The sequence below is a fragment of the Hylobates moloch genome, unplaced genomic scaffold (assembly GCF_009828535.3).
Source record: "Hylobates moloch isolate HMO894 unplaced genomic scaffold, HMol_V3 SCAFFOLD_5, whole genome shotgun sequence".
Classification (NCBI taxonomy): domain Eukaryota; kingdom Metazoa; phylum Chordata; class Mammalia; order Primates; family Hylobatidae; genus Hylobates; species Hylobates moloch.
The window spans coordinates 104,132,467-104,196,058 of record NW_026652280.1 but is presented as its reverse complement, the minus strand read 5'-3'; the positions used below and the strand labels follow the sequence as shown (position 1 = coordinate 104,196,058).

General features: G+C 48.2%; 4 protein-coding genes and 1 non-coding gene across 17 annotated transcripts in view; 3 read left to right on the top strand and 2 right to left on the bottom strand.

Moving 5' to 3' along the window:
• The first annotated feature begins 2,930 nt into the window (after positions 1 to 2,930).
• On the top strand, positions 2,931 to 16,649 carry ANXA9 (annexin A9). The gene is made up of 13 exons (XM_032154742.2): positions 2,931 to 2,982; positions 3,490 to 3,580; positions 3,716 to 3,812; positions 4,653 to 4,747; positions 4,958 to 5,071; positions 5,263 to 5,353; positions 7,003 to 7,082; positions 7,267 to 7,326; positions 8,824 to 8,908; positions 9,045 to 9,140; positions 9,237 to 9,295; positions 15,839 to 15,961; positions 16,540 to 16,649. The coding sequence occupies exons 2-13, from the start codon at positions 3,506 to 3,508 to the stop codon at positions 16,600 to 16,602; spliced, it is 1,038 nt and encodes a 345-aa protein (XP_032010633.1). The 5' UTR covers positions 2,931 to 2,982; positions 3,490 to 3,505; the 3' UTR covers positions 16,603 to 16,649.
• A 228-nt stretch (positions 16,650 to 16,877) lies between these two features.
• Positions 16,878 to 29,588, bottom strand: MINDY1 (MINDY lysine 48 deubiquitinase 1). Of its 10 annotated transcripts, XM_058439305.1 has the most exons (12): positions 27,530 to 28,263; positions 26,278 to 26,358; positions 25,158 to 25,560; positions 23,460 to 24,263; positions 23,023 to 23,080; positions 22,548 to 22,612; positions 21,758 to 21,916; positions 21,158 to 21,263; positions 20,665 to 20,807; positions 19,391 to 19,582; positions 18,927 to 19,088; positions 16,878 to 18,670 (listed from the first exon to the last, which is right to left on the bottom strand). In XM_058439305.1, the coding sequence occupies exons 4-12, from the start codon at positions 23,910 to 23,912 to the stop codon at positions 18,590 to 18,592; spliced, it is 1,419 nt and encodes a 472-aa protein (XP_058295288.1). In that variant the 5' UTR covers positions 23,913 to 24,263; positions 25,158 to 25,560; positions 26,278 to 26,358; positions 27,530 to 28,263; the 3' UTR covers positions 16,878 to 18,589. The 10 variants fall into 10 exon arrangements, with proteins under 10 accessions (XP_058295288.1, XP_058295291.1, XP_058295292.1 ...); XM_058439308.1 differs by lacking the exons at positions 25,158 to 25,560; positions 26,278 to 26,358 and adding an exon at positions 29,470 to 29,588 and having other exon boundaries at positions 21,158 to 21,260; positions 27,530 to 28,866; XM_058439309.1 differs by having other exon boundaries at positions 18,927 to 19,061; positions 23,460 to 25,560; positions 27,530 to 28,264.
• Positions 29,589 to 29,641: 53 nt separating this feature from the next.
• Positions 29,642 to 52,898, top strand: PRUNE1 (prune exopolyphosphatase 1). Of its 3 annotated transcripts, XM_032154725.2 has the most exons (8): positions 29,642 to 29,873; positions 39,383 to 39,475; positions 40,038 to 40,240; positions 43,887 to 44,071; positions 44,811 to 44,969; positions 46,516 to 46,610; positions 48,099 to 48,257; positions 52,398 to 52,898. In XM_032154725.2, the coding sequence occupies exons 1-8, from the start codon at positions 29,835 to 29,837 to the stop codon at positions 52,824 to 52,826; spliced, it is 1,362 nt and encodes a 453-aa protein (XP_032010616.1). In that variant the 5' UTR covers positions 29,642 to 29,834; the 3' UTR covers positions 52,827 to 52,898. The 3 variants fall into 3 exon arrangements, with proteins under 3 accessions (XP_032010616.1, XP_032010617.1, XP_032010619.1); XM_032154726.2 differs by lacking the exon at positions 48,099 to 48,257; XM_032154728.2 differs by lacking the exons at positions 29,642 to 29,873; positions 39,383 to 39,475; positions 43,887 to 44,071; positions 44,811 to 44,969 and having other exon boundaries at positions 40,165 to 40,240.
• On the bottom strand, positions 41,701 to 41,807 carry LOC116469962 (U6 spliceosomal RNA). Its single transcript, XR_004248411.1, has one exon. It is a non-coding gene; the product is annotated as a U6 spliceosomal RNA (small nuclear RNA).
• A 2,315-nt stretch (positions 52,899 to 55,213) lies between the features above and the next one.
• BNIPL (BCL2 interacting protein like) overlaps positions 55,214 to 63,592 on the top strand; it is a 12,146-nt gene continuing 3,767 nt past the window's right edge. For both annotated transcript variants that reach the window (XM_032154718.2, XM_032154717.2), the window contains exons 1-7: positions 55,214 to 55,939; positions 56,741 to 56,836; positions 57,660 to 57,724; positions 57,957 to 58,181; positions 62,440 to 62,622; positions 62,815 to 62,917; positions 63,079 to 63,210. In XM_032154718.2, the coding sequence (XP_032010609.1) occupies positions 55,647 to 55,939; positions 56,741 to 56,836; positions 57,660 to 57,724; positions 57,957 to 58,181; positions 62,440 to 62,622; positions 62,815 to 62,917; positions 63,079 to 63,210 (1,097 nt within the window). In that variant the 5' untranslated portion in view covers positions 55,214 to 55,646. The remainder of the gene's footprint in view (positions 55,940 to 56,740; positions 56,837 to 57,659; positions 57,725 to 57,956; positions 58,182 to 62,439; positions 62,623 to 62,814; positions 62,918 to 63,078; positions 63,211 to 63,592) is intronic.

Here is a 63,592-nt window from a genome sequence, read left to right as displayed (position 1 = left end):
GTGAGGAGCGCCTCTGCCCGGCCGCCCCGTCTGGGAGGTCTACCACAGAGGCCAGAAGCAATGTGGGGGCTAGACGTGGTGGCTCACTCATGTAGTCCCAGTACTCTGGGAGGCCGAGGCGGGTTGATCACTTGAGGCTAGGAGTTCGAGACCAGCCTGGCCAACATGACGAAACATATGAAAAATACAACTGACCAACCAACCAACCAAGCGACAACAAAACAGGTCTACCCTGGAGTCATACTCTAATTTTTTCTATTTTCCTCCCTTTCTGATCCTTTATCCCACTTTCTTTTTCTTCCTCTTCCTTCTTCTTCTTTGTCAAATAGAGGATTGAGTTATTATCATTGATCCATACAAAGTCCCTCTCTCATTTATTTTCTTTAATTCCCACCCCCCATTTCTATTCCCCGTCTTCCCATGTGCAACCTTCCTAATATGTTTGATATGCATCTTTTTGTTTGTATGTACTTTTAGAAAATGTTTATTGTTTTGTATGCAAAAAAAAAATTAAAAAAAAAATGTTAGTATATTTAATGAAATATTTGGGTCGGCCGGGCGCGGTGGCTCACGCTTGTAATCCCAGCACTTTGGGAGGCCGAGGCGGGCGGATCACGAGGTCAGGAGATCGAGACCACGGTGAAACCCCGTCTCTACTAAAAATACAAAAAAATTAGCCGGGCGTGGTGGCGGGCGCCTGTAGTCCCAGCTACTCGGAGAGGCTGAGGCAGGAGAATGGCGTGAACCCGGGAGGCGGAGCTTGCAGTGAGCCGAGATCGCGCCGCTGCACTCCAGCCTGGGCGACAGAGCGAGACTCCGTCTCAAAAAAAAAAAAAAAAAGAAATATTTGGGTCGTACTTGTATCAACAAATGATTCCTCATTTACATGAAATTCTAATTAAGCTGCACGTCCTATATATTTATTCATTTAATCTAACACCCCTACTTTACAAGGCACTTTTCTCTGCCACATGCAATTACACAGATTACTTTTTTTTTTTTTTCGAGATGGGGTCTCACTCTGTCGCCCAGGCTGGAGTGCAGTGGCATTATCTTGGCTCACTGCAAGCTCTGCCTCCCAGGTTCAAGTGATTCTCCTGCCTCAGCTTTCCGAGTAGCTGGGATTACAGGCGTGCGCCACCATGTCTGGCTAATTTTTTTGTATTTTTAGTAGAGACGGGGTTTCACTGTGTTAGCCAAGGCTGTTCTCCATCTCCTGCCTCCTGATCCACCCGCCTCGGCCTCACAAAGTGCTGGGGTTACAGGTGTGAGCCACCATGCCTGGCCACATTACCTTATTTATTTATTTATTTATTTATTTATTTTTATTAGTTCATTAGTTTTTGGGGACAAGGTGGTGTTTGGTTACATGGATAAGTTCTTTAGTGGACACATTACTTCATTTAATCATCCCAGGAAACCTGTCCTTGGAGGCCCCAGCATGTCCCACAGCCTCCGTCTCTCTCAATCCTCCCATTTAGAGAGCTGAAAGGACTAGTGAAGCTTACAGAACATAGGTAGCAGAGCCAGGTATTGAACCCTCATGCTCCAGTTCTGACACAGGTGCATGTTTTCCACTTTAACAGGAGAGAAAAGTGAGGAGCAGTGATTACCACCACAGAAATATCCTTTCATGGCGTGTCCTCCAGCATGGTCTACTCAGTGTGGTGGAGCCACTGCAGATCCCTCCTCCAGGGATGTAGGAATCCCAGTGAAGGCCTTCCTGAGTTGGGAGAGAGGCAGAGGAGTAAGTGGAGGCAGGGCTCTAGCTCCTGTGCCCCGCCCCTACCCAGGCTCTCCAGGGAGGCAGGAAAGAGACTGTTTAGACCTGAGGGAGCCAGCTGTGAGGCTGGAGCAGCTGCTGCATGGCGGGGCGGGGGCTCTGCAGTTCTGTTCACCTGCTGCTCTGTGCAGAGACAGCCTCAAGCCCAGCTGCTGGGGTTGCATCACCTGCAGCTAAAACAGCCACAGGGCCTAGGCTGCCAAAAGGCAACAGAAGCAATCTAAGAAACCAGGCGAGGGAGCCTCCCCCATCTCCCTGTTGCCTTTTGGGAGCATAGAGCTTCCCTCTGAAGGTAACACCCTTTGCATTTTTCTCTCTTGACTCTGTTCATCAGCTTCCACTCCCAAACTTGTGCCCTTCCTTCTCCACAGATAAAAAACAATCCCTGGGCACTCTCCACCTAGGCCAGCTGGCTCTAGTAAGGCAGCAGTCAAGGGAGTTTCTGGGCTAGGACCCCCTCTGGGGTGCAGGCTGGGGTGCCCTGCTGGTATGTGCCCCAACAGGTTTTTCCCTATCAGCCTTGAAATCAGCCTGCAGCCTGTCTGACCTGCCTCCCAGGGAGCTGGAGCCAGAGGCAGAGCCAGGTCAGAAGCTGGACTTTGAGACTAGGCCTCTGTGGTCCCACCTGGACCCACAGGGAAGGCAGTGCATAAAGCCTCCTGTGTTTGAGGCTGAGCCGCTGAGAGGCTGAGTAGAGTTCACTCACATGGGTTGAGGCCCAGTTCCTGGGAGAAGAGATGCTGGACAGGAAGGTGTCTGCATGTGGGACTCTGTACAGCCCAGTCCTCTCCCACGTCTGGGAGGGGCCAGAGTCAGACAACTGCTGGGTTGGTTCCTAAGAGAGGTCATCTGACTGGCTGTTCAGCCTAGGCTGCACATGCCCCCGCTTTCCTCTACCAGGCCACACCGGAGCCGGAGCTGGTGCTCACACAGGCAAGCTACCAGGCCACAACGACGACACCCCCCTCGCCTCTCACACCTCTGAGTAAGTACTGGGCCCACGGCCCCATGCCAGGAGGCGTTGTTGATTGCTTGGGGGAGGGAGAAATGAGTTTTCCTTTTCCAACATGAGAGTGCCTCCTTTCCTGTCTAGCCATCCACGTACTTGCAAGAACTCTTGCTCACATCAGCTAAGAGATTGCACCTGCTGACCTAGAGATTCCAGCCTGTGGCTCCTAGGGTGAAAGGCAGCCGAGCAGGTAGGCAGCTGTATAGGCAGGAATTGAGGGTTGCTTGTCAGCTGGGGCTGCAGAGGGGGGAAGACGCTATTTGGAGTTGTCTCCCACTCTGCGTGGTTAATCCTGCCACCTCACCTCAGCTCCCCTGCACTGCCCCGGGAGACTCCAGCCAGGCCCGGGAAGGAGGGCCATGGACCTCAGAAGGGAGGCATCTACCGCAGACCAAGGCCTGAGGAGCCTCGGTGCTGACCCTGGCATCAGGGAGGGTTGGCGCCTGGTCCAGGAGCATCCCGCATCAATCCCCACTTCCTAAAGGAGCGGGGAGAGGTGGGGAAGGTGGGGACTCCCCTCTTACCTCACCATTTCAGCTCCAGTTCTGGCTCCAAGCCTAAGCAGGTTGATCTTTTTTCCTGCAGCAAGGAAAGGAACAGGCGACTGGAACCCAGGCTCCAGGGTCTTGGGGGCATCATAAGGAGTCCCTGAAGGGCCAGGAAATTCAGCTCTGTGGGCTCCTGTTTCCTTCCCCAGGGCAGCCAGTAGCACCATGTCTGTGACTGGTGGGAAGATGGCACCATCCCTCACCCAGGAGATCCTCAGCCACCTGGGCCTGGCCAGCAAGGTAGGGGTTGTTGGGATTTTAGAGATCACTTTTAATATCTCAGCTCAGGCTGTGAGAGGACAGGCCCTGAGGTTATGCTGAGGAGGGGTAGGCAGCCTGGCCGTGGCCCTTGCCAACCACCCCGTGCTCCCGCAGACTGCAGCGTGGGGGACCCTGGGCACCCTCAGGACCTTCCTGAACTTCAGCGTGGACAAGGATGCGCAGAGGCTACTGAGGGCCATTACTGGCCAAGGTGAGCCCCTTTCCCCCGGCACTTGAGACTGCCCTTTAGAGCCAATCTGTAGACCAAGGAGGAGCCAGGAAGGAGGAACTAGTGATGTTGGAGAAATGTTTGTGGAACGCCTTTATTCTTTATTTTTTTGAGACGGAATCTTGCTCTGTCGCCCAGGCTGGAGTGCAGTGGCGCAATCTCTGCTCACTGCAAGCTCCGCCTCCCGGGTTCACGCCATTCTCCTGCCTCAGCCTCTCCGAGTAGCTGGGACTACAGGCGCCCGCCACCACGCCTGGCTAATTTTTTTTGTATTTTTAGTAGAGATGGGGTTTCACCGTGGTCTCGATCTCCTGACCTCGTGATCCACCTGCCTCGGCCTCCCAAAGTACTGGGATTACAAGCGTGAGCCACCGCGCCCGGCCCAGAACGCCTTTATTCTTGTATGACAGGCACCACAGTAGGTGTGTCAAACCCGTTCTCACAACACCCCTGTGAGGCAAGGCTTATTATTTCCATTTTCCAGATGAGGAAACTGGGGCTCAGGGAGATTAAGAGGCTTGCCCAAGGTCACTCAGCTCATGACAGAGGTGGTATTCTCATCTAGGTCAGCCGATCCCCGCAAGTCATATATTTTTTTTTACCACCACACCAGGCCACCTTTGCCTTGGTCTGGGTCAGATTTGCATGCTGTTTTGACATTTTATTTGCAACTTCTTTTGAGGTAAAATGGAAGTGGGGGTGATGCAGCCCCTGCTCCTTTCCTTCCTAGCCCTCTCCTGGAGCGCCTTCCCTCCTCCAAGGAGTAGGAGCATCCCACTATGTAAAGACCCTGCTCACAGCACAGCCCTTATCTCGGTTCAGGAGTGGACCGCAGTGCCATTGTGGACGTGCTGACCAACCGGAGCAGAGAGCAAAGGCAGCTCATCTCACGAAACTTCCAGGAGCGTACCCAACAGGTGAAGCCATGCTGACCTCCCACAGCAGTGGACTGGGGTGAGAAACGCCCTGGAGGACTCGAGAGACAGCAACAGCTGCTGAGGCCAGCCCCTGCTTCCTGGCTAAACAGGCCTGAGACGATAACCAGCCAAATCTTCCCAAACCTCCCCACACTTCTGGGGCCCTGCCCCTCACCCCCGTTCCTCTGCTGTGGGGACCATTTATTGTAGGACCTGATGAAGTCTCTACAGGCAGCGATTTCTGGCAACCTGGAGAGGATCGTGATAGCTCTGCTGCAGCCTGCAGCCCAGTTTGACGCCCAGGAATTGAGGACAGCTCTGAAGGTAGCAGGAGGGGAGATTTGCTGGGGTGTCTGGGGAAGGGAGAAGGCTGTCAGCCTTGCTTTTGCAAGACAAGAGTCCCCCTCTCGTCGTCCCATATTGTTCCTTAGAAGGAGAAGCAGCCAGCGTCTGCCCCTCTGTCTGCAATCCTAATGACATGGCCAGTCTGAGACTAGACTCCCAATTTCTTGTAGGCCTCAGATTCTGCTGTGGATGTGGCCATTGAAATTCTTGCCACTCGAACCCCACCCCAGCTGCAGGAGTGCCTGGCAGTCTACAAACACGGTAAAAATATAGAGGGAGGGGTCCCAGGTGCTGGAGAAGGGGCTGTAGGACAGTCCGCTCCTCTCCTGTACTCCCCATAGGTGAGCTATCTGGCAACCTGGCTGCCTAAGTTCTATTCCCTTGGGGTCTTTCCTCTTGCCCCCACCAGTGCCTCAGTCTCTCAGGGGAGACAGCCAGATGTGATCATTGAAAAAAGAGAAGCGGGCCAGGTGTGGTGACTCATGCCTGTCATCCCAACACTTTGGGAGGCTGAGGTGGGCAGGTCGCTTGAGCCCAGGAGTTCAAGACCAGTCACAGGCAACACAGGAAAACCCCATCTGTGCTAAAAATTCAAAAAAAACAGCTGGTCATGGTGGTGTGTGCCTGTGGTCCCAGCTACTCAGGAGTTTGAGGTGGGAGGATCACCCCAGCTTGGGAAATTGAGGCTGCAGTGAGCTGAGATTGTGCCACTGCCACTGCACGCCAGCCTAGGTGACAGGAGTGAGAGCATCTCTCTCTCTCTCTCTCTCTCACACACACACACACACACACACACACAAATAAAGAGAAAGAAGCAATGATTAACCATCTTAATCTGGAGCTCCAAGGCAGATTCCAAAGTGACAGTCCCAAAGGTGCTCATGTCACCTTCCCAGCCCCTTGCCATCCCTGCCATCACACCACATTCCAAGCTGAACCCAGCCGTGCTGCAGCCTGAGGGAAAGGTGGGAATCTGCCCTCTGAGTCATGGGTGTCACCTTTCATGCCCCTGATGGCTGGCCTTGCTTGGCTACAAGTGTCTCACCCACTAATTTGTGGCTTTTTCCCATCCTCATCTTACCACCCCTTCCCCCACCCCCCACCTCTTTTTCTTGCTTTCCCCAATTTTCCTTTGATGTCTAATCTTGGCCTATGTTCTTCTTTTGAGACAAGGTCTTGCCCTGTAGCCTAGGCTGTGCAGTGATGTGATCATGGCTCACTGCAGCCTTGACCCTCCTGGGCTCAATCAATCCTCCCACCTCAGCCTCCTAAGTAGCTGGGACTACAGGTGTGCCACCACCATGCCCAGCTAAATTTTGTATTTTTTGTAGAGATGGGGTTTCGATGTGTTGTTGAGGCTGGTCTCGAACTTCTGGGCTCAAGCCATCTCCTGCCTCAGACTCTGAAAGTGCTGGGATTACAGGCATGAGCCACCGCCCCGGCCGTGGCCTATGTTCTTAATCCCTCTCCTACCTTCCTTCCTTCTTGCATCTGTTTCTCTTGTCTCCTTTTCTCCCTTTCCTGCTCTTTTCCTTCTTCATATCCCACCTCTCATATCAATTTTCCTTACCTCCAACGAGGGTGCCAGGTCCTAGCCATCTTGTGTTATAGTATGGGTTTCCCTAGCTCTTCTTCACTGCCTGGCCCCAACTCTAATAATGGTTGCCTCCTGCCCAGCAGGTTGGTGCTTGGTGATGAAGCCACTGCACACCTCACAACTTAGAGATGTTTTTAGAGTGGCCGTGATGGTACTTGTGCCTTACATCCTGGGAACCAGCAGCCATCAAGCTATTCCAAGCAGGGGCTAGCAGGGCTGGCAGGGCATAGCGGGTCAGGCATTTGGCAGGTCCTGGGGATATCTACACTAGGAAAACTCAGGAGGATTCAGAGAGCTCCTCATCCCACCCCAGAATTCCAGGTGGAGGCTGTGGATGACATCACGTCTGAGACCAGCGGCATCTTGCAGGACCTGCTCTTGGCCCTGGCCAAGGTGAGGAGGACTGACCTGCAAGGAAGGGAGTCACATTCACCAGGCGAGGAGACACGCTGGAGCAGGGAGCATTGCTGTCCCGTAATGGACAAGAGAGGGCTTTAGGGGAGACCAGTCTTCGCTTGTTGGTCGAGATAAAAAGGTGCCCTTCAAAGAGCCCTCTTAGAACAGTTTCTCCTCCCAGGGGGACCGTGACAGCTACTCTGGAATCATTGACTATAATCTGGCAGAACAAGATGTCCAGGTGAGCAGGGGGTTTAGGAGTGTGCACAGCTGCCATGCATGTAAGATGCCTTCCTCCACCATATCTTAGAGCCGGTGACCTACGTGCCCATTTGTCCCGCAAACCCGTCCCTGCCTTGGAGAGGGAGTTCTCAGTTATGTGGTAGGGGCAGGAGGTGTCAGGGAGCGTCATAGCTGAAGACTTTTCACTCATCTAGCCTCTGACTCCTGAGCTCATCAACCGACATATTCTCCTCTCATGAGCGTTTGGGGGCAGAAAGCCTCGTCAGACGTTTTGGGGATTATTTAATCCTCGGGTACCAGGATTTTTCCAAATCAGTGAATAGAGCTGTGAGGCTGTAAGGGCAGAGCCCTCTCTTAGCCCTATTTCTTTCTTAAAAAATAAAAAACATAAAATAAAAACAACTAGTAGGCCAGGCATGGTGGCTTATACCTGTAATCCCAGCACTTTGGGAGGCTGAAACAGGAGGATCACTTGAGCCCAGGAGTCCAAGACCAGCCTAGGCAACATAATGAGACTCTGTCTCCACAAAATATTTTAAAAAATTAGCTGCACCTGTAGTTCCACCTAGCTAGGAGGCTGAGGTGGGAGGATTGCTTGAGCCTGGGAAGTTGAGGCTGAGGTAAGCCCTGGTCATGCCACTGCACTCCAGCCTGGGTGACAGAGAGAGACCCCATCTCTCTCTCTCACACACACACACACACACACACGCACACACACAAACCTAGTTTATGAGTTAAAATAAATTTTCTGGCTGGTTGTGGTGGCTCATGCCTATAATCCCAACAATTTGGGAGACCGAGGCAGGTGGATTACTTGAGGTCAGGAGTTCAAAACCAGCCTAGCCAACATGGTGAAACCCCCATCTCTACTAAAAATACAAAAATTAGCTGGGCATGATGGTGAGTGCCTGTAATCCCAGCTACTCAGGAGGCTGAGGCTGGAGAATCGCTTGAACCTGGGAGGCAGAGGTTGCGGTGAGCTGGGATCACACCATTTCACTCCAGCCTGGGTGACAGAATGAGAGTCCATCTCAAAAAAAAAAAAAAAAAAAAAATCCTTGGCCGGGCGCGGTGGCTCACGCTTGTAATCCCAGCACTTTGGGAGGCCGAGGCGGGCGGATCACGAGGTCAGGAGATCGAGACCACGGTGAAACCCCGTCTCTACTAAAAATACAAAAAAATTAGCCGGGCGTAGTGGCGGGCGCCTGTAGTCCCAGCTACTCGGAGAGGCTGAGGCAGGAGAATGGCGTGAACCTGGGAGGCGGAGCTTGCAGTGAGCCGAGAGCGCGCCACTGCACTCCAGCCTGGGCGACAGAGCGAGACTCCGTCTCAAAAAAAACACAAAAAACAAAACAAAACAAAACAAAATCCTTTTCCACCCTCAATCCCACTTCCATCATGATGATGATAGATTCTGGAACATCATACCCGTGGCTCCCTAGGCCCCCACCAATGATCCTGATTCACTCCTCCCTGACTCATTCCTCCCTCCTAGGCACTGCAGCGGGCAGAAGGACCTAGCAGAGAGGAAACATGGGTCCCAGTCTTCACCCAGCGAAATCCTGAACACCTCATCCGAGGTACATACAAGCCTTCTTGTCTCCCAAGCTTGCTCTAATGATGAGTTTGGGCTGAGGAAGGTTGGGGGAGGGCCCATCCTTTCCAGAAATAATTAATCCCCCATCCATCTTTCTAACTGCCTCCTACACACACAAGTGTTTGATCAGTACCAGCAGAGCACTGGGCAAGAGCTGGAGGAGGCTGTCCAGAACCGTTTCCATGGAGATGCCCAGGTGGCTCTGCTCGGCCTAGGTAGGGGCCTGCTCAGGATTTGTGAAGTAAGTCTCTCTTGGGATGGGAGATTGTGGCCCTAGTTGTGAACCTCCATCCTTCCATCTTTGTTTCCAGCTTCGGTGATCAAGAACACACCGCTGTACTTTGCTGACAAACTTCATCAAGCCCTCCAGGTGAGAAGGGCACTCCTTTCCCTCCCCAGAACAGAAACTGGGGAGGAGAGAGGAAGTCTCAGCTTGCTGCTAATGTAACCATCCTATATACACCGTCTAAACCTCAAGCTGCTCTCCTTCCCAGGGCTTACACACCAGGGCTTACACAGGGGTGGAGGAATGAGCTGTGGTGAGAACTAACTTAGTTGGCTCCCAGGGGCCCTGAAACTAACATTTTGGCCTTGTTAATGTCTAGGTGGCCAAATAGAGATATGAATCTGCTCTGTAAGACAGTGCCTTGTGCAGGCTTAGTTGTTGCCAGAGTGATGGTGATAACACTAGCAAGAATAATGACAAGGCGGGCGCGGTGGCTCAAGCCTGTAATCCCAGCACTTTGGGAGGCCAAGGCGGGTGGATCACAAGGTCAGGAGATCGAGACCATCCTGGCTAACACAGTGAAACCCCGTCTCTACTAAAAATACAAAAAATTAGCCGGGCGTGTTGGCGGGCGCCTGTAGTCCCAGCTACTCGGGAGGCTGAGGCAGGAGAATGGCGTGAACCCGGGAGGCGGAGCTTGCAGTGAGCCGAGATCGCGCCACTGCACTCCAGCCTGGGGGACAGAGAAAGACTCCGTCTCAAAAGAATAATGACAAGGGCTGGCATTTTGCAGGTGCTGATTGTGTGCCACAGCCTATCCTGAGCAGGGCACACATATTTCGATTAATCCTCACAACCATATAAGTACCTTGCTTGAGGTCATGTAGCTAGTAAGTTATACAGTCTCCCTACACAACACTTCACGATGTAAGATACTGACCATCCTGTGTCCACTCCTTGTCAGCTATAACATAAGTGCTCTTAGCACCCAAGGCCCCCTTTCTCCACACTGGTCAGATTTTGTTCCACATTATCCATACTTTTTTTTTTTTTGAGACGGAGTTTCGCTCTTGTTGCCCAGGCTGGAGTGCAGTGGCACAATCTCGGCTCATGGCAACCTCTGCCTCCTGGATTCAAGTGATTCTCCTGCCTCAACCTCCCAAATAGCTGGGATTACAGGCGCCCACCACCACATCATCCTAATTGTTTGTACTTTTAGCAGATGCGGTTTCACCATGTTGGTCAGGCTGGTCTCAAACTCCTGACCTCAGGTCATCAAGCCGTCTCGGCCTCCCGAAGTGCTAGGATTACAGGCGTGAGCCACTGCGCCCAGCCCATATTATCCATACTTAAACTGCTGACTGTGGCTTGAGTGGTTCCACCAATAGAATCCAGTCATTCTGTTGATTAAATTAGGTCTCCTATTAGTAAAACTGTCCCCCAAAATCTATAAATAAAAAGTTCAGGAAGGGCGCAGTGGCTCACACCTATAATCCCAGAACTTTGGGAGGCCAAGGTGGATGGATCACTTGAGGTCAGGAGTTCGAGACCAGCCTGGCCAACGTGGTGAAACCCTGTCTCTACTAAGAATACAAAAATTAGCCAGGCATGGTGGCAGGCACCTGTAATCCCAGCTACTTGGGAGTCTGAGGCAGGAGAATTGCTTGAACCTGGGAGGCGGAGGTTGTAGTTTACTGAGATCATGCCACTGCACTCCAGCCTGGGTGACACAGTCAGACTAAAAAAGTAGTTATCATTTTGGCAGATGGAATAGCTTTCTGTAGACTGGTTGAGAAGCCATCATGCCATGTTGATGATTGCCCAAAAGTTAGTAAATATAAGCAATTGTTCTGTCATCTAGAGATTTCTATCTTGACAGTAGATTATTATACTTGCCCAATAAAGCCTGTATTATTATAATGAGTCAACACTAAGATTCATTTGAAGAGTTGTACTTATCTGTCCAAATTCCTGTCATAAATACAAACTATCCCAGCAGTAGATGATTTTGTAGTGTATTTGGATTACAAGACCCACACTCTTGAGTGTAGATGAAAGATTTATCTTAGAAGTAGTAGTCAGGGGCCAAGCATGGTGGCTCACGCCTGTAATCCTAGCACTTTGGGAGGCTAAGGTGGGAGGATCGCTTGAGGTCAGGAGTTCAAGACCAACTTAGGCGACATAGCAAGACCTCGTCTCTACAAAAATAAGAAGAAAATTAGCCAGGCATGGTGGCACCTGCCTCTAGTCCCAACTACTCAGGAGGATGTGGTGGGAGGATTGCTTGAGCCCATGAATTAGAAGTTACACTGAGCTGTGATTGTTCCACTGCACTTCAGCCTGGGTAACAGAGCAAGACCCTGTCTCAAAAAAAAAAAAAAAAAAAAAAAGAAGTGGTAGTCAGAAAATAACATAGGCCCATTTTTCTGAAATTTTTTTTTTTTTTTTTTTTTTTTTTTGAGACAGAGTCTGGCTCTGTTGCCTAGGCTGGAGTGCAGTGGCGTGATCTCAGCTCACTGCAACCTTCACCTTCTCGGTTCAAGTGATTCTCCGGCCTCTGTGTCCTAAGTAGCTGGGATTACAGGTGTGGGCCACCACATCTGGCTAATTCTGAATTGTTTTTAAAAAGGAAAAACTCGAGCCGGGCGCTGTGGCGCATGCCTGTAATCCCAGGACTTTGGTAGGCCAAGGCGGGTGGATTATTTGAGGCCAGGAGTTCAAGACCAGCCTGGCCAACATGGTGAAACCCCATCTCTACTAAAAATACAAAAATTAGCCAGGGGGTAGTGGTGAGCACCTGTAATCTCAGCTACTTGGGAGGCTGAAGCAGGAGAATCGCCTGAGCCTGGGAGGCAGAGGTTGCGGTAAGCCGAGATGATGCCACTGCACTCCACTCTGGGTGACAAAGTGAGACCTGCCTCAAAAAAAATAAACAGGCCAGGAGCGGTGGCTCATGCCTGTAATCCCAGCACTTTGGGAGGCCGAGGCGGGCGGATCACGAGGTCAGGAGATTGAGACCATCCTGGCTAACAAGGTGAAACTCTGTCTCTACTGAAAATACAGAAATTAGCCGGGCATGGTGGTGGGCGCCTGTAGTCCCAGCTACTCTGGAGGCTAAGGCAGGAGAATGGCTTGAACCCAGGAGGCAGAGCTTGCAGTGAGCCGAGATCGCGCCACTGCACTCCAGCCTGGGCGACAGAGTGACGCTCCATCTCAAAAAAAAATAATAATAATAAATAAACGAACAAATAAAAAATAAAAAGGAAAAAATCATGATACATCTGTATTATTCTTTTATTTATTTTTTTTTTTTTTAAATCGAGTCTCGCTCTGTCACCCAGGCTGGAGCACAATGGTGCGATCTTGGCTCACTGCAACCTTCGCCTCCCGAGTTCAAGCGATTCTTCTGCCTCAGCCTCCCGAGTAGCTGGGATTACAGGTGCTCACCACCACGCCTGGCTAATTTTTGTGTTTTTAGTAGAGACGGAGTTTCACCACGTTGGTCAGGCTGGTCCTTAACTCCTGACCTCGTGATCCATGCGCCTCAGCCTCCCAAAGTGCTGGGATTACAGGCCTGAGCCAAGATGACCAGCCTTCTTCTTTTTTTTTCTTGTGAGATGGAGTCTTACTCTGTCGCTAAGCTGGAGTGCAGTGGCACGATCTCGGCTCACTGCATCCTCCACCTCTTGGGTTCGAGCAATTCTCCTGCCTCACCCTCCCGAGTAGCTGGAACTATAGTTGCCCGCCACCACATCCGGCTAATTTTTTTGTTTTTAGTAGAAACAGGGTTTCACCATGTTGGCCAGGCTGGTGGCAAACTTTTTTTTTTTTCCTTTTTTAGGATGGAGGCTTGCTCTGTCATCCAGGCTGGAGTGCAATGGCGCGATCTTGGCTCACTGCAACCTCTGCCTCCTGGGTTCCAGCAATTCTCCCGCCTCAGCCTCCCGAGTAGCTGAGATTACAGGCGCCCGCACCACGCCCGACTACTTTTTGTATTTTTAGTAGAGACAGGGTTTCACCATGTTGACCAGGCTGGTCTCAAACTCCTGGCCTCAGGTGATCCACCAGCCTCAGTCTTCCAAAGTGCTGGGATTACAGGCGTGAGCCACTGTGTCCAGCCTGTATTATTCTTTTATGAGAGAGATGTAGATATACGAAAACATAGATTGTGAAGAATATCTATTCAGAAAAACAACCTTCAGAAAATCAGCAATGGCTGATTCAGGACAAATTTCGACCAATCTGTAGTAAAAATTAATGTTCCTGATGAAGATCCTAGGACCATATGCAATGCCAGGTATATGATTAAATATTATAATTAAGCCAGGCATGGTGGCTCATGCCTGTAATCCCAGCACTTTAGGAGGCCAAGGCAGGTGAATCACCCGAGGTCGGGAGTTCGAGACCAGCCTGACCAACATGGTGAAACCCCGTCTCTACTAAGTATACAAAAATTAGCTAGGTGTGGTAGTGTGCACCTGTATTTCCAGCTACTTGGGAGGCTGAGACAGGAGAATTGCTTGAACCTGGGAGGCAGAGGTTACAATGAGCTGAGATCACACCACTGCACCCCAGCCTGGGTAACAGAGTGAGACTCCATCTAAAAAAAAAAAAAAAAAAATATATATATATATATATATATATTTAAGGCTAGGTGCAGTGGCTCACACCTGTAATCCCAGCACTTTCAGAGGCTGAAACGAGCCTATCACTTGAGGTCAGGAGTTTGAGACCAGCCTGGCCAACATGGTAAAACTCCATCTGTACTAAAAATTAAAAAATTAGCTGGGCGTTTGGCACGCGCTGTAGCCCCAGCTACTTTGGAGGCTGAGGCAGGAGACTTGCTTGAACCCGGGAGGGGGAGGTTGCAGTGAGCTGAAATCACGCCACTGCATTCCACTCTGGGTGACAGAGCGAGAAAAAAGAATACTTGTACAACAATGAGAGTATTCAGTTAATGAGTGACTCTTGCCCAATTCTGTAACTTTAGAGTAACAAGCATTGGAAGAAGAGAAGAATGGATACTGGGTAGCAATTGGCAATCTTTATGACAATACAAAACTAATGATGCATAAAAGTTAAAATGAAGTAGACATTAGGTCCACTGACAATCAGGTAATGAGTCTAAATGAATTGGAGCATCCTGTTTTACTTCATTTTCTTTTGTTTTGTCAAAGGAGTTTATGATCTGTTGGGATGCCCCGAGTATGTGTTGTAGGCAGTTCTGGGAAGAGTCTTGTGAGTAAAGTGACTCAGGAAACTCTGAAAATGAGGATATGAGGAATTGATGACAACACTGGTGCACAGAAAAAAAAAAACAGGAATTTTACAATTAAAAGTTTTTATTTAGAAATCTCTCATAACAACACATTAGTTAGTATAATCAATTATAATTCAGGATTTTGATGATTTGTACCTGTGTTATTTCTTTTCTTTTTTTGAGACGGTGTCTCGCTCTGTCCCAGGCTGGAGTGCAGTGGTGTGATCTCAGCTTACTGCAACCTCCGCCTCCCAGGTTCAAGCAATTCTCCTACCCCACCCTCCTGAGTAGCTGGGATTATAGGCGCCCACCACCACACCTGGCTAATTTTTGTAGTTTTAGTAGAGACGGGGTTTCACCATGTTGGCCAGGCTGGTCTCGAACTCCTGACCATAAATGATCTGCTTGCCTTGGCCTCTCAAAGTTCTAGGATTACAGGCATGAGCCACCACACCTGGCCTGTTATTTCTTTTTTCTTTCTTTTTTATTTATTTTATTTATTTTTTTTTGAGACAGAGTTTTGCTCTTCTTGCCCAGGCTGGAGTGCAGTGGCGTGATCTTGGCTCACTGCAACCTCCGCCTCCTGGGTTCAAGCAATTCTCCTGCCTCAGCCTCCCAAGTAGCTGGGATTACAGGTGTCCACCACCATGCCCGGCTTATTTTTGTATTTTTAGTAGAGATGGGGTTTCATCATTTTGGTCAGGCTGGTCTCGAACTCCTGACCTCAGATGATCCATGCGCCTCGTCCTCCCAAAGTGCTGGGATTACAGGCATGAGCCACTGTGCTTGGCCTGTTATTTCTAAACTGAATCTTTCATTACTTTCTTTAGTCAAAAAACAGGCCTGCTGCATGTACAGGAGGAAGATAGCAATGTTGCAGCCTAAGGGTCCAGCTGGAGAAACTAATATGCAGAGATGGGACTGTGAGATGGCCCTATTGGGTTGGAATCAGAACCAGAAGTCACACAACCTTGATCCCTATCAGAGCCCCATCAGCTCAGTATAGGGATAGGGCAGGTATATCCTCCTTGGATATTCACTTAAAAGTTAAAAGCAGTTTTCCTGGTTTTCATGCTGGCAGTCTTTATATGCACCAAATCTTTTCTAGCGTTCCTGGTGTACCTATCTTTGGAGCTGCTTACCACCAAATTCTGGAGGTACACAGCTCTAAGCTAATGGTAGGGGCAGGAAAGACATGTGGAAGGAAATACTCAAGCTGCCCCCACAGAGACTGATCTTTCCTGCTGTGTCATCTTCCATGAGGATGGACAAAGATAACTTTTGTCCCGAGATAATGTATAATGTACACTCTTATCCCTTGACTCCCACCTTGCCTCCCCTTCCTACAATAACCCTCCATGCAATTCAACCCCTACTCTCAGTGAGACTCTCACTAACTACCCCCCATCTCTTTCTTCCCCTACTAGGAAACTGAGCCCAATTACCAAGTCCTGATTCGCATCCTTATCTCTCGATGTGAGACCGACCTTCTGAGCATCAGAGCTGAGTTCAAGAAGAAATTTGGGAAGTCCCTCTACTCTTCTCTCCAGGTGAAACTTGGCTACTTCTTAGCCTGGAGCCTCAGGCCTTCACTCCTCACCTCCACCCTCACTCCCTGCACACAGCTGAGCATATTCTTGCCCCATAGAAAACCCAGTAGTTAGCCAGGCGCAGTGGCTCATGCCTGTAATCCCAGCACTTTGGGAGGCTGAGGCGGGCGAATCATGAGGTCAGGAATTCGAGACCAGCCTGACCAACATGGTGAAACCCCGTCTCTACTAAAAATACAAAAATTAGCTGGGCATGGTGGCATGCACCTGTAATCCCAGCTACTCAGGAGGCTGAGGCAGGAGAGTCGCTTGTACCCAGAAGGCAGAGGTTGCAGTGAGCCAAGGTCGTGCCACTGCACTCCAGCCTGGGCGACAGGGCAAGACTCCGTCTTAAAAAAAAAAAAAAGAAAAGAAAAGAAAACCCAGGAGTCTTTGGTTAATGTAGTGCAAGACTCTGAGCTCCCGGCAGGACCTTTCCCTTCCAGATGAACTGTGATGGACCAGCCCAAAGGAGGGGAGAGAGTACTTGGGCCACAGTGGTGGTGGATCTTTCTAACACTGAATTCCCTTGTCTGCAGGATGTAGTGAAAGGGGATTGCCAGTCAGCCTTCCTGGCCTTGTGCAGGGCTGAAGACATGTGAGACTTCCCTGCCCCACCCACCCCACATGATATCCGAGGATCTGAGATTTCCGTGTTTGGCTGAACCTGGGAGACCAGCTGGGCCTCCAAGTAGAATAACCCCTCACCGAGCGCCACATTCGCTAGCTTCTTGTTGAGGCTGGAACTGTTTCTTTAAAATCTCTTAATTTTCCCATCTCGAAATTATATCTGTACCTGGGTCATCCAGCTCCTTCTTGGGTGTGGGGAAATGAGTTGTCTTTGATAGTTTCTGCCTCACTCATCCCTCCTGCCTCACTCATCCCTCATACCCTGGCCAGAACATCTCACTGATACTTGAATTCTTTTGGCAAACTTCACTATTGTTTGTGTTCCCTGATTGAAGGTTGGGTGGAGCAGGACATGGACCGGGAAGAGGCATTGGAGTTGGAGGTGCCTTTGATGTGCACTTGGCTATTCAGCAGGAATCCTGTTTTGCCTTAGTGCTACAGTAATCAACACCCAGGTCTCCCTCTCCAGGTCTCCCCTCACCCTCATTCTCCAGGAAACTTCAGGCAAAATAATTGAGAAACAGGCATTAGAACAAGGTGAGAAATAGAGGGAGCAAAGGACCATCTGTATGAACTGGGAAGCAAGCGGAGGGCCAAGCTACCCTCCCCAGCCTGGGAATTCTTGGGTTAGTGGAGAGCACAACCCTCAAATTCATGTGTCCAAGCAGAGATTTGGAAACCCACCTCCCATGAGAGCACTATTTCCCATAGAAAACAAACAAAAACAGAAACAAAAACAAAAAGTCAGGCTTTGGTTCCCCCTGCAGGCTATATTAGAAATGACACGTAGCTAGGCGCAGTGGCTCACGCCTTTAATTCCAGCACTTCGGGAGGCCAAGGCAGGCGGATTACCTGAGGTCAGGAATGCAAGACTAGCCTGACCAAAGTGGCGAAACCCTGTCTGTACTAAAAATACAAAAATTAGCCGGGCGCAGTGGCGCATGCCTGTAGTCCCAGCTACTCAGGAGGCTGAGGCAGGAGAATCGCTTGAATCCGGGAAGTGGAGGTTGCAGTGAGCTCATATTGCACCACTGCATTCCAGCCTGGGCAACAGAGTGAGACTCCATCTCAAAAAAAAAAAAAAAGAAAAAAAAGAAATGACAGGTAACCACCTTCCTGCCTCTGACCCACCTCCCGCTTTTTGCATTCTTCAGTTGGGTCAAATACTTAACCCTATTGCTTCAGGGTAAGGCAAACAACAGATCTCAGGAAAGAAGGTTTTTTTTTTTTTTTAGACAGTTTTGCTCTTGTTGCCCAGTCTGGAGTGCAGTGGTGCGATCTTGGCTCACTGCAACTTTCACCTCCCGGGTTCAAGTGATTCTCCTGCCTCAGCCTCCGGAGTAGCTGGGATTACAGGCGCCCGCCATGATGCCCAGCTAATTTTTTGTATTTTTAGTAGAGACGGGGTTTCACCTTTTTGGGCAGGCTGGTCTCAAACTCCTAACCTCAGGTGATCCGCCCGCTTTGGCCTCTCAAATTGTTGAGATTACAGGCGTAAGCCACCATGCCCGGCCAGAAGTTTTATTTCCAAACCCCAGGAAGGCATTACAAATAACAGAGATAGAAACCCAGATTAAGCTCTGAAACAACTGGAGACAGGCCTGCCTAGGTGATCAGGAGCATCCAGGCAGCAGGGATGGGAAGCAGAAGAGATGCATTCTGGATAGGGACCTCACCCCAGAGCCTCAGTCTGTATATACGTGTGACTATTCAGGGACCGGGAGTTGCGTACCAGAAACCCACCAATCCTAGTGTTGCCCTGGGTGGGAGGCAGAGAAGGAAGCAGCACGTGAGGTCAAGGACATTACCAAGTCTGACCTTGGCATTTGTCACCTGCTCTGATCCCCAACAGTCCATAAATAAGTTATTCAGCACATCTCAGGTGTCGAGGCGGGGGAGCAAGCCAACTAGCCATAGCCTCTGGAAGAAGGGGCAGGCCAGCCTGGCACTGGGGCAGAGCTACAGCAGAATGCAGTCTGACTCGTGCTTCGGCCTCTGCCGACGCTCCCCGGCTGGGCGTCCAGATGTGGCTCCTCTCCCCTGTATCAGATTTAACAATCGGTCACTGAACTTCCTTGGAAGAGCACAAGAAGAGATTCTAGAAGAAGGGGTGTCAGGATTGGGACAGGGAGTAGGGAGAGGAAGACAGGAAGGGGCTCCAGGGGAGAGGGACAGGCAGGGGAAAGGCCCTGAGAGAAGAAACCTTGAAGAGACCAGTGCAGGAATAACAGGTGTTCTGGACTCGGCAAAGCATGAGGTGGAAACCAGGAGTGTGGGCGCCCGGGCAGCAGCCCACCTGCGATGACAGGGCCCGCGTCCATGTCCGCACTGGCTGCGCTGCCTGCTGCTGTTGATACTCCTCTTGCTGAAGCTGCTGGGCCAGCTCCAAGTCGGTAAGCCCCAGCGCGCCTCGTGGCTGCTGCTGCTGCTGCTGCAGGGACAGAGCAATCAGGTAGTCCTGGGGAGAACAAGAGTTGTACAGCGGGCTGAGGCCCAGAGCTGTGGCTATTCAGGCGAGGTTTCCAAATCAGTTTTTCTGCATCCCTCAAATTCTCTAGCTCTTTCTCCCTACAGAGCAGCACACACAGCCAAATGCATTATCTGTGGTACCAGAGAATACACACCAAGTGAGGAGATGGTCTGAGGTAACCCAGAGAGAAAGGCATGGGTTCACATGGCCTCTAGCAGCTAAAATGTATGTAGCAAAAAGCTCTCTGAGGCACATGTACTCTCTGCACTTTTCCTAAGTGCCCTACACACCTGGTCTACCTGCAGCTGCTTTTCTGGGGAGCCACTCCCGCCTTCTGCTCCAGGCCCCTTGCCCAGGGAATGACTCAGGTGAAAGTCGGAGTCACAAAAGCAGCTGTCTCCATCCACATTGTGCAGGCTCTCCCATACGACTTGCTCCTCCTGTAGAAACCCCTGGTCAGTGACCAGTAGGTATAAGTGACTCTACAAAGTAAAGAACAGAGCTCATTGGGGGGAGGCAGTTCACTGCCAGAAATCTCGGTATGAGCATGTGGACAGTTTTTTTCTTGGAGATGGAGTCTCGCTCTGTCGCCCAGGCTGGAGTGCAGTGGCACAATCTCTGCTCACTGCAAGCTCCGCCTCCCGGGTTCGCGCCATTCTCCTGCCTAAGCCTCCCAAGTAGCTGGGACTACAGGCACCCGCCACCATGCCCGGCTAATGTTTGGTATTTTTTTAGTAGAGACGGGGTTTCACCGTGTTAGCCAGGATGGCCTCGATCTCCTGACCTCATGATCTGCCCACCTCGGCCTCCCAAAGTGCTGGGATTACAGGCATGAGACACCGCACCCAGACCCTGAGCATGCGGACCTTTTACAAATATGTGTGGCCTTGTGGGGAAGAAAGGGATGTCTGAGTGTATGTCCAGCTGGGTGGGGGCACAGTGGTCATTCTGGCCAAGCGTGGCATGGAGTTGTCGGGGCTGAGATACCACACAAGACCCTGCTCCCCCCATTTCCCGTTGTTCTCTGGGCTTGCCTAATGGCTCTTAGGATAAATCCTTTGAGAACCAGAGACCCCTCCCTCTGCTGCTCAAATCCTAGAGAACTTTGGCAGTTTCTAACTTTTGAAGACCAGCATTGTTCAAAAATTCCACTGCCCCCTCCTAGGGGAGGATCATACTTTCCTGTCCCATCGACGGCAGGCTTATCCCTTATGGCTTGCTCTGGCCAGAAGATGTCAGCAGAAATGACATGTGTTATTTCCAAACAGAAGCTCTAAGCATGAGTGCACAGTGCCCCTCTCTCTCTCTGTTCCCACATATATTCCAGATAAAGGATCTTTTGTCAGCTGGGTCCCAGAGTGAAGATGGTGTGGGACAGAACCATAGCCAGTCCACAGTGGACATGCACCAGGAGCGGGAAATGAACCTTAATTGTGGTAAACCACAGGGATTTGAGGGGTCACTTGCTACCACAGCTTAATCTAGCTGATCCCAGCTGGACCCACAAGAAAAAGGCACCAGGAAATGACAACACCGCAGCCCGCCACCCCCAAACCCGCATTACCTTATGCTTAGTCATGGTGCTAAAGTGGTTGTTTCGGAAAAAGACGCTAAGTTCACCCTCCTTAGCAGCTGCTGTCAGCTCACACAGTCCGTGGTAGGTCAGCTGGGCTGCGGTGGTCTCCAGGAACTGCTCTGCAATCAGGCCTGCCAGAAGGGGACAAGTTGGGGGAAACTTGGCTTAAGTTCAAGGTCCACAACAGGAAGGACCATCCAGAGAGCCCCCGTCAAAAGCCCCGGGGGGTCAGTCCCACCTTCTGACGTCCCTTTCTTGAAACCTGGCTGTATTCATTCACTTAACAAATACTTATAATAGAGCAGCTACCTTGTGCCAGGCACTGGGGATACCTCAATGAACTAAACAGAAATTCCCCAAGGTCCTTCTTGTGAAGCTTATATCTAGTGGGATGTGGTAGGAGACGACACCCAATAAAAAATAAGCCTAAGCAGCCGTCATTCCCTCCACATACTATCCATGAGAAGGGGAGGAATGTCACCTTCTGTCACGAGGTTGGTGTCACTGGAGTGTTTGCAGGTGATGATCCTCTCCACCAGCTGGTTGTAACTCAGTTTCCCAACTGCATGCACAGCCTCAGGACTCTGCTTGGGTAGTGGGATGTGGGATACCAAAAAAAATTGGGTTTTTTTGTTTTTTTTTTTTAGGAAGGAAATGAACAAAGCTCACAAGGACTACAACCCTATAATGAAGGGTTCCTGAACACTTTTTTTTTTTTTGGTCTCTCAAAAAAAAATAAATTTCAGGAAACCATTCATCATAGGGTTGCTGTGTTGCCCAGACTGGCCTCGAACTCCTCCCAAGTAGTTGGGAATACAGGCATGTGCCACCAAACCCATCTGCTTCCTGAATTTTTGATGTCTAAAGAACTGACCTCTTTGCATGTAGTTTGCTTGTATTTGCATGTTACCCCCAAAATAGATTAAAATTCAAGGAATTCTGTATTGGGTCCAGTCTCTAAACACTATTTCCCTCCCAAGCCAATTTAACCCTTAACTCCCTAACCTCTACCCCACAAAAATTTGCCTCTCTCATGCCAGCTTGAGCTGGATAAGGTCCCAGTGGGCCCTCCCACCCTCACCTGTGGATCAACAAGCCAGCCATGGTACAGAGGTATGCCTAGTAGGTCAAAGACACTGCACTCGGGTGTATACTCAAAATCAGAGACGCCTGTGAATCGCACATTGACATCCAGACCTGTGGCCAGTTTAGGCAGCACTGTCATTGCATCATCCACATTCTGGGGGTAGAAAAAAAATGATGGAGATTCTAGTCTTCTCTCCCACCACTCCACTCCCACCTCCAGAAATTAAAAATTAACCTTGTTGCTTTTCTTCCCTGATTCTCTTACAAGCCACTCCATTTCTCCCTTGCCTCAACCCTTCTCTATCTTATATAAATGAACATTGTTTTTCTTTGAGAGTCTAAGTCTAATTCTTTCATCCAGGCTTGAGTGCAGTGGTGTGACCCCAGCTCACTGCAGCCTCAAACTCTTGGTTTCAAGTGACCCTCCCACCTCAGCCTCCTGCGTAGCTGGGACTACAGGCACGCACCACCATACCTGGCTAATTCTTGAAAAAAAATTTTTTTTTGTAGAGACAGGGATATTATTATGTTGCCCAGGCTGGCCTCGAACTCCTGACCTCAAGTGATCCTCCCGCTTTGGCCTCTCAAAGTGCTGGGATTACAGGTGTGAGCACCCGGCCAATGAACATATTTTCTAGGACAAAGATAAACTCTCCTCTGACTCCTGCAGAATGAAATCATGGTTCAAGGAAACCTCTGAAGAAGCAACAAAAGCTTATCTTAGTATTTCAAGATGTCCCCTTACAAACCTGCAAACCCCTATGCCTGCAGACCTTTTGCCTCACCTGCTGAAAATTAAGCTGAAGTCCCTCTGATTTCTCCTGGGGCTTGATGGACAGGAGGCAGTTTCCTACAAGACAGGGCCCCTTATCAGCTTACCCCACCGATCATCCCAAAAGCTAAGTTTCCTCTTCTCCTGGAGAATGGGGGTAATGTCACAGAATACAGATTTTCAGAGCTGGAAAATACTTAGAGTCTAATGCGGACTCTTCATTTCTCAGAGGAGGCGACAGCCTCATAAAGGTGAAGGGCCCGCCCAGGGTCAGATACAAAAGCTAAGGGCAGAATTGGTGTTACAACCCAGGACTCCCGACACATTGGCTTTTCATTCTCCAGCCTTGCAGAGAAGCCCCATAGACCCTTACCCTCCCTGCCATATCAGAACCCCCAAATGGAGATCCCTGAATAGTCCAGATTTCTGGCTGAGTGGATAGCTCTGGAACCCCTTGGGTAATTCCTCTTCAAGGCCCAGTCACTCACCAAGATGGGCCATGAGCTCATCCGATGTGATCACTTCCTTCTGTGGGGGGAGCTTCACCTGGAGGCAGAAGGGGTGATCACGTGTGTGCTTTCTTCCAAAGAGCACTGAAGGAAGAACCCATGGAAAGGCAAGGGGGAGCTCCAGTAGTAGGGTGGGGTAGGAAAAAAGGCTTGCAACTGGCGCAAGGGAATGAATGAAATCTTGCAAGGCATGTGCATTTGCTAGGGAGTAGGAGATACAGGAGTAGGACAGATCTTCCTCTTTTTTTTTTTCTTTGTTTTTAGGAACATCTTATCTCATTTGCTCAAGCTGGAGAAATAGGGAGAATAATCTGAAAAGTTTTGACTGGTTTGAGGACATCAGGATGATCAAGGAAGTAAGTCAGGGAAGAGTCCTCCCTGATATTTTTTGCACCTCTAACTGCATGTTCTCTTACCTTCCACTGGAGAAACAGGATGTTCATGATGGCAAGGAGAGGGCAAGGGCCGTTAGTGCTCTGGGTGATGATGGGTGTCCGTTCTCCTTTCCAAGGGATCCACTTGACACAGTAGAAATCTGGCTCAGGCTGTCTGGTCCTGGGGGACTGAGGAAGCTCCTGGGGCGTGGAGCATGCCCTTATTGTCTCTACTTCAGGCAGTGTCCCAAGGGTTGTCCCCGGTGGAGCTGAGCTAGCTTCAGGCAGAGGGGACTCAAGGTTGTCCCCACACTGGCTAGGCAGCAAAGCTTGGTCTGCTGGTTCCCGTTCTCCAGCCTCCCCATCAGCATCTCTTGCATCTGTGTCCTCAGGGTGCTCATCTGGGCCTGCCAGAACCTCATGGTTTTCAGGGATGACTGCTTCTGCAGTCCCAGCCTTACCAGGGGCTGGATCCTCAGGCTGATGGTGTTCCATGGTCAAAAGGGACTCAGCTGAGGGGCACTGAAGATGTTTACTGACCTCAGGGACTTACCTAAGCCAGGCTTGGGATGCAAAAGAGTGACCTGTCCAATAAGAAGGAAATCAGTGGGCTGGAAAGCAAACTAACCCAGAAAAGTCTTGGAAAAGGAATGTAGTGTAGAAGGCTGGCTAGTGTTTGTGCAGTCACTCCTGGCTATGGGCAGTATATGTGTAAACAGAAGGGCCCTGTGCTGAGCTCTTTCCACCTCTAACTTGCTGTGACCAGATGAGACCAAGAGGTCGTGGGGCTTCCAGACTTGGGAGGGAAGACTGGTGGGATTGAAGACATGGGTGGTGTCAGCTTCCCTGAAACAGATCATGACAGGGAAGGGAGAAAAGACAGAGAGGAGAGCACAAAGGAGAAAGAAGGATAAGAGGTGGAGAAAGAAATGTTAAATCTACGCTAATGGTTATTAATATGATGATCTTTAGCTTACTCTAATAGGCATCACATCAGTAACCCCCTCATAGCCAAGACAGGGATAATTCCTCTGCCCTACCCCACACTCTGCCCTTTCACACAACATACTAAGAATATACAGGCTGCTTGTATGTTTAGGGATACCTTCTCTCTGCCTCACCCAAGGATAAAAAGATTAAGTCACATAGTGCTTGGGGTGAAGAATGGAGGAGGCACAGAGAGTCAGTTTCATGCCCCTAAAGGTGAAATGCTGGTGAGGAAGGGGAAGTCTTCCACCTCAAAGGGCTCTACTGAACCTTACACAATCCCAAACCATAGTATAAAGGCCTTGGGAGGGGTTTCCTGTAAGCTGGGAGGGGAAATGTAGGTCGTGGGAACTGGTTTTGATAAATAACTTCAGATTGGGGCAAAAAAGCACTCCCACAAGTTCTTCCAGTAAGCTTCTCTTTAAAAAAAAATTAATAAAGATAGCAAATTTCTTTTATTAAATTGAGACAGGGTCTTGCTTTGTTGCCTAGGCTGGTCTCAACTCCTGGGGGCCCAAGCAATCCACCCTCCTCAGCCTGCCAAAGGACTGGGATTATAGGCATGAGCCACGGTGCCTGGACCCAGTAAGCATCTCTTGACAGCTAGAGTTGAGACAGCAACTTTTCCTCAGTTCATTTTTTTTCCCCAGAAACTGCCTAAACCCAGAGATACTCTCTTGCCTCTTATTTCTATGAAATATGAAAATGCTTATTATTAATTTACATAACAATACTCCCTCTACATTCACCTACCTAAAGTTTTATGTCTATTCCCATCCAAGTGGTTTTATTTATTTATTTTTATTTTTTTGAGACGGAGTTTTGCTCTTATTGCCTAGGCTGGAGTGCAGTGGTGCGATCTCGGCTCACTGCAACCTCTGCCTCCTGGGTTCAAGTGATTCTCCTGCCTCAGCCTCCCAAGTAGCTGGGATTACAGGCATGCACCACCATGCCCAGCTAATTTTGTATTTTTTAGTAGAGACGGACTTTCTTTCTCCATGTTGGTCAGGCTGGTCTTGAACTTCCGACCTCAGGTGATCCTCTCACCTTGGCCTCCCAAAGCGCTGGGATTACAGGCGTGAGCCACGGCGCCCAGTCCTCTCCAGGTCATTTTAGATGTGAACACCGGACCTGTTTAACCTGTTCTCTATCAGCACTAGAGGCACATTGAGGCAAGCACAGATAGACATTTAACTAATACTGTGGGTATAAATAATAAAAAACCACAAATCCTGCCCTTTGGAAAACATCTCCCTTCGATCTCCTTGCTCCCCTCCCACTCTTTATCAGGGAGAGAAACAGGGAGAAATTAGTTAGGGGCCAGGCGCGGTCCCAGCAGTTTGGGAGGCTGAGGCGGGCAGATTACTTGAGGTCAGGAGATCAAGACCATCCTGGCCAACATGGCGAAACCCTGTCTGTATTGAAAGTACAAAAATTAGCCAGGTGTGTTGGCACGTGCCTGTAGTCCCAGCTGCTCGGGAGGCTGAGGTGGGAGAATTGCTGGAACCTGGGAGGCAGAGGTTGCAGTGAGCTGAGATGGTGACACTGCACTACAGCCTGGGCGACAGAGCAAAACTCCATCTCAAAAATAAAATAAAACAAAATAAAATAAATTAAACTAGTTAGAAATCTTGTCTTTTCTCCACCCTCCTCCCAGCCTGAGACTGCTTCCTTCTTGTAAACCTATAGGAATTTGGGGCTAGGGGGAAGGCCTGGGAGATGAAGTTGAGGAACATTAAAGTTACTGAAACAAAATAAGCCTAGTCACTCAAATTGATTATCCTCTTGATTCACATATGTTTATGCTAGCTGCCTATCATTTACATGTTGTTAATTTAGAATCAGAGTAGCAAAAATTGCCTACAGGCCTTACACTTTTTTCTCTCCTTCTCTCTCTTCTTTTCTTCTCCCCTTAAATGACACTTAGGGTGAACCTCAAAGCAGATGCCAGAGCCTGGAAAAGTGAAAAAGCTTGAAGAAAAGCAGGCCTTGGCCGGGCACAGAGGCTCACACCTGTATCCCAGCACTTTGAGAGGCCAAGGCGGGCGGATCACCTGAGTTCAGGAGTTCAAGATCAGCCTGGCTAACATGGTGAAACCCCATCTCTACTAAAAATACAAAAATTAGCCGGGCGTGGTGGCGGGCACCTGTAATCCCAGCTACTCAGGAGGCTGAGGCAGGATAATTGCTTGAACCCTGGAGGTGGAGGTTGCAGTAAGCCAAGATTGTGCCACTGCACTCCAGCCTGGGTGACAAGAGTGAGACTCTGTCTCCGAAAAAAAAAGAAAAAAAGAAAAGCAGGCCTCATTTTTTATATTTTCTCTCCAGTGCCAGAAATGATCAATGATGAAGTGGGGGTTGGGCAGCAAGCTGGCTGGAGAGGTGAGCCAAAGGAACCCAGGAGTGGACACCCGAGGGATTGGGTCTCAGAGGAACTGGGCAGAGCTAAATGGGCTAAGTCTTAAGAGGCAGGGGCAGGAAATGTAATAGAGGGTTTCTACTCTACAAGGTCCAATCCTGCTGGGGAGGGCATGGAGTATTTCAGAGTAGGAAAGAATGAGGGAGAGGGTAGTCAGACAAATCAAAGTTTCATTCTTTTCCTCCTCTTTCTCAGCTCCTCAAGTCCTACACTTTCTCTCCAGCTGGAATTATGGTGGTGGGTGAGGGAGTTAAAATAACCCTGGCTCCTCCCTAATCAATGGCAGTAGAGAGCCAAAAGTTGGAAGAAGCATGTAAAACAGGTATGTAGCTTCAAGAAGACACTCCTCCTCTCTGTAGGAACAGTTCCCTTACTGTCTCACACCAATCTCCTTCTTAGTCTGACCTACGTCTTTGTGCAATCAATAGTTTAGATTTTCATCTCAGAATATGTCAACCATGGCCGCAGTGCCCTGTCTACTTGCTCACGAGGAGAGGGGGAGGGTTTCGTGCTTTCATTAAAAGGAGGAGGACCAAGCAGCCTCCCCTTTACAGCTAAGTCAGCTCTCCTGACTTAGCTCCTGTAAGCAATCCAGACTTGTGGACCAAAGGTGGAAGGACAGCAGGTGTCAGCTCCCCAAAGCTGGAGAGGAAACAGAGAAGGGTGGGAGAAGAGGTGAAGAAGATGATTAAAATAAAGTTTTTACCTTAAAGAAGTGGGTGCTGTTCCAAGATTGAGAAGGAGTGTTCAGCCGTGGCAATTCGATGGGGGAGATAGGTGCAATGAGGGGGGCTGCCAGTGCCAGCTGCCTTCCAGCTGTCAACGCCTGAGCTTATACAGGTTTACACAGCTTTATGAGCTGTCCAGGCTGGGTTGTGGCCGCTTCCGGACTCACGCCCAGTACTGGGGGCACTGGAGGAGGGTGAAAGCAGGCAGGGGCGCAGCCCAGGTGCTCCAGGTCGCTCAGAGAGTCTTCAGGATTCCTGAGTTGCCGAGTCTATGGCATGCGCTCCAGGCCCTGACTACAAGCTGGTTTTCAAAGGAAGTTTGTGGTTTTTCTTTTCTTCTCTCTCTCTTTTTTGTTCTCATCGGGAGGAAGAAAAATTAGGCAAGGACAAGCTCCCTGGAGGAGGAGGGGCCTGCCCAGCGCTGGTGGATTTCCATCAGGGCTTTCTGACCCGGTCAGCAGCTTTGTGATCAGCAGAGAGGGAGCGAGAAACAGGAGAGAAAAACAACAGACCCTTTCTCTTCCCTCTGCCTGCCTCTGGAAGGCACGGAGCGCTTGTGCCTCTCTGGTGAGAATAGGGAAGAGCAAGTGCCCTTGCTAAGTAGGGAGGAGCAGGGCTCGACAGAAGCAGCTTGTTGGATCTGGGCTCTCTCTCTCTGGATATGGCAGTCCTTTGCTCTGGATCCACAGAAGCAGGACCAAAGAGCACGGTATTTGCATATATTACTCAATTAATGTTAAAAACAAACAAACCAACCCAGCTGTTTTCCCTCTGGAGCCCTCCAGAGAGCTCCTTTCCAAGTCCTTGCTGTATCATTTTTAAGTCTAGAAATGAAACTGGTTGTGTTGTGCACCTGGTAGAGTGCAGAGGGTGTGGTAGAAGCCCCAGGCTCTGGGCGCGATGGCTGACGCCTGTAATCCCAGCACTTCGGGAAGCCAAGGCGGGCGGATCACGAGGTCAAGAGATCAAGACCAACCTAGCCAACATAGTGAAACCCCATCTCTACTAAAAATACAAAAATTAGCAGGGCGTGGTGGCACGTGCCTGTAGTCCCAGCTACTCCGGAGGCTGAGGCAGGAGAATCACTTGAACCCGAGGCGGAGGTTGCAGTGAGCCAAGATCCTGCCACTGCACTCCAGCCTGAAGACGGAGCAAGACTCCGTCTCAAAAAGAAGAAGAAGAAGGAGGAAAGAACTGGCAGAGCAGGCAGGAGATCCAACACCCCTGTGCTCTGGATCTGGGTTCCACCGCAGGTCTCTCATCAGTCACCTCCTCTCGATTTACAGCTGGAGAAGCAGGAAAAGCTGGTGTGAGGCTGACGGTAGGAAATAAAGGGATAGATAAATGAGGGAATCTTTGATGATGAGTGTCCATTTATTTGCAGTACCTGCACTACCCTGCGGCTGGAAAGTGGCAGTTAAGGGAGGTGGGAACCTAACTCTACATTCTGAAGGGTTCCCTAAACTCTATGTACAGGGCCGCCACAGGATGAAACTTGAAGCAACTCCAAAGGCTGAAAGAGCAGTTGGAACAATTAGGGTGGCAGAGAGCAAAAAGCCAAGGTTACAACCGTCCAAGAAAGGAAGGAGAAGATATTTGCCGAGGCTGTAGAAAAAAACAGGCTACAGAGTTGCAAAGGGAGAAGCAGCAGGAGTTGGCAGGAGACGTAGGTGTTAGGTAAACAAGAGGGGTCAAAGATTATTCTAATGTTCTCCTAACATGAACAACCACAGAATTGGTGGCGATTGAGTCAGTTTGGTAAAGGGCAGAATTTCGAGAAAGAAGATGATCTGTTTTGCCAAGTGTCATTTAAAATGTCAACCAGATGCTCGGTGTGATATATGGAAAGATGTTATACTTGGCCTGATCTGAGAGGGAAAGTTCAGATGCCACAATAATGGGTTACTGTGACACATACACATTTGTTTACCAAACGACTGATCCCTCAGAAAACGACCCTTCCCTCGGTTGCTAGGGTCATTGCGGAGTTGCGGGACTACGTTTCCCACGTCGCCCCACGCCACGCCCCCTTGGCCTCTCCGGAAAGACGTCCCAGGAGCCTCTGGGCGTAGAGCCCCGCCTTCGCCGCTGGGGGCGGGGCGACGCCGGGCTCCGGAGCGCCCGCTTACGCAGTTCCTCCCGGGGTCGGAGGCCGATTCGCCGTATGGCGGGTTCGAGTCCCGCCACCTGACTCTGGTCTCTAGCCCCTGAGTCCCAGGCGGGGTGCCTTCGCCGGGGAAACCTCTCCTCGACCACGGGCGACGGCGAACTTTGGGCTTTATCATGGAGGACTACCTGCAGGGTTGTCGAGCTGCTCTGCAGGTAACGGATCCCTGTTTGTGACTGTAAGGAATGGAGCACGGGGTCTAGGAAAGACGAAGACGTGGGATCTGGGGGAGCCTCGACGGTCCGTGTGGAGGGAACACTGAGTTGTGGGGAGGGGGGTTGGGGCCTGATCAGTTTTGGGGCATGAGGAGCGAGGAGCGAGAAGCCAGCTTAGGAGCGTGAGAATGCTGCTTGCTCAGTCTCCCGGTTTTTGGCTCCCCGCCTTTGGGGTCCGCCCGAGAGCGGGGAGAAGTCTTGGGTCTGAATCCTGCATTTGAGCCTCTGCTTGCTGTCATCTTGGTCAGTTCCGTCAAAAGAACCAGGACTGTGCTGCCGCCAGCCTAGCCCCGCGAGGTGTGTTTATTCTTTTCTCCCCGCCCCTCTTTGAGTTCTCGGCTCCCAAGGCTTCGCTTGGCCCATTGGCCTCCAGGTGAACCTCGGGGGTGTGGAGGGAACCGGTGCTCACGGCTTTATTTCCTCTGAATGGCGGTTTCTGTCTGGCGGGCTGAACTCATTTCTAGGTTAGAAGTAGTCACAGTATTTTACTTAAAGTCAGTGTTTTTAAGCCAAACATACAGAATCCATCAGGCATATTTGTTGACCCACAACCAGCATTCCTTTGCCTTCAGGTTTCTCCTTTGGCCTTAACGCACACAAATGACAAAAATTCTCCACCTGGAAGGGATAAGCACAAAGTGTGTTTGGAATCAAAACCATAAATATGACTACTGAATGCTTTGTGGCTTATTTTTGGTGCTCTCTGAGTCAGTTGGACTCACCCAGCCATGCTGAGCCGTCATAAGGCATTAGGCTGTTATCCCCAGTTAGCAGCAAAAAGCTAACCAGAGACAGGCTCCAGGAGGTCACCCGGCCCCTCCACTTTGAGTTATACTGCCCTGAAGAAACCTAGATAGATGAGCTTTCCTTTTTAGATATCTTAAACTCTACAAATTCCCCTGAGGGACAGATTCTGGTCTTTAACAAATCCTGGAAGTCACTTAATTCGTGCTGCAGACTCAGCTGCTGGAATAAATGAATTGTCTTCATATTGAATTGGGGAGAAGGTCCATTTTAACACCAATTACATAGACATTTTCCATGTGAAAAACAAATTTGGGGAGTTATTTCAATGCATAAGGCCATTTGGGACCAATCCCTTTTTGTTACCTCTGATTCCACCACAGGGCGCTTATTGGAGGACTAATGTAGAGTTTTTGGGGCACGGTTCTAAGTGCTAAACAGTTGGATTTTCCCCCCCAGTAACCCAAATGACTGGTCTCTTCCACCATTTGGTAAAGTGCCCTTGGACCTGAAACCTCACCAAATAGTATTTCTTTGCACGCATCTACTCTCCAGCATATATCCTCCAGAGCCTTCCCCCACCCCCAGGTTAGTAGTATATTCTCTATTTTTATTTTGTATTTGTTTATTTATTTTGAGCCAGGGTCTCACTCTGTTGCCCTGGCTGGAGTGCAATGCTGTGATCACCTCCCTGGCTCAAGTGATCCTCCCACCTCAGCCTCCCGAAAACGCTGCGACTATAGGCAGTGCCACCATGCAGGGCTAATTTTTTGTATTTTTGTAGAGACAGGGTCTCGCCATGCTGCCCAATCTGGTTTTGAACTCGTTGACTCAAACAATCCCCCTGGCTTGGCTTCCCAAAGTGCTGGAATTACAGGTGTGAGCCACTGTACCCAGCCCGAATAGTATATTCTCTACAGCAATATGAAGCTGGAAAAATACGTGATTTTTCCAATATCGCTGGCATCCTGACCTTTCTCTGCCTGCATTTATCCCCCAAGGAGCAAGATCTAGATCTTCCTTTCAAACTTGTGAACTTGTGAAAGGTGAGAGCTTTCATGTGTGTCTTAGAGCTTTCATCATCACCTGTCCTCTCCAGGGCCTGGAGAAATGAGAAAATTAGACTCTAGGAAGGTTAACAGGGGAACTGATAGCAAGACATACTGGTAGATGCCAACAATTTAAATTGCTTTAGTTTTTTTTTTTTTTTTTTTGAGATGGACTCTCACTCTGTCGCCCAGGCTGGAGTACAGTGGTGCCATCTCGGCTCACTGCAACCTCCACTTCCCGAATTCAAGCGATTCTTCTGCCTCAGCCTCCTGAGTAGCTGGGATTACAAGCGTGCGCCACTATGCCTGGCTAAGTTTTGTATTTTTAGTAGAGACAGGGTTTCACCATGTTGGCCAGGCTGGTCTCGAACTCCTGACCTCAAGTGATCTGCCTGCCTTGGTCTCCCAAAGTGCTGAGATTATAGGCATGAACCACCACACCCAGCCTAGATTGCTTTAAATTATAGAAGTAGTAAATGTGCATTTCATGAACAAATTTAAATACCAAAGGGATATGAAATGAAAAAGATAAAGATCATTTTTCTTTTCTCCTCTCTATCCAGTTCTCCAGAGGACACCGTTAAGTTTCTTGTGTAAAGAGAGAGAGATGATTTAGACAGATACACTCATAAGTTTGAATGTTTCTGTTAAACTACAGTTTAATTATAACTTTCAGAAAATCATGAGTGCTCCTCTTTGCACAAGATAAAGACAGCTGGTAATCCAGCCAAGTCTCCCGTTGCTACCATATTTTTAGTATTTGATACCAGAGAAATTTTCTATAGCCTCTGCCACAGAGACAATAGGATGTTCCATTAAAAAAAAATCTTATTTAACCAAATGTCCTATTTATGGTGACTCATTTTTCACTTCTAGGGGAGAGAAATCTTTGCTTCAGGGTGGGGCTGCATTGCAGTTTAGGTGTTCATCCAGGAGCTCTTGGATAATGTAGTGTGTGCAGTTCTCAGGCATGAGGCAGGAATCAGGAGCTGGCTCTCCTTAGAAATTTGCAGTCCTGGCATCAGTATTGTTCCTATTTTCTCTGCTGAGAGGGTTTGTCTCTCTCTGGCTTTCTATCTCGTTTATTTTTCTCCCCCATTAACTATTCTGAAGAGTAGTTATCATACCATATTCAGCTTTAGAAGGGAAGTGATTTACTTTGCCAGGCCTAGAATCCCCTCCCTGCCCCCTCCTCTTGAGGCCACAAAGAACATATCAGGATAAGAGAGTCATTTCAACTAGTGGGTGTTTATTCATTTATTTATTTTAATTTAATTTTTTTTTTTTTTTTTTTGAGACGAAGTCTCACTCTATCGCCAGGCTGGAGTGCAGTTGCATGATCTTGGCTCACTGCAACCTCCGCCTCCCAGGTTCAAGTGATTTTCCTGCCTCAGCCTCCTGAGTAGCTGGGACTACAGGCATGTGCCACCATGCCCAGCTAATTTTTGTATTTTTAGTAGAAACGGGGTTTCACCATGTTGGCCAGGACGGTCTCAATCTCTTGACCTCGTGGTCGGCCCGCCTCGGCCTCCCAAAGTGCTGGGATTACAGGCATGAGCCACCGCGCCTGGCCAACTAGTGGGTCTTTAAAAAAAATAAAAGAGAAAAAAAGTTTGTATTTATTTACTTCTGGCCCTCAGATTGTATTTCTTCCATTGGCAGCTTAGATTTCCTCATGCTGCTGAGTATAGCTGTATTTTCCCTGAACTCTTTCTCTGATGGTCAGAAAACTGAGGCTGTTTGGCTTGTGCTTTCAGCTGGTGGAGGATGGGCTTGGAATTAAGGATTACATATGTTGTTCTTAAATAAAGAAGAGAATGATGTCTTATAAGTCGGGCAGCCCCACACCCGGTTTGCCCAGGGCAGTCTTGGTTTTCCCCTGTGTAATCATTAATAGCACCCCCTTTCATTCTCATAAGTGTCCCAGTTTGAACAATATATAGTTACCCACCACATAAGCCATGTTAAGGATCAGGGATACATGACCATGAAAAGACAGGGAGCTCCTTAAGATAGAAGTTAAGGTCTGTCTCAGAGCCACAAGTGCTAGAAGCTGGAGGTTTAGAGGAAGAGGATTTCTCTGGGCTGGGTGTTCAGGAAGGCTTCACAGAGAAAGACATTAGGTAGACTTGAACAATGGGGAGAAGTAAAGAAAGATGATGGGAAGGATCACATCTTTACTATTTACAGTGTAGGCACTTATGGTACTATCTCATTTAATCCTCCTAACAACATCATGAAATTGGTTACGACATTATTCTCATTTTTTTGGTTTGTTTTTTTGAGATGGAGTCTCGCACTGTCACCCAGGCTGGAGTGCAACGGCGCGATCTCGGCTCACTGCAACCTCTGCCTCCCGGGTTCAAGCAATTCTCCCTGCCTCAGCCTCTGGAGTAGCTGAGATTACAGGCACCTGCCACCACGCCCGGCTAATTTTTGTGTTTTTTAGTTTCACCATGCTTGCCAGGCTGGTCTCAAACCCCTGACCTGAGGTGATCTGCCCACCTTGGCCTCCCAAAGTGTTGAGATTATAGGTGTGAGCCACTGCGCCCGGCCTATTCGCATTTTTATATGAGGAAAATGAGGCTTAGAGGGTCCAAAGTCCTGCAACAAGTAAGAAGCAGAGCTGGGATTCAACCCCAAAGTCTGTGATCTTTTCAAGTAGTAGTTCTGCATTCAAACAGAGAACAAATAGTGCAAAGGGCAGAGCTGGGAATGTGCACATCATGGTTTGTGGGTGGTGAATAGTCCAGGCAGGCCGGGGTGACAGTGGGTGTTGACAGGGGAGAGGAATGCTGCCGCCTCCCTTGGTCACTCCAGTTCCAAGATTTGCTACAAGTCCCAAAGTATTCCTTTTGTATTCATTCCTTTTGGTTGCTGTCTAGGTTTGGCTGAGTGCAAGGGGTTCATTGTTCGTTCACCTTCCTCTGTAGATGGTTTCTCCTGATTTCAGAACCATACCGTTGTATTTGGTCCCCACTTTGTGCTTTTCTGCTTAGCATTCTCTTCATGGTGAGGATCTAACTAAACCTGATTCAGCCGCTGCTTGCAGTGAAGCGACACTGATGTAAATGAGCGTGGAAAGGTTCTCCAGCATCTCTTTGGACCCCGCAGTAGGCCTCTCCTGCTTGCTCTGCCTTTTCTCCGCTGCTCTTACGTTTTTCCTCCAGAGTCAAGGCCATATGCCTCATGTTTATATAGTTTCCTCTCTGGAGGACACTCGCTCCCCCTAACTGCTTCAGTGAGCACGTTATTTCTGCAGCCTCTTATCTCAAGTGCTTTGCTGTCACTTTGGTCCACAGCCATCTGGGCAGTTCTTGGTCTCCAGGAAACAGAGGTCTCTGGTATCAGGAGGAGGAATTACAAGTCAGAGGAGTTACTATAGGACTGGGGTGTTGGGTAGAATTCTTATTGCTTTGGAAAAAAGTAAAGAATCCCCCCTACCCCTGTGCTGTTCAGTATGAATGGGCCTTTGCTTCCACACTCTTTTTTTTTTTTTTTTTTGAGACAGAGTCTCGCTCTGTCACCCAGGCTGGAGTGCAGTGGCATGATCTTGGCTCACTGCAACCTCCGCCTCCCAAGTGCAAGAGATTCTCCTGCCTCAGCCTCCCGAGTAGCTGGGACTACAGGCACCTGCCACCACGCCTGGCTAATTTTTTGTATTTTTAGTAGAGATGGGGTTTCACCAGGTTAGCCAGGATGGTCTTGATCTCCTGACCTTGTAATCCGCCCGCCTCGGCCTCCCAAAGTGCTGGGATTACAGGCGTGAGCCACCACGCCCAGCCTGCTTCCAAACTCTTGAAGTAGACTTAGAGAAATAGGCATCGGGAGGACCTCAGGGCAAACTTCCTTAGGGGCCCTTTGGGCAGAACCCAGACAGATAACCTCTGTCTTCTGTATTTCTCTCCAGGGATGGGAGTAGGAGATGGCGAAGAGGGTGGTTTAAAAACAAAAACCTATCTCATAACTGGATGGGGCAATCGATACCACCAGAAGTCTTCTAAAATTGCCCTTTTTGAGCTGTGGTTTTCCAGTGGGGGAAGAGAGGGAGTGATAGCCTGTATAGGGAAGATGATTCTAGGTTTCTCTAGATTCCCTTTTTTTCTTAAAGTTATATTAGTTGATAACTATTCTTTGCTATGTGTTGCTCCTCTGAACCTTCCCACTTTGCTAAACTCTTGTGTCTAGCAAATCTTCCCTGATTGAAGAAGTCAGAGTATATGGATTTTCACCTTCTTACAACCCAGTAGTTCTCAACTGGGGGCAGTTTTGCCCCCCAGGGAACATTCAGCAAGTCTGGAGACATTTTTGTTTGTCATGACTTAGGGTGCTACTGGCCTCCATGTGGGTAGAGGCTAGGGATCCTGCCACATATCCTATAATGCACAGGAGAGCCTCCACAAAAAAAGAATTATCTGGCTGGGTGCGGTGGCTCACGCCTGTAATCCCAGCACTTTGGGAGGCCGAGGCGGGCAGATCACGAGGTCAGATCAAGACTATCTTGGCTAAACAGGGTGAAACCCCATCTCTAGTAAAAATACAAAAAAATTAGCCGGGCTTGGTGGCGGGCGCCTGTAGTCCCAGCAACTCGGGAGGCTGAGGCAGGGGAATGGCATGAACCCGGGAGGTGGAGCTTGCAGTGAGCCGAGATTGCACCACTGCACTCCAGCCTGGGCGACAGAGTGAGACTCCATCTCAAAAAAAAAAAAAAAAAAAAAAGAATTATCTGGCTGGGCATGGTGGCTCATGCCTGTAATACAAGCATTTTGGGAGGCCGAGGCGGCTGTATCGCTTGAGCCCAGGAGTTCGAGACCAGCATGGGCAACATGGTAAAACCCCATCTCTATAAAAAATGCAAAAATTTGGCTGGGCGAGGTGGCTCACGCCTGTAATCCCAACACTTGGGGAAGCTGAGGCGGGCGGATCACCTGAGGTCAGGAGTTCAAGACCAGCCTGGCCAACATGGTGAAACCCTGTCTCTACTAAAAAATACAAAAATTAGCTGGGTGTGGTGGCGCATGCCTGTAGTCTACTACAGCTACTCGGGAGGCTAAAGGGGGAGAATCACTTGAACCCAGGAGGCAGAGGTTGCAGTGAGCCCAGATTGCGCCACTGCACTCCAGCCTGGGCGACAGAGTGAGACTCCATCTCAAAAAAAAAAAAAAAAAAAACAAGGGCCGGGCATGGTGGCTCACACCTGTAATCCCAGCACTTTGGGAGTCTGAGGCGGGTGGATCACAAGGTCAGGAGTTCCAAGACCAGCCTGACCAACATGGTGAAACCCCGTCTCTACTAAAAATACAAAAATTAGCCGAGCATGGTGGCACGTGCCTGTAATCCCAGCTACTCAGGAGGCTGAGGCAGGAGAATCTCTTGAACCCAGGAGGTGGAGGTTATAGTGAGCCGAGATCACGCCACTGTACTACAGCCTGGGCGACAGAGTGAGACTCCAGCTCAAAAAAAAAAAAAAAAAATTAGTCGGGCATGATGATGGGTGCCTGTAGTCCCAGCTATTCAGGAGGCTGAGATGGGAGGATCACCTGAGTCTGGGAGGTAGAGTCTGCAGTGAGCCATGATTGTGCCATGCACTCCAGCCTGGGTTACAGAGTGAGACCCTGTCTTGAAAAGTAAAAGTTAAAAAAATGAAAAAGAATTATCTAGTCCAAAATACCAGTCATGCTGAAATTGAGAAACCCTGCTATATTTAGTGTGTCTCATTTTGTCTGTCTCATCCCATCCTCTCTCAGAACCAGGCTGAGATAGAAGTTCAAAAGTAAACTGGTGGGCTGGGCATGGTGGCTCATACCAGTATTTTGGGAGGCTGAGGTGGGCGGATCACTGGAGGTCAGGAGTTCAAGACCAGCCTGGACAACATGGCAAAACCCCATCTCTAGCAAAAATACAAAAACTAGCCGGGCATCATGGCGCATGCCTATAGTCCCAGCTACTCAGGAGGATGGTGCAGGAGAATCGCTTGAACCCAGGAGGTGGAGGTTGCTGTGAGCCAAGACAGCGCCACTGCACTCCAGCCTGGGCAACAAAGTAAGACCCTGTCTTAAAAAAAAAAAGTAAGCTGGTAAGACAGAAGTATTGTGCCATATGCTGAGTCATAGGCTTTCTGGTCTCATTCCACCCAGCAGAATGCTTATACCTGGAATGAAATGATGTAAGTACTTGCCTCATTGGGTTAAGGATTAGATGATTGATTAATGCATGAAAAAATATTGAGAATAATGCCTGGCACATTCAATCAATGCTTAAAAACAAAACAAAACCCAAGACCCTGTCACCCCGATTTTGGGCACTCTAGTTTTAGTATATTTTATTTTATTTATTTATTTGAGATGGAGTTTTGCTCTTGTTGCCCAGGCTGGAGTGCAAAGGTGCGATCTCGGCTCACTGCAACCTCCATCTCCCGGGTTGAAGCAATTCTCCTGTCTCAGCCTCCTGAGTAGCTGGGATTACAGGCGCATACCACCATGCCTGGCTAATTTTTGTATTTTTAGTAGAGATGGGGTTTCATCATATTGGTTAGGCTGGTCTCAAACTCCTAACCTTAGGTGATCCGCCCGCCTCAGCCTCTCAAAGTGCTGGGATTACAGGCGCCAGCCACCACGCCCAGCCCTGGACTAGATCTTACTTTTAACCTTTATTTTCAAAGCCTCTTCACCTGCTCTCATGATTTAGAAGTGTAAGCATTCGGCCAGACGTGGCTCATGCCTGTAATCCCAGCACTTTGGGAGGCTGAGGCGGGCAGATCACCTGAGATTGGGAGTTCGCGACCAGCCTGACCAACATGAAGAAACCCCGTCTCTACTAAAAATACAAAATTAGCTGGGTGTGGTGGCGCATTCCTGTAATCCCAGCTACTCATGAGGCTGAGGCATGAGAACCTGGTCAAAACTACATCTCAAAAAAAAAAAAAAAAAAAAAGAAGTGTAAGCATTCTTTTGCCTATTATGAAAATGGGAAGAAAATAATCAACCAGGGTTGATATGCTCAAGAGCATGCCTTGAATATATCAGCTACCCCAAATCCCCTTTTTTGACTATTTGAGTGCCCAAAGAAGATAAGAAATCAGAAGTTTATTTACTGCTCTGTAAGTTAACATTCAAGGAGATAGGAGGAAAGAACACTTTTCTACAAACTGGATATATGTAGAATGCTATAAGCTTAGCTGAAACACTTATGCCATCTATGGAATGAGGACCCATTAGATTATTTGACCTACCTCCTCTGTGAAGATCAATGAGAGGAAGTGTGTGAAGCCCTACATGAGTATCAGGTAGATGGAGAGGCCAGGCACAGTGGCTCACACCTGTTATCCCAGGACTTTGGGAGGCCGAGGCAGGTGGATCTGGAGCCCAGGAGTTTGAGACCAGCCGGTGCAACATGGCAAAATCCCGTCTCTACAAAAAATACAAAAAATTAGCTGGGCATGGTGGCGCTTTCCTGTAGTTCCAGCTACTCAGGAGGATCAATGGAGCCTAGCAGGAGGTTGAGGCTGCAGGGAGTTGTGATCATGCTACTGCATTCCAGCCTGGGCGACAGAATAAGACCTGTCTCAAAAATATATGTATTATTTAAAAAAAAAAAAAGATAAGTGGAAATGAATAGAGATACTTTTGTTAGTTTCTCATTTTCCTTTCTCTCCAGGAGTCCCGACCTCTACATGTTGTGCTGGGAAATGAAGCCTGTGATTTGGACTCCACGGTGTCTGCTCTTGCCCTGGCTTTTTACCTAGCAAAGGTGGGTAAAAAAAGGTAGTATCTAGGATCTGAGTCCCTCAGAATGAAAAGATCTGGATTCAAGACCCAGCTCTACCACTTACCAGCATTTAGCATTGGGTAAATTAAATCCCTTAACTTTGCTGAGTCTCATGCCACCATCTATAAAAACTAAAATGATATTTTGCAGTGTTGCTATGAGGAAAAAAGTGAGCAAATATATTTCAAGGGATTTGTAAACCGTAAAGCAATATTCAAACAGTTTATTACTGAGTTCCTTATAGGTATCAGTGATCTAGTGTGTATTCCTCTGCCCAGGTTAGTTCTTGAGGACTAAAAATTCCTTCTCTGCAGCATTGCATCTAGAAATAGGTATTTACCATGAGTTACCTTGTTGACTTTCATGTTGTTGCTAAGAAGGAGGGAGGGCAAAAGTCACCCTTTCATTTTTATAGACTGGGTACTTGTGGCTTCGAAAAAGGTGGCAACTTACCTAAGTATGTCTCCTTTGGTCCCAATAGTCTTGTTACTTTTTCCTGTCATTATAAAACCTTGTGATACCTTCTTTTCACTTTCCTATCTAGACAACTGAGACCGAGGAAGTCTTTGTGCCAGTTTTAAATATAAAACGTTCTGAGCTACCTCTGCGAGGTGACATTGTCTTCTTTCTTCAGAAGGTTCATATTCCAGAGAGTATCTTGATTTTTCGGGATGAGATTGACCTCCATGCATTACACCAGGCTGGCCAACTCACCCTCATCCTTGTCGACCATCATATCTTATCCAAGTAAGCACAAGGAAATTAAATTGCTACCTATCGTGTACCATGCTGGGCTCTGATGAGTGAGATATAAAGAGAGGAAGAAAGAGTTTTTGCTGGCCGGGCATGGTGGCTCACGCCTGTAATCCCAGCACTTTGGGAGGCCGAGGCAGGCGGATCACCTGAGGTCAGGATTTTGAGACCAGCCTGGCCAACATGGCAAAACCCCGTCTCTACTAAAAATATAAAAATTAGCTGGGCGTGGTGGCGGGCGCCTGTAATCCCAGCTACTTGGGAGGCTGAGGCGGGAGAATCACTTGAACCTGGAAGGTGGTGGTTGCAGTGAGCCGAGATCGTGCCACCGCACTCCAGCCTGAGCGACAGAGCGAGACTCCGTCTCAAAAAAGAAAGAGTTTTTGCTTTCAGGGATCTCACAGGCTAATCATAATTGATAGGTCATATTAGATATAGAAAAACAACAAAAAATATTGTCAGTTCTGCAGTTATATGTATGTCTGTGGCATACAGACATACCCTATAATAAAAAAAAATAGAACATGTTGAGTTCAAACTAACAGATAACTCAAAAATCATTTAAATCTGCCTTTGGTATCATTATTTAAGATCTTGTATGCTGGGCCAGGCGCGGTGGCTCACGCTTGTAATCCCAGCACTTTGGGAGGCCGAGGCGGGCGGATCACGAGGTCAGGAGATGGAGACCACGGTGAAACCCCGTCTCTACTAAAAATACAAAAAAATTAGCCGGGCGTGGTGGTGGGCGCCTGTAGTCCCAGCTACTCGGAGAGGCTGAGGCAGGAGAATGGCGTGAACCCAGGAGGCGGAGCTTGCAGTGAGCCGAGATCGCGCCACTGCACTCCAGCCTGGGTGACAGAGCGAGACTCCGTCTCAAAAAAAAAAAAAAAAAAAAAAAGATCTTGTATGCTGGGTGCGATGGCTCACGCCTGTAATCCCAGCACCACTTTGGGAGGCCAAGGCAGCCAGATCCATTAAGCTCCAGGAGTTCAAGACCTGCCTGAGCAACATGGCAAAACCATGTCTTTACAAAAAAATTTAAAAAATTAGGCATGGTGGTGCATGCCTGTGGTCCCAGCTACTCGGGAGGTTGAGGTGGGAGGATCACTTGAGCCCAGGAGGTCGAATCTGCAGTGAGCCAAGATCACACCACTCCACTCCAGCCTGGAAGACAGAGGGAGACCCTGTCTCAAAAAAAAAAAAAGATTTATTGTAATAGAAACCTTTGAAAAATGTTTGCAATTCTCTTTTTGTTTATTTTTTTACTTATTATTTATTTTTGTACTTACTTATTAAATTTTTTTTAGAGAACAGGGTCTTGCTATATTGCCCAGGTGGATCTCAAATTCCTAGGCTCACGCTATCTTCCTGCCTCTGCCTCCCAAAGTGCTGGGATTACAGGTGTGAGCCACCGTGCCTGGCCTTTATTTTTTATTTTAAATATATATATATATATTTTTATGGAACAATTCACAAATGTGCGTGTCATCCTTGCTCAGGGGCCACGCTAATCTTCTCTGTGTCGTTCCAATTTTAGCGCATGTGCTGCTGAAGTGAGCACTGATCTCAGTCTTGAAAGAGGACTAGGTGTTTGCTTGGTGAATGGGGAGGGAGGAGGGAAGGTGGTTAGGAAAGGCATTCCAGGCAGAGGGAGTAATTAATAGAATCAAATGCAGGCAAGTGTGAAATAGCATGGTGAGCTAGGGGAAATGGAATTTGTTTTGCACAGCTGGAGCATAAAATTTGAGGGAGAAGTAGGACATGGAAAAAGATGAGACAGAGGGGGCAGGCAGGAGGCAGATTATGGAGGCCTCATAGGCCCTTCTAAGGCGATTGGATTTTATTTTAGGCAGTGGGGAACTATTTTAAATTATATTCTGGGTCCTAAAAGAATCAGATTTTCTTTTTTCAAATGATCATTCAGGCCACTTTGTGAAGGACAACCCAGGAGGGCTCTTGGTTGGAAGCAGGTGATTGATTAAGAGACTACTGGAATAGTCCAAGCGAGAGGTACTGAGAGCCTAGAATGGGGCAGTAACAGAGAGTTAGAAACTAGGGCATGGATAGGAATTAAGATAGAATTCACAGGACCTGGTGACCCACATGGAGTCTAAGTATTGAGTGGGTTATAAAAATAGGAGAGATTTGCCAGGTGCGGTGGCTCATGCCTGTAATCCCAGCACTTTGGGAGGCCGAGGCGGGCAGATCACGAGGTCAAGAGTTCGAGACCAGCCTGGCCAATATGGTGAAACCCCGTCTCTACTAAAAATACAAAAATTAGCTGGGCCTGGTGGCGGGCGCCTGTACTCCCAGCTACTTGGGAGGCCAAGGCAGGAGAATTGTTTGAACCTGGGAGGCGGAGGTTGCAGTGAGCCGAGATCGTGCCACTGCACTCCAGCCTGGGCGACAGAGCGAGATCCGTTTTAGAAGAAAAAAAAAAAAGGAGAAATTTAGATGTTGGGTATCAAGGGTGTCAAGGGTGTAGGGTTGGAAAGGCAACGCTAAAGGACAGCAAATGTGGGGGTAAGATATTTGCAGCAGATGCTTCACAGAATTTGCTTATACACTATTTAAAGATGACTCCAATTATAACATTAAAGAAAAGAATTGCTGGGCGTGGTGGCTCACGCCTGTAATCCCAGCTCTTTGGGAGGCCAAGGCGGGCAGATCACGAGGTCAGGAGTTCGAGATCCACCTGACCAACACAGTGAAACCCCGTCTCTACTAAAAATACAAAAAAAAAATTAGCCGGGTTTGGTGGCATGTGCCTTGTAATCCCGGTTACCCAGGAGGCTGAGGCAGGAGAATCACTTGAACCCGGGAGGTGGAGGTTGCAGGAGCCCAGAAGCCGAGATCATGCCATTGCACTCCAACCTGGGCAACAGAGTGAGACTCCGTAAAAAAAGAATTGAGAGGAGTTAGGCAGAGGTAAAAGTAACCAAAGGTCAGTTTTAAATGCTTGCCTGGCAGATCACCTGAGGTCAGGAGTTCAAGACCAGTCTGGCCAACATGGCGAAACCCCATCTCTACTAAAAATACAAAAAAATTAGCCGAGCATGTTGGCAGGCACCTGTAATCCCAGCTACTCAGGAGGCTGAGGCAGGAGAATCGCTTGAACCTGAGATGTGGAGGTTGCAGTGAGCCAAGAACACACCATTGCACTCTAGCCTGGGCGACAAGAGTGAAACTCCGTCTCAAAAAAAAAAAAAAAAAAAAAAGCTTGCCTTAAGACATCTGCATTTAGGCCGGGCGCCGTGGCTCACGCTTGTAATCCCAGCACTTTGGGAGGCCGAGGCGGGCGGATCACGAGGTCAGAGGATCGAGACCACGGTGAAACCCCGTCTCTACTAAAAATACAAAAAATTTAGCCGGGTGTGGTGGCGGGTGCCTGTAGTCCCAGCTACTCGGAGAGGCTGAGGCAGGAGAATGGCGTGAACCCGGGAGGCGGAGCTTGCAGTGAGCCGAGATCGCGCCACTGCACTCCAGCGTGGGTGACAGAGCGAGACTCCGTCTTAAAAAAAAAAAAAAAAAAAAAAGACATCTGCATTTTCCTTGATGGGTGGGGTAGAGGTTGGCTAGAAGCAGCTGGAGTGTCCCTACCTATCTTTCTTTCTCTTTTCCCATGCCCTCCCCTCCACAGAAGTGACACAGCCCTAGAGGAGGCAGTAGCAGAGGTGCTAGACCATCGACCCATCGAGCCGAAACACTGCCCTCCCTGCCATGTTTCAGTTGAGCTGGTGGGGTCTTGTGCTACCCTGGTGACCGAGAGAATCCTGCAGGGGGCACCAGAGATCTTGGACAGGCAAACTGCAGCCCTTCTGCATGGTAAGGGTGGCTTTTGGATTGGGACCTCGATTGGGACCTCAGTAGTTCTATTCTTATCCCTGAGAAGGGAGGGTGGAAAAGTCTAGACGCTTCCAGCCTAACCATATGCTCTCAGAGCCATTCAGCTCATAAAAAAGATAGGATTCTTTCGGGGGACAATTAAGCATCTGTTTAAAGGCTTATGAGATACTTGTTGGAGAAAGTAGAAAGGAAGTGCAGGGCAACAGACCAAGAAGCTTCCTATAGGCATCGTTTTATGATGGAAGGAGGATTAGCCAAAGAAGCAGGAAACAGATTTCAATACCAATTCCTCCGGAAATAGAGAGGTGACCTTGAGCAAATCTCTTAACCTTTCTTGTTCTCATTTTTCCACTTGTAAAAAAAAAAAAAAAGAGAGAGAGAGTGAGTTGGACTAGACTGTCTTTTCCAACTTAGAAGATTCTTTGATGGGATTTGGCCTACTGAAGAGGTATATCTCTGTCTGACTAGGCTGTAAAATCTCCAAGGGTTGAGATGCTCAGGCTTTCTTTCTACCTTTTCCCCATTTCCCTTCCTACATTTTAGTTTGGATTTGGGAGGTCTGAGGACACAATCCATCCCAGTTTCTCATTTTGCTTTCAGAGATTTTGCTATACAAATCTCCTTGTGTGTGTCCATTTGGTGTGAAGGTTATATATGTTCTGGTGGTCATGTGTGGAGGGTCACGGGATTCAAGTTCCACCATCTCCCTTCTCCACAGGAACCATCATCCTGGACTGTGTCAACATGGACCTTAAAATTGGAAAGGCAACCCCAAAGGACAGCAAATATGTGGAGAAACTAGAGGCCCTTTTCCCAGACCTACCCAAGAGAAATGATATATTCGATTCCCTACAAAAGGCAAAGTTTGATGTATCAGGTATGAAATGTTAGCTGGCTTTTCTACCTCCCAGATAAGAAAACAGAAAGGCAAGCCTTGTTCATTATATTATATATTTTTTTTTTTTGAGACAGGCTTGCTGTGTCACCCAGGCTAGAGTGCAGTGGCACAATCTCGGCACACTGCAACCTCGACCTCCTGGGTTCAAGCGATTCTCCTACCTCAGCCTCCCGGGTAGCTGGGATTACAGGCGCCCACCACCACACCCAGCTAATTTTTGTATTTTTAGCAGAGATCGGGTTTCACTATGTTGACCAGGCTGGTCTCGAACTCTGAAGCTCAGGTGATCTGCCCGCCTGGGCCTCCCAAAGTGCTGGGATTACAGGCATGAGCCACTGCGCCTGGCCAATTATTTAAATTTTATACCAGAAAGAAATGAAGTAGCATTATTAGCCTAAGCATGAAATAATCAATCATTTACTGGATTGTTCTATCCTGGCTCTTGGTTAGGATGAGGAGGAATGTATTAAGAGCCTCAGAAAGGCCGGGCGCAGTGGCTCACGCCTGTAATCCCAACACTTTGGAAGGCCAAGGTGGGCGGATCACCTGAGGTCAGGAGTTCAAGACCAGCCTGGCTAACATGGTGAAACTCCGTTTCTACTAAAAATATGAAAAGTTAGCCGGGCGTGGTGGTGTGTGCCTGTAATCCCATCTACTCAGGAGGCTGAGGCAGGAAAATCGCTTGAACCCGGGAAGCGGAGGTTGCAGTGAGCCGATATTGTGCCATTGTACTCCAGCTTGGGCAACAAGAGCAAAACTCCGTCTTAAAAAAAACAAAAAGAGCCTCATAGGTTCTAGTCTATTCAGAGAAGATAGGACATATATATAAAATATGCTGACAGTATACTAAATTATCAGAGTGGAATCTATAGAATTGGTTAGGGAGGCAAAAGAAATATTTTGTGAGTATACAAAAGACGAAGAGAACCAAAAAAAACTGTATTCTTGTAGCTACCACCTGTTGACATAAAAAGGAAGAAAGAAGGAACTCACATGTAAACAGTATAGGAAGAGGGAAAAATTAAAAAGTAAAAGCCTCTGTTCTGGGTTTCGCCCTTCTCTCCAAAGTTCCTTGCTCTAAAGGTACCTATTGTCACCAGTTATTTAAGATGGCTTTTGATTATGTGATTACATTTTCTTTCTTTTTTTTTTTTTTTTGAGACGGAGTCCAGATTCAAGTGATTCTCCTGCTTCAGCCTCCTGAGTAGCTGGGATTACAGGCGCCCGCCACCACACCCAGCTAATTCTTTGTATTTTTAGTAGAGACAGAGTTTCATCATGTTGGCCAGGCTGGTCCCAAACTCCCGACCTCAGGTGATCTGCCCACCTCAGCCTCCCAAAGTGCTGGGATTATAGGCCTGAGTCACCACACCCAGCTATGATTACATTTTCAATTATCTCCCCCATTCATTGCCCCAAAGAGAGGCTGTTTTTCCTTCCTTGACCCATCTGGCTGTCCTTGCCTTCTTAGTCTTGGGACCCTGGCCTCCCTTGTTTGACCCCTAGTCTCTCATCTGCTTTCTAGGACTGACCACTGAGCAGATGCTGAGAAAGGACCAGAAGACTATCTATAGACAAGGCGTCAAGGTGGCCATTAGTGCAATATATATGGATTTGCAGGTAAGAGCAAGTTGTGGCTGTGGGTGGGGAGAGAAAGCCTTTGGTTATGCATGTTATGCATGTGGCCTTGCACCTCATTCCTGGCTCACCTCCAAAATGTATCTTGTGTCTGTCTTTGTCTCCACCTCCACTGTGACCACCAGAGTCCAGCATCTCTCACTGCACCGCTATATTAGCCTCAGTACTGGTTTCCCTGCCTCTGCTTTTGCAGCCCTACAAACCATTCTCCCTGCAGCAACCAGAGTGGTCTTTTTTAATTTTTTTTTTTTTTTTTTTTTTTTGAGGGAGTCATGCTTTGTTGCCAGGCTGGAGTACAGTGGTACCATCATGGCTCACTGCAGCCTTAACCTTCCAGGCTCAAGCAATCCTCCCACCTTAACCTCCCGAGTAGCTGGGTCCACAGGTGCCCACCACCACACCTAACTAGAGTGTGTGTGTGTGTGTGTGTGTGTGTGTGTGTGTGTGTGTGTGTGTGTGTGTGTGTGTGTATGTGTAGATGGGATCTCACTGTGTTGCCCAGGCTGGTCTCAAACTCCTGGCCTCAAGCAGTTCTCTCCTTGGCCTCCGAAGTTCTGGGATTACAGGCATGAGCCACCGTGCCCGGCCTCATTGTATTTTTAATAAAATCTAGAGGACTTACTGTGGTTTACAGGGCCATGCTTGATGTGGCCCTTGTCTTTTTCTCTGGCCTCATCTCATTCCAGCTCCACTCCTGTTCTACAGTACTGCAGCCACACTGGTTTATTTTCTGTTCCTCGGAACATTAAGCTCATTCCCAGCTGAGCTTTTTTTTTTTGTAAAGCTGGCTCCTTCTTAACATTCAGGTACTCAGCTCAGATGTCTCTTGTTTTGGGAGGTTTTTCCTGACCACCCTAACTGAAGTACTATCTCCTATGCTTAAAAAACCTCTAGCAGTTATGTTTGTTTATTTGTTTGTTTGTTTGTTTGTTTGTTTGTTTTGAGCCTGAGTCTTATTCTGCTGCCCAGGCTGGAGTGGAGTGGCGTGATCTCAGCTCACTGCAACCTCTGCCTCCCGGGTTCAAGTAATTCTCCTGCCTCAGCCTCGCTAGTAGCTGGGATTACTGGTGCGTGCCAGCATGCCCAGCTAATTTTTTGTTTTGTTTTGTTTTGTTTTCGTTTTTTGAGACGGAGTTTCACTCTCGTCCCCCAGGCTGGAGTGCAATGGCACAATCTCAGCTCACTGCAACTTCCGCCTCCCTGGTTCAAGCAATTCTCCTGCCTCAGCCTCCTTAGCAGCTGGGATTACAGGCATATGCCCCCATGCCCGGGTAATTTTTGTATTTTTACCAGAGGCAGGGTTTCACCATGTTGGCTAGGCTGGTCTTGAACTCCTGACCTCAAGTGATGACCCGCCTCAGCCTCCCAAAGTGCTAGGATTGTAGGCATGAGCGACCGTGCCTGGCCCAAGGATGTTTTATTGATGATGATGAGAAAGTCCTTCATCCCTCTCCATTTCTTCCCTTTCAGGCCTTTCTGCAGAGGTCTAACCTCCTTGCAGATCTCCATGCTTTCTGCCAGGCTCACAGCTATGATGTCCTGGTTGCCATGACTATCTTTTTCAACACTCACAATGAGCCAGTGCGGCAGTTGGCTATTTTCTGTCCCCATGTGGCACTCCGAACAACGGTGAGTCTGTGTCCCTTCTGCAACCTAAGAGCCTTACAGAGTCTGCCTGTATGTACCTCTGTGCTCTACAGCTGTCCTATAAGGACCTCTCTTAGGTTCTTATATTAATGTACTTACACGAGGTCCCTTGACCTGTTTCTGGACCTGTTTCCTCCCCTTTCTGCTTTTTCCCATTCTCTCTCTATATGAATATCCTTTTTTTTATTCTTTTTTTTTTAATGAACATCCTTAATCATAGCATTGTTGAGAAAGGGGGAATTCCAAAGAGAACTAGAGATTCAATTCCTACTTTGAAAGAACTTGAAAGAAATTTTGTTAGAAGGAAATGTTATAAATCTGGAGTTAAAATTCCCTTCTTGAGCTAGGGACAGTGGCACATGCCTGTAGTCCCAGCAACTCGGGAGGCTGATGCAGAAGGATTGCTTGAGCTGGAAAGTATTTTTTTTTTTTTTTTTTTTTTTTTTGAGACAAGAGTCTCGCGCTGTTGCCCAGGCTGGGGTGCAGTGGAGCAATCTCGGCTCACTGCAAGCTCCGCCTCCTGGGTTCACACCATTCTCCTGCCTCAGCCTCTCCGAGTAGCTGGGACTACAGGCACCCGCCACCATGCCTGGCTAATTTTTTTGTATTTTTAGTAGAGACGGGGTTTCACCATGGTCTCGATCTCCTGACCTCATGATCCACCCACCTCGGCCTCCCAAAGTGCTGGGATTACAAGCGTGAGCCACCGTGCCCGGCCAAAACCCCATCTCTTTTAAAAATACAGAAATTAGCTGGGTGTGGTGGTGCATGCCTATAGTCCCAGCTACTCAGGAGGCTGAGGCAGGAGAATCTCTTGAACCCCGGGAGGCAGGGGTTGCAGTGAGCCCAGATTGTGCCACTGTACTCCATCCTGCCAACAGAGCAAGACTCCATCTCCAAAAAAAAATAAAAATAAAATAAAAGGTGGGCTTAAGGCAGTTCAGGGATTCTGAGGGTTGCCTAGGCTCTGTGGGGACTGCTAAAGACAGAATGCAGCCAGATAATCCTTTGCTCTCATAGAAGGTATGTCTGTCCTTTCCCGCCCCCCTTTGCCTTTGCCTTTGCCTTCTCCCCAGGAAGCAAATCTGATTTCATTCAGTGTAAGGTAGTTTGTCATTATGAAAAGAACTGCAGTTTTGTCTGTTTGTTTTTTAAGACGGAGTCTCACTCTGTCGCCCAGGCTTGAGTATAATGGTGTGATCTTGGCTCACTGCAACTGCCACCTCCCAGGTTCAGGAGTTCTCCCACCTCAGCCTGTAGCTGGGACTACGGGCGCCCACCACCATGCCCGACTAATTTTTGTATTTTTAGTAGAGACGGGGTTTCACCATGTTAGCCAGGCTGGTCTTGAACTCCTGACCTCAAGTGATCCACCCACCTTGGCCTTCCAAAGTTCTGGAATTACAAGCCTGAGCCACTGCACCTGGCCAAGAACTGCAGTTTTTAAAGTCAGGTAGATGTGCTTTTCTGTTCTAGGTTTGCCTCTTACTCACTCTTTGAGCTAAGGCAAGTCAGTTGACTTCTGCATCTGGAAATGGCAGAATAGTACCTACTGCTAATTCTGCTATGATCATTAAACGTAATATCATGTGTAAAGCAAACTTCTGGAGCAGAGTAAGCACTTTGTAAATAGTGGCTCTTACTAATCCTGTCATGAAGAAAAGGGTGCTTTGGCCATTAGAAGTACCTCTTCCACGTTCCTGAATCTTCTCCCCTCTGTGCTGCTCTTTTAAAGCTGTGTGGATTTCTAATGACTCTTCCATTGTCTACGCTGCCCCTATGCTTGGAAACAGGAGTCCTTCTCTCTCTGTTTTGTTTTTGTTTTTTTTTTGAGATGCCTCGCTCTGTTGCCCAGGCTGGAGTGGTACAATGGCACGATCTCAGCTCACTGCAACCTCTGCCTCCGGGGTTCAAGCAATCCTCCCAGCCTCCCAAGTAGCTGCAGCTGCAGGCACACCACCATGGCCGGCTAATTTTTTTTTGTATTTTTTGTAGGGACAGGGTCTCACTATGTTGCCCAGGCTGGTCTCGAACTCCTGGACTCAAGTGATCCACCAGCCTCAGCTTCCTAAAGTTCTGGAATTGCAGGTGTGGGCCACTACGCCCAGCCAGGAGTCCTTTTCTCACAGTCTACTCTACCATCTCCTCTCTTTCTCCTATGTTAGGGGTAGTATAATATATTGACTTAGAACACTGGCTTTGGTGACAGCTCTGGGCTCAGTGTCAGTTTTGCTTCATGCAAATTATGACCTTAGGCAAGTTACCTGATCATCTAAGCTTCAGTTTCCCTGCATGTAAGTGAGGGTAATAGTGATACCAATCTTATTTTGTTCAATTCATTCTTTCTTCCTCCATCCCTCTTCTGGGCTCTAGATAAATTCTAGTCCCATCCTAGTTCAAGTTCTTGAGCACATTTATACACTTGGAAACAACACTAGATTAGAAGCTGGGGTTCCTGGGTCCTGGTTTAACTGCCATCATCTACGTGATTTTACTCACAACCATCTTACTTAGCTTTAGTTACTTTAATAATAAAATGAAATATACAATCTAAACTGTTTCCTCTGTTTTTAAAATACTGTGTATGGCTGGGTATGGTAGCTCATGCCTGTAATCCCAGCACTTTGGGAGGCTGAGCTGGGCAGATCACCTGAGTTCAGGAGTTCGAGACCAGCCTGGCCAATATGGCAAAACCCCATCTCTACTAAAAATACAAAAATTAGCTGGGCATGATGGCAGGCGCTTGTAATCCCAGCTACTCAGGAGGCTGAAGCAAGAGAATTGCTTGAACCTGGGAGGCGAAGGTTGCAGTGAGCTAAGATCGCACCACTGTACTCTAGCCTGGGTAACAGAGCAAGAATCCATCTCAAAAAAAAAAAAAACCTTAAAGTAAAATAAAATAAATAAAACACTATGTATGAATCCCAGCACTTTGGGAGGCTGAAGCAGAAGGATTGCTTGAGACCAGGATTTTGAGACAGCCTGGGCAACATAGCAAGACCCCATCCCTATTCTATTAAATAAAAAATACAAAATACTAAAATAAAATACTGTGGGCCAGGCGCGGTGGCTCACGCCTGTAATCTTAGCACTTTGGGAGGCCGAGGCGAGAGCAGATCACCTGAGGGCAGGAGTTCGAGACCAGCCTGGCTAACATGGTGTAACCCTGTCTCCACTAAAAATACAAACATTAGCCAGGCTTGGTGACACATGCCTGTAGTCCCAGCTACATGGAAGGCTGAGGCAGGAGATTCACTTGAACCAGGGAGGCAGAGGTTGTAGTGAACCAAGATTGCACCACTGCACTCCAGCCTAGGTGACAGAGCAAGACTCCGTCTCAAAAAAAAAAAAAAAATACTGTGTATATTAGTTGCAAACAATAAAACCGAACTCTGGATAACTTACTTTTTTTTTTTTGTCTTGCTTTATTGCCCAGACTGGAGTGCAATGGTGAGATCTTGGCTCACTGCAACCTCCGCCTCCCAGGTTCAAATGATTCTCCTATCTCAGCCTCCCAAGTAGCTGGGATTACAGGTGTGCACCACCATGTCTGGCTAATTTTTGTATTTTTAGTAGAGACAGGGTTTCAGCATGTTGACAAGGCTGTTCTCGAATTCCTGACCTCAGGTGATCCGCCCACCTTGGCCTCCCAAAGTGCTGGGATTACAGGCGTGAGCCACTGTGCCTGGCCTCAAGGATAACTTACTTTTTTTTTTTTTTTTTTGTGGAAAGATTGTTCCTCTGTCGCCCAGACTGGAGTGCAGTGGCGCGATATCTGCTCACTGCAAGCTCCACCTCCCGGGTTCACGCCATTCTCCTGCCTCAGCCTCCCGAGTGGCTGGGACTACAGGCACCCGCCACCACGCCCGGCTAATTTTTTGTATTTTTAGTAGAGACTGGGTTTCACTGTGTTAGCCAGGATGGTCTCAATCTTCTGACCTCATGATCCGCCCACCTCGGCCTCCCAAAGTGCTGGGATTACAGGCGTGAGCCACCGCGCCCTGCCCAGCTGACTTACTTTTTAAAAGCTTCCTCTTCTGCAGAGGAAGCCTCTCACTTAGAAGCCCAGCACTTTGCTACAGCAAGTTGTGTATCATTTCCCTGTTATTGTCTGCTCTTCAGATCTGTGGAGTCCTGGAACGCTGCCACTCTCCACCCCTGAAGCTTACCCCTGCCTCAAGCATCCACCCTAACCTCCATGCCTATCTTCAAGGCAACACCCAGGTTTCTCGAAAGAAACTTCTGCCCCTCCTCCAGGAAGCCCTGTCAGCATATTTTGACTCCATGAAGATCCCTTCAGGACAGCCTGAGACAGCAGATGTGTCCAGGGAGCAGGTGGACAAGGAATTGGACAGGGCAAGTAACTCCCTGATTTCTGGACTGAGTCAAGATGAGGAGGACCCTCCGCTGCCCCCCACGCCCATGAACAGCCTGGTGGATGAGTGCCCTCTAGATCAGGGGCTGCCTAAACTATCTGCTGAGGCCATCTTCGAGAAGTGCAGTCAGATCTCACTGTCACAGTCTACCACAGCCTGCCTGTCCAAGAAGTGACTGTTGAGGGGCGAGGAGGTAGTGGGTGAGGCTACCTGACTCACTTCAAATGCATGTTTTGAGATGTTTGGAGATTCAGCAATTCTGTCTTCATTGCTCCAGGATCTGGTATACTGTTCTCATAAAACTGAGAGGAGAAAAAAAGTGAAAGAAAGCAGCTGCTTTAAGAATGGCTTTCCACCCTTTCCCCCTAATCTCTACCAATCAGACACATTTTATTATTTAAATCTGCACCTCTCTATTTGCCAGGGGCACGATGTGACATATCTGCAGTCCCAGCACAGTGGGACTAAAAAAGAATTTAGACCCCAAAAGTGTCCTTGGCATAGATCTTGAACAGAACCAATATCTGTCATGGAACTGAACATTCATCGATGGTCTCCATGTATTCATTTATTCACTTGTTCATCCAAGTGTTTATTGAATACCTGCCTCAAGCTAGAGAGAAAAGAGAGTGCACTTTGGAAACTTATTCCAGTTTTCAGCCTACAGCAGATTTCCAGCTCAGTGACTTTTCTTTCTGCCACCATTTAGGTGATGGTGTTTGATTCAGAGATGGCTGAATTTCTATTCTGTGCTTATTGTGACTGTTTCAGATCTAGTTTGGGAACAGATTAGAGGCCATTGTCTTCTGTCCTGATCAGGTGGCCTGGCTGTTTCTTTGGATCCCTCTGTCCCAGAGCCACCCAGAACCCTGATTCTTGAGAATCAAGAAAACACCCAGAAAGGCCTTAATGACCTCATAGGCACTCTTCCAAAAAGACAGCAGAACTGGAATGAGAGGCCTCCTGCCTTAGCAGGCTTATCATTTTCTTATCAATCTCTTTTTCTCCTTGCTCATATTAAAAGGAAGCATGGAGTTCTAATGCTCCCATAAACTATGTATTTTGGCAAGACACTTCACTACTCCAGGTCTCACTTTCCCCATCTGTAAAACAGGGTTTGGACTAGGTGTTCCCTGGTATTCTGTGATCTGCCTCTTGCTGCCTTTCTTTCTCTCCTCTGCTTCTCTGTATTTTTCTTCTGTTATCCCTGGGGGTGCTCAGGTTCACTTGATTGTCTGTATTTCTGTGTGGTTGTAGCAAGGACTCAGCCTCATGTAGCATGAATAGGAGTGTGGTTCATGGTGTGTTGACCCAGCAGAGAGCTCCCTCCCACTGATTTGTTCTGCATGTGTAGAGTCTCCCCATTTTTTTTAACCCAACCCTTTCCCCTTTTTCCTACCCCACAGCTCTGTTCCATGTAAGTTGCCAACAGTTTCACTGAACAGTGGGGTATGTTTTGGCATGACATCTTCAGTATGAGGGGGACAGTCTGACTTCACTTTGAGGGTGTGATATCTGTAGCTATGTGGATGGTAAAAATAGTGGTGTGCGGCCGGGCGTGGTGGCTCACGCCTATAATCCCAGCACTTTGGGAGGCCGAGGTGGGCGGATCACGAGGTCAGGAGATGGAGACCATCCTGGCTAACACGGTGAAACCCCATCTCTACTAAATATACAAAAAATCAGCCGGGCGTAGTGGCGGGCGCCTGTATTCCCAGCTACTCGGGAGGCTGAGGCAGGAGAATGGCGTGAACCCAGTGGGTGGAGCTTGCAGTGAGCCGAGATCACGCCACTGCACTCCAGCCTGGGCGACAGGGCAAGACTCCGTCTCAAAAAAAAAAAAAAAAAAAATAGTGGTGTGATCATGAACCAAAGGAATTTATGTTTTGTAACTTGGGTACTTTATTTTGCATTTTGTTATAGTATTAAATAATTTTTTTCCTGTTTGGGGGTCTTACTGTCTTTTTTTACAAGTGTATTCAGGCCTTTCTCTGTGATAGTTGTTTCAGTCTCCTCAAAATTCATCTCCCTTCTTCCTACTGTACCTAATGTCTTCTTTCTGTTGACTCTTTTTGGGAATAAGGAGCAACAGGCTTCTGTCTCCCCTCATCCTCAACCTCCCGTTCAACTTTTTTATTCTCCCAGAAACCTCCTTATAACATGCTTCCGTTTCCCCAGTTTTCCTTATGCTTGAAAAGTAGACCCAAGATAACATAGTCCTAGAAACATACACAATGGTTTCTTTTTCTTTTCTCTTTTTTTTTTTCTTTGATACAGAGTCTCGCTCTGTCGCCCAGGCTGGAGTGTAGTGGCGCAATCTCGGCTCACTGCAAGCTCCGCCTCCCGGGTTCACGCCATTCTCCTGCCTCAGCCTCCCAAGTAGCTGGGACTACAGGCGCCCGCCACCATGCCTGGCTAATTTTTTTTTATATTTTTAGTAGAGACAGGGTTTCACCGTGTTAGCCAGGATGGTCTTGATCTCCTGACCTCGTGATCTGCCCGCCTCGGCCTCCCAAAGTGCTAGGATTACAGGCGTGAGCCACTGCGCCCGGCCCTTTTTCTTTTTTTTTTTTTTTGAGACGGAGTTTTGCTCTTGTTGCCCTGGCTGGAGTGCAATGGCGCAATCTCGGCTCACTGCAAACTCCACCTCCCAGGTTCAAGCGATTCTCCTGCCTCAGCCTCCCGAGTAGCTGGGATCATAGGCATGTGCCACCACACCCAGATAATTTTTTTTTTTTTTTTTTAGTAGAGACGGGGTTTCTCCATGTTGGTCAGGCTGGTCTCAAACTCCCAACCTCAGGTGATCCGCCCGCCTTGGCGTCCCAAAGTGTTGGGATTACAGGCGTGAGCCACCACGCCCGGCCAGAAACACAACGGTTTCTACTGGTTTTTTTGCTTGTTTGTGTAAAGAGCAACTTTGAGAGGGATATATGCAGTCTGGAAAGGAGAACAAATTGCCTTCCTAGACTCACCCAAGACTGGCCCCCACTAGAAAATGCACTCTCCTCCCCAAAACCCGCCCCCTCACAGGAGGCAGGGTTTTTCTTTTGGGCAAACCTGCTCCTGGGGAGAGGAGTGGCAAAACCTGTTTGAAGATGAGGTTACCTCCCTTCCACACCTCCCACCTTGGAAGCAAGAACTACAACAGCTGAGACAGAAAAGAGGTAAAGAAGTGTTGGGGGCTGGGACAACCAGCTCCCCAACAACTCCTAGGTGTTTAAAGAAGAAGGCAGGAAGACTTGTGAAGATGGGAACTATACAAGAGGCAGGAAAAAAGACAGATGTTGGGTAAGTAAGATCTTGGCTTACTTGATTGGTAACAGTGAATAAACAGTCCTGAGAGACTTCCCCACTACCCAGCTCTTACCGGGTCAAATCTCGGGTTCCTCAAGGAGACAAGACTGTTAGAGAATTTGCAGAGAAGGGATGAGGGTGGTTTTAGGTAGGAAATGTCAGTATGGTATGGAACTGGGGAACGGGATTCCAGGATAATTCCCTGGTTTAAAACTAAAGGAAGTTTCTGTAATATATTGTACCTGATAAATCTGCCTGTGTTCTTTTATTTTCTAACCCTCACCCTCCAGAATGGCCATCAGGAAAGCTGAACCAGAACTCACTTTAGGTCCAGGTTCTCGTTACGGCAAATCTTTCTCCTTACTTTCTTCCTCCACCCCTCCATCTATGCCATGTTTTCCCTTAGCCACTCCCCAGCTCAGTGAAGGAAAGGCAGGCCTGACTAGGTGCCGTCTTCCCGACTTTGCTCAGTGATAGCTGGGTGGGTCTAGCTGGGTTCCAGCCACTTGTAATGTGGGACATCTCTCACCCCAACTTTATAGGTGGAGCAACTGCTACAGAGGTAAATATGATTAACTTTACATTCCATCTTTCATCTGCTTCCAAACTTAACAGCAGGTAATCTGCTTCTAGCAAGTGGTGAAGGTAAGAGAAACATCTGTATAGGAGGCAAGAGATCTGAGTCCTTTTGAAGGCCTACCCTCTGCTCTGTATCCCAATTACTGTTCTTCATTTCAATTATTCTTACTTACTATTCAGTTCCCTTAATCTTTTCTTCTTGGGGGGCTGTCTTAGGGTCAGGGAGATTGCAGAAGCACCAGAACTAGGAGCAGCCCTGAGACATGGGGAATTGGAACTGAAGGAGGAATGGCAGGATGAAGAATTCCCTAGGTGAGGACGTGTGAGGGTGGCTGGGAGAAGGGAGGGATGGTCACGAATGGACGGAGGGGATGGCGCGGTGGCTCATGGCTGTAATCCCAGCACTTTGGGTGGCCGAGGCGGGTGGATCACCTGAGGTCAGGAGTTTCAGACCAGCCTGACCAACATGGTGAAATCCCGTCTCTACTAAAAATACAAAATTAGCCAGGCATGGTGGCGCATGCCTCCTGTAATCCCAGCTACTCGGGAGGCTGAGGCAGAAGAATCACTTGAACCTGGGAGACAGAGGTTGTAGTGAACTGAGATTGTGCCATTACACACAAGCCTGGGCAACAAGAGTGAAACTCTGTCTCCAAAAAAAGCAAATGGACGCAGGGATGGTGAATTAGGACTTGAAGGAAAAAAATGGGAAAAAGAAAACAGAGGGCGGGCATGGTGGCTGATGCCTGTAATCCTAGCACTTTGGGAGGCCGAGGCAGGTGGATCACTTGAGCTCAGAAGTTCAAGACTACTCTGGGCAACATGGCATAACCCCATCTCTACAAAAATACAAAATTTAGCCAAGTGTGGTGGTGCACACCTGTAGTCTTAGCTACTCGGGAGGCTGAGGTGGGAGGATCGCTTGAGCCCTGGAGGTAGAGGCTGCAGTGAGCTGTGATTGTGCCACCGCATTCCAGCCTAGGCAACAGAGTGAGACCCTGTCTCAAAAAACAATAAAAAAAAAAAAAAAGGAAGCATAGGTGATAAAATCATGTTGGGGAGAGAGAACCTATAGAGTCCTGGCTTGATGCCTTTGGTGTATATCTCTGCCGCCTTTTAATCTCTTCCCCTCTAGATTGCTTCCTGAGGAGGTTGGCCTTTCTGAAGATCCTGAAGACCCTAAAGGAGATTCACAGGCAGGTAGGTCAAGTAGAAACCAGGCCTCAAGTTCTTGATTCTAGTCCAGTAAAGGGCTATGCCACCTCTATCCTATTACAGTTCCATTTCTCCCTTTCCCAAATCTCCCCTGCGTCAGCCCTTCTTCAGTGTTCACCCCATATTATCACTTTCACATACAGGAATTCTAGCCCTCTCGGCACTCCAACACACACACCCATCTTGGTTCTCTTTTTCCCCCTTTCTCTAACTGCAGGTACCCCCAGCACTTTAGCCCTGTGTGGCCAGCGCCCCATGCGCAAGCGTCTCTCTGCCCCAGAGTTGCAGCTGAGTCTGACTAAGGGGCCTGGAAATGATGGAGCTTCACCCACCCAGTCTGCACCTTCCTCTCCTGATGGCAGTTCTGACCTGGAGGTAGACGAACTGGAGACACCTTCAGACTCGGAGCAGCTGGACAGTGGACATGAATTTGAATGGGAAGGTGGGAAACAAACCAGAGGACTCAGCTGGTAGAAGTAGAGGCTAGAGCTAAAGGATCAGGATGGACTTAATGGGACTGCAGTTAGAACTAATAAGGTGGGACCAAGGGCTACGGCCAGCAAAATTAGTTTCCTCAAATGGAACTTGGGCTTATAGGTCCAATGTGAGAGTAGTCAGTAGAGGGGGAGGGGAGCCCATTGTTTATTAAGGAAAATTTAATTGAATGCCTGTTATATACTATCATGTATAGGACTGGGGTTATAAAGATGAATAAGAGAGGGCCTACAGGGAATTCTCTGCTTAATAGGAAATAAACATATATAAAAATAATTGCAGTTAAAGGTTATGATCTATATATGTATAGGGTACAGTGTAGACAGGGAGAAGGAAAAGGTCAGTTCTGCCTGAGAGATGTTAGGAAAGGCTTCATGAAGGAGATGATTCTGAGCTAAGTGTTGAAAGCTGAAGCTGACATTTATCAGGTAGTTGGAGAGAGGGCATTCTAAGGAGAAGAAGCAGAAGCAACTCAAGCAATAGCATGGCATTTTGGGGAATTCAAAGTATGAGCATGACTATTTTAATATGAAGGGCCGGGAGGTGAAGAGAGAATGACAAAAGATAGTGCTGCTGGGTTAAGTAGACAAAGGTCACATCATGGAGGCCCTTGCTGCCATGCTAAGGAGTTTATTGTCTTGTAGACAATAGGGAGTCATGATAAGTTTTTTTGTTTTTTGTTTTTGATACAGAGTCTTGTCCTGTTGCCCAGGCTAGAGTAGAATGGTGTGATATAGGCTCACTGCAACCTCTGCTTCCCGGGTTCAAGTGATTCTTGTTCCTCAGCCTCTGGGTAGCTGGGATTACAGACGTGCGCTACCACGTGTGGCTAATTTTTATATTTTTAGTAGAGATGGGGTTTCACCATGTTGGCCAGGCTGATCTCGAGCTCCTGGCCTCAAGTGATCCGCCTGCCTTGGCCTCCCAATGTGCTGGGATTACAGGTGTGAGCCACCATGCCTGGCCCAGTAAGGTTTTAATCAAAGGAGTAACATGATCAAATTTAATGACTCTGAAAAGATTGGAAACAACCTAAAGATCCAGCAGTAAGGTATTACGTTTGTTATGGTGCATCCATCCAATGGAATACTAAATACTAGGCAACATTTTGTTTTTGAGACAGTCTTGCTCTGTTGCCCAGTCTGGAGTGCAATGGCACAATCTTGGCTCACTGCAGCCTCAACCTCCTAGGCTTAAGCAATCCTCCTGCCTCAGCCTCCCAAGTATCTAGGACTAGAGGCCCACGCCACCAAACCTGGCTAATTTTTATATATTTTTGTAGAGACAGGGTCTTGCTATATTGCCCAGGCTGGTCTTGAACTCCTGGCCTCAAGCAATCCTCCTGCCTCAGTCTCCCAAAGTGTTGGGATTACAGGCTTGAGCCACTGCACTCGGCTATGCAACTATTTTTTAAAATGAAGCAGTTCTTAGGCCGGGAGCAGTGGCTCACGCCTGTAATCCCAGCACTTTGGGAGGCTGAGGCAGGTGGATCACCTGAGGTCAGGAGTTCAAGACCAGCCTGAGCAACATGGAGAAAGCCCGTCTCTACTAAAAATACAAAATTAGCTGGGCATGGTGGCACATACCTGTAATCACAGCTACTTGGGAGGCTGAGGCAGGAGAATCGCTTGAACCGGTGAGGTGGAGGTTGCGGTGAGCCGAGATCGCGCCATTGCACTCCAGCCTGGGTGACAAGAGCAAAACTCCATCTCAGAAAAAAAAAAAGAAGCAGCTCTTTCTATTGCTATGGAAAGATCATGCAGAATGGTGGGTATAATATATTATCATTTGAATGAAAAGCTAAAGAGGCTGGGTGCAGTGGCTCATGCCTGTAATCCCAACATTTTGGGAGGCTGAGGAGGGCAGATCATCTGAGCCCAGGAGTTGGGAGCAGCCTGGGCAACAAAGTGAAACCTTATTTCTACAAAAAAATTTTTTTTTAAATTGGCCGGGCTTTGTGGCAAAGACCTGTAGTCCCAGCTACTCGGGAGGCTGAGGTGGGAGGATCACCTGAGCCTGGGAAGTGGAGGTTGTAGTGAGCTAAGATCATGCCACTCTACTCCAGCCTGGAAGACAGAGTGAGACCCTGTCTCAAAAAAAAAGGTAGAGAAGAAAGGAAAGCTTGCTCTAGCAGTGGTATAGAGGGTCTATTGGAAAAAAACAGACTAGAGGCAGGGAAAGCAATAAGGAGGCTAGTACCAAGGCCAGGTGAGAAATACTAAGAACCCAAACCAGGATAGCAGTAGTGGAAAGGATGATGAAAGAATATCATAGAGATAGATGGAAGACAATCTGGAGTCCAGTTGATTTCAGGGCTGATAGAGAAGAAAGAGTTTCACATGACATGCAGTTTTCTCACTAGCCAGGCATGCTGATGTGTACCCATAGCCCTAGCTACTTGGGAAGCTGGGGTGGGAGTATCACTTGAGCCCAGGAGGTCAAAGCTGCAGTGAGCAAAGGTCAAGCCACTGTACTCCAGCTTGGGTAGCAGAGTGAGTCCCTGTCTCTAAAAGAAAACAACAACAACAACAACAACAACAATAATAATATAGTTTTCTCATTCAGGCAGCTAGATGGATTCAGTCATTCATCAATATAGGAAATATGGCTGGGCACGGTGGCTCATGCCTGTAATCCTAGCACTTTGGGAGCCTGAGGCAGCTGGATCACCTGAGGTCAGGAGTTCGAGACAAGCCTGGCCAACATGGCAAAACCTCGTCTCTACTAAAAATACAAAAAATTTGCCAGGCGTGGTGGTGTGCACCTGTAGTACCAGCTACTTGGGAGGCTGAGGCAGGAGAATCACTTGAACCTGGGAGGCGGAGGTTGCAGTGAACCAAGATCGCACCACTGCACTCCAGCCTGGGCAACAGAGCAAGACTCTATCTCAGAAAAAAAAAAAAAAATAGGAAATAGGAAATATGAGGGAGAATAAGAAAAATAATTTATTATTATTATTATTTTTTGAGACAGAGTCTTGCTCTTGTTGCCCAGGCTGTATTATTATTATTTTTTTTAGAGACAAAGTCTCACTCTGTCACCCAGGCTAGAGTGCAGTGGTATGATCATAGTTCACTGCAGCCTTGAACTCCAGGGCACAAGTGATCTTCCCACCTTGGCCTCCCAAAGCAGAAGAGAATGATTTTGAGTTCTATTTTTTTTGTTGTTATTGTGTTGTAATTTGTAATTTTATTATTTTTTAAATTTTTTGTAAAGATGAGGTCTCACTTTGTTGCCCAGGCTGGTCTCAAAGTCCTGGCTTCAAGCAATCTTCCTGCCTTGGCCTCCCAAAGTGCTAGGATTACAGGCACAAGCCACTGAGCACAGCCTTGAGTTCCCTTTTGTATCTGGTGATTTGTTGATGACAAGGAGACACGAAGTGAAGATGTACACTCCAGGCATTTAGGGATACGGCTAGAGTTAAAACAAGCCTGGGTTAAAGGCTAGGTGCTGTAGCTCATGCCTGTAATCCCAGCACTTTGGGAGGCCAAGGTGGGCTGATTGCTTTGAACTCAGGAGTTCCATACCAGCCTAGGCAACATGGCAAAACCCTGTTTCTACAAAAAATACAAAAATTAGCTGGGCATGGTGGTGCATGCCTGTAGTCCCAGCTACACGGGAGCCTGAAGCTAGAGAATCGCTTGAGCCAGGGAAGTAGAGGTTGCAGTGAGCTGAGATTGCACCACTGCACTCCAGCCTGGGCTACAGAGTGAGACTCTGTCTCAAAAAAAAAAAAGAAGCCTGGGTTAGAGAGGCAAATTTGGGAGTAATTTCCTTACTGGTGGAATTGAAGACATGGGACTAGATGAGCTCATCTAGGAAAAATCATTTAAAGAAAGAATCTTGGCCAGGCACAGTGGCTCACGCCTGTAATCCCAGCACTTTGGTACAACCCCGTCTGTACCAAAAAATTAGCTGAACGTGGTGGCACGTGCCTGTGGTTCCAGCTACTCAGGAGGCTGAGACGGAAGGATCACTTGAGCCTGGGAGGCAGAGGTTGCAGTGAGCTGAGATCCCACCATTGCACTCCAGCCTGGGTGACAGAGTGAGACTCTGTTTCCAAAAAAAAGGAAAAAAAAAAAAAGAATCAAGGAAAAAATTGAGGAATGACAGATTAGAGTAACAAACTAGGAATCTGAGGAAGTTACAAAAAACTGAAGGTAGGAATTCTGCCTTGTTGATCCTTCCCCATCCCTCTCTTTTAGATGAACTACCCCGGGCAGAGGGTCTGGGCGCCAGTGAGGCAGCCGAAAGGCTGGGCCGAGGTTGTATGTGGGATGTGGCTGGAGAAGAAGGACATCACTGGAGGGTGTTCCGAATGGGACCACGGGAGCAGCGCGTAGACATGACTGTCATTGATCCCTATAAGAAAGTCCTGTCTCATGGAGGTAATGGCTAGCATAATGCAGGGGTAAGAGCTATGGCTTCTTAATAAAATGCCTAAGCTGGAGACTCAGTCATTGGATCCAAAATCTATCCTGGAACTTCCAGAGACCCTCAGAGTCCCTCAACTTAAACAGATATACTATCTGTCAATACATAATTGTTCATCAAATGAATTCTCCCCTTACACTCTCCAGGTTACCACGGTGATGGCCTCAATGCTGTCATCCTTTTTGCTTCCTGTTATCTACCCAGAAGCAGCATCCCCAACTACACCTATGTCATGGAACACTTGTTTAGGTGAGGTGGAAGGCCTGAAGGGCTACAGGGCAGTGTTAGGGAGGGAAAAGTAAAAAAGAACTCCTTCAAAGATCAGTAGCTGATGGGAGAGTCTACAGCAATGTTCCTCTCACCCCCTGAAGCCCCCAACACATACCTTCCCTGCAATTTCATCCCCCCAGGTATATGGTGGGAACTCTGGAGCTGCTAGTAGCTGAAAATTACCTGCTTGTTCATTTGAGTGGAGGCACAAGCAGGGCCCAAGTTCCACCTCTAAGCTGGATACGCCAGTGTTACCGTACCCTGGATCGGCGGTGAGACCTGGGATGAGAGGGCTACAACTCTCTATCTCATCTTTTTTTCCCCATCTTTCTATTATTTCTTCTTCCATTTAGTCCTTTCCTATTTTCTTTGTCCTTTTATGTTCCTTTCCCAGCTCTTTTGTCTTCTGTCTTCTCTTGGAGTCAAGGAAATCTAGCTTCAAATCCTGCCATTACCCATTACCGTTTACTAGCTGTATGGCTTTGGACAAGTCACTTAACCTCTCTGGGCTTCAGCTTCAGTTTTTTTTTGTTTTTTTTTTTTTGAGACAGGGTCTGGCTGTGTCATCCAGACTGGAGTGCAGTGGCACGATCTCGGCTCACTGCCACCTCTGCCTGCCAGGCTCAAGCGATCCTCCCACCTCAGCCTCCCAAG

Excerpts from the sequence above, each read along its gene's own strand:
- ANXA9 (XM_032154742.2), top strand. The coding sequence starts at position 3,506 with ATGTCTGTGACTGGTGGGAAGATGGCACCATCCCTCACCCAGGAGATC. Across the intron at positions 3,581-3,715 it reads ACCTGGGCCTGGCCAGCAAG|ACTGCAGCGTGGGGGACCCT; the intron begins GTAGGGGTTGTT and ends GTGCTCCCGCAG. Across the intron at positions 3,813-4,652 it reads GAGGGCCATTACTGGCCAAG|GAGTGGACCGCAGTGCCATT; the intron begins GTGAGCCCCTTT and ends ATCTCGGTTCAG.
- MINDY1 (XM_058439305.1), bottom strand. The coding sequence starts at position 23,912 with ATGGAACACCATCAGCCTGAGGATCCAGCCCCTGGTAAGGCTGGGACT. Across the intron at positions 22,613-23,022 it reads TGAGCTCATGGCCCATCTTG|GAAACTGCCTCCTGTCCATC; the intron begins GTGAGTGACTGG and ends CCTGTCTTGTAG. Across the intron at positions 20,808-21,157 it reads CACCAACCTCGTGACAGAAG|GCCTGATTGCAGAGCAGTTC; the intron begins GTGACATTCCTC and ends CCCTTCTGGCAG.
- PRUNE1 (XM_032154725.2), top strand. The coding sequence starts at position 29,835 with ATGGAGGACTACCTGCAGGGTTGTCGAGCTGCTCTGCAG. Across the intron at positions 40,241-43,886 it reads GACCATCATATCTTATCCAA|AAGTGACACAGCCCTAGAGG; the intron begins GTAAGCACAAGG and ends TCCCCTCCACAG. Across the intron at positions 46,611-48,098 it reads CAATATATATGGATTTGCAG|GCCTTTCTGCAGAGGTCTAA; the intron begins GTAAGAGCAAGT and ends CTTCCCTTTCAG.